Raw genomic sequence first — 72,089 nt, forward strand, 5'->3', positions numbered from 1 at the left:
CATAAGGATTGGTGATTATTTGAATTAATTGTTAGCTATTCATTTCATTTGGTATGTGAATAGGAACTATAAAGCGAACTTTGGTTGGGTCAAGTATTCAAGCGGCTTAAAACCCCCATTTGGTATGTGGTTTCGGCTAATTTTGGTTAGAACCTGTGTACATTTTTTTCTCATCTTTCATGAAAAAAAAAACAAAAAAACGTTATTCCTAAAATCATTAATTTTAGAAAAAAAAATCTAACTCCACTTATAAATTACACGCTAATTTTTTTATGACGACAGGACTTGAGCATTCACCCTTGAAAAGGCAAAGCCTTATCTGATCTTTGGTACTGTTAGATCAAATGCCCTTTGTAAAATTATCTTTCTCTTCAATATATATATATTTATATATATATGTGTGTGAAAAAAGTATAAAATGAAAACCTTATTGAGTTGTGAAAACTATTAAATTATTTGAACCATTGATCTTATACGATGAAGGGTGGAGATTGATTCAAGCTAAAGTGGTTTTTGAAAAGAGTAATATTATATAGTTTTTAAGTACCAAAGGGCAATATGGTAAAATGTATATGGATTACTTAATGTCACATCAAAATCATCTCTCTCTCTCTCATTCATAAATCTTTTATCTACCAACATTTCATTTCTCTCTCATCAAAAACAAATTTCAAATCTAAAGCAAAATCTACATAATTGATAAAAAAAAAAACAACCCTACCATGTTTGAAATTTTTTCTTTTTTTTAATTGTGATGTATAGGGATGGCAATGGGTTGGGTTTAGCCATTCCTAAGCTCATACCTGATTTTGAAAGCTTGTTCCAAACCCGTCGGGTTTTAATCGGGTAATTATCCGTTAGGTTTAGGGTTTTCCTATCGGGTTTCGGGTTTTCAATCGGGTTTTGTCAAAATATCCATTGGGTATACCCGTCCCAAAACCCATCAGGTTTCTATCGAATTTTGACAAAATATAGAAAAAGTTATGTCGGGTACATCGGATATATAATCGAGTACACGGGTTAATGTTATCAGGTAATCAGGTATAATACAAATCCCAAGCCCATCCCAAACCCACGAAAAGTTTCAAAACTAATCCCAAACCCGTCCCAAACCCTAATGCCCGTCCCATTTATGTTGGGTTTTGAGTTTTCCCATCAGATTCGGGTTTCCTTGCCATCCCTACTGATTTCTAATATTATTTTGCAAGACGCCTTACAAAACTGTCAATTTGATTTGTTTTTATCGACTACCTGTAAGACCAAGGGTTTTCAAGAAGCTTTATGAAAGGATGCAAAAATCAATGACGAAAAAGGGTGAAGAACATAAAACAAGCGTTATTATAGGTTTGCATTCACGGCGCCCTGACAAATCAGAGGTGGTTGGCTAATCCACCTTGTTCGTGTTTGATTTTGTGAGCAAATCTGAGATTTGGAAGAGAAAAAGAATTAAGGCAGGTGTTTGGAAACATAGTTTTGACATTTTCTTTTCTTTGTTTTATTTTGTTAGGTTGCACTTGTTAATATGTATAATAATTCATTTGTTTTAATTATTTTTTCTTTATAAAATTTCTTTTATTTAAATTCTTATTCTCGATTTCTTTGTAAGTTTATAAAATTTGTTTTTATACCTTTGAGATTTTTAGAACCTTTTGAGTTTTTCTTCTTTTTTTTAGGTTTTTTTTTTAAAAAAATTGATTTTTGTTTAATTCAGATTTGTAAAATGGTGTGGATTTTTAAATTAGTTGGATTTGTTTGAGGTTTTTTCAAATTTATATATATATTTTTTTGATTAATTAATTTGTTTGTTTATTAAGAAATTACAATTTAGAACTGATTGTTTGTTACAAGCCATATGTTATGTGTTACATATGTTAGGTATCTGTTACATATCTTTCGTCCGTTAAGTATGATAAATTATTAATCACATACATATGTTACGTATCTGTTAGATATGTTTCTTCAGTTATATATAGTATGATACATATCGTTGAGCTTGGGCCTATTTCGTTACAGATGGCTTCGTAAAATATCTAAAGGAACTAGAGGCCTCCCAAAACCAAAGAAATAACGATGAAAGAGATCCAAAGAGCGAAGATAGCATAATGGATACTTTGGATGTTGATATATTTAATAGAATGTTTTGTTTAAACTTTTGATTGTCCTGGGTGATTTTGTAAAGTAGAACAATTATATTATCTCCTCTTAGTAATCATGTATTTCAAAAGTGTGTGATGTATACTAATATGATGTTATTGTGTGAAATAGCATAATCTATTGAAAATTTAGATATTAGATATTTTATGTAAGAGAGAGAAACAGTTAATAATTTATTTATTGAAAAAAAAGATGAGTTTGAATGAAGTGAGTTGATGTTATATGCTTTATTAAAAAATATGTGCATCATAAAAGTCAAAGAAAAGTGATGAATGGAAAGAATAGATAAGAAAATGACCAAAATGTCCTTTTTAGTTTTTTGAATTAAATAATAAAAAGGTATATATGGCATGCTTTAGAACCACATAATGGGTTTGCAATAACCCAACCCTATATATATTATTTAAAAGTAATTAAATTTTCTTAAAATAGTTAAAGGGTTGGGTTGGTTAGGTAATGACTTTTAGCATACGTGGCATTGAATTGACGCTTTAATTAAGGGTCTTCAGTTAGCCTACAACACATAGTCTAATGATAAGACTCAAAAATAAGTCCACGTGTACAAGTATCTAACCTCAAACCCACCCTCTAAGAGCCACAATGCCATCACAAAAATCTCACTTTGTTCATTCACATAAACATACTTGGCGTGCCTTTCACACTCTTTCTCACGTAAAAGAAATACCCTTAAACCAACTATTTGATATATATGCTCTCATGTCCCTTCATATTCTTTATGTAGAGGTTTGATACTTGGTAATGGTTCTATAAGCTTTCTTCTATATCTTTGATTCCATGATATGAAGAAATGTGACTGAAAAGAACAAATGAGATCACAATATCACTTAGAAGATACATATGTTTATGATCCATCCTTTTTATCAAATAAATGATGTGCTCAATGATCATTGAGAAATGACATGACACCATTGTCTAGCTATGACATCTTTATGTTACTTGGAACAAATTCATGGAGCATTCCAAAATGTGTGTCAATTTATGAGTCATTGGAGCAATAACTTTTATTAACCACTAACACTACCTTAATCATAATTCCTCCCTGATTGTACTTGAAACTATTTTTATAATTGTACAAAATTTAATGATATCTTCAATTTAAATGGGATGTGATTTAAGCATGATAGAAGTTTACAGGGTACATCGTTTTCAAGTGTGTTTATTTTTTGTCTTATTAGGTTTATATTGTATATAATTAACTCATCATCACCCTTTTAATTAGGGAATGCCTCATAAATTACTAACTACGTTTTAAAAGTGTTCCAATTAGGTTACTCATACAATTTTTCTTCAAATTGGGTCAATAAATCTTCAAATCAAGTCTCACCGACTTTTTTGTGCGTGAAGCAAGAAATGGAGGATAAGATGTGGAGGTCGGAATTTGCAATATATATAGTTAAATTTAAGAAATTAAAAAAATGTCAATTATATTAAAATTTAAAAATAAAAAATAAAATTTACATCACTACTCAACGTCAACATAAAAAAAAGATAAAAAGATTTCATATGTGAAACAAAAGGAAAAATGCTTAAAAACATGTTAAAACCTTTAATTTAATAAAATATAAAAATTGAGTGACTTAATTGGAACATTTTTTAAACTTGACTGACTTAATTAAAAACTTTTGAAAGTTGGTTACTATTCAATGAAATTGCCCATTTTAATTAATAACCGCAATCAAAGATATACAAAGTTAAAAATCTCAATCCACAATCATGCACATAATCCTTGTTCATAAGTCATAACCCATATTGGCCGGCTAACCCAAATCGCAACTACCGAACCAACGCTGATCTAATTCAAAATCTTGAATGCACGTGCATATTTCAATGTGTGTGATATAAAGAGGGACGTGTGTCCTTTCAATTTGTTTGTGTTTTTCATATTTACAAGAAGATGGTTATCAAAGATAAGGGTGTTAGGAACGGGTTGCAAACACACACACAAACAAGTTGCAAAATTTTAAAGAATATGAGAATTTACGTGGTTCAGTCTAGAACGATCTAATATCTATGTCTAAGGCCTCGATCCCGGCAGCCCTACATTTGGTTTGGATTTACTTATAAACAAAATTTCAGATATCAGAGTTAATTAAAACTTTTTATAGAATAAATAAAAGTCAACCATTTCATATAAACCAATCAATACTTGTTTTAAAACATCATAATTTTTCTCAACATAAAGCATAAAGATAGAACATCTTGTCTTCCTTCTCAAATGCCAGCCGCTTGTAACATCTGCCCGAATCCGACCCGACCCAGATACCCGTTTTCTGATCCGATTCTTTTTATGATTTAAAAATTAATTATAATCTTTATAAATCTAACCTTTAATAAATCTTTATGTATATATATATTTTTAAAATGTTTCTTCCGCCTCTCCTTCCTCTTCTTCTCTTTTCTTTCCGCCGTCCCGCCTTCTTTTCTCTTGTCGCCATCCCCCCCCCCCCCTTTTGTTTAACCCTTGAGCCTTGAACCCCTTTTTCTCTTAACTCCTTGCTTGTCCTTTGGCTCTTCCCGCCTAAGGATGTCTGCGCAGCTCCACGCGCTAAACTCCTTACAAGGAAGCCTGCGTGAAGATTGACTGTTCCTGCGCTACGCGCTAGGAACTATAGTTCTTCCCGCGGCGCGCTAAGAATGATACTTCTCCGCGCGACGCGCTAAGAATTGTAGATCCTCCCGCGACACGCTGTAAATTTGTAGTTCTTCTCGCAGCGCGCTAAGAATTGTAATTCTTCCCGCGACGCGCTAAGGATTTATGTTCTTCCCGCGACGCGCTAAGGATTTATGTTCTTCCCGCGACGCGCTAAGGATTTCAGTTCGTTCCGCGACGCGCTAAGGATTTGTGGTTCTTCCCGCAGCGCGCTAAGGTTTGTCTGTGTCAGCCTTCTGTGTGTGCCTTCGCGCTCGCGCACTCAGCTTTCTCGCGCTAAGTCTTGTGTCTTTTATCTTGATTTATCCAGCCGTTTACCTTTGGTGATATCTTATCTTTTGGGCTATTGACCTAACTTGCTTTGTGTCTGAAAAGTTACTTTCGGCGCAGCATGCGCGTCAATCCTATTGGTTGACAGAAAAAGGTGACTGACAATATCTTTTGAGATCTTCTTTTCCTTATCTTGAACAGTGTTTGCCTGACATATCCCATGTGCTGTGAACAGTAACCTGACAGCTTTTTCCCCTTTTCCTGCTGCCATATCTTTTGCTTAGATTTGGTGAGATATTTTCCCCTTTTTCCGGGATTATGTTCCCTAGGGTTTGCCTATTTATACCCAGCCATTTTCTTTAACATTTCACACGCAGACACTTAATCTCTTCTCCTTCTCCCTGCTGAAGATCCTTGCAGCACAGCCGTCAACATAACTCCAGCTCTCCTTGCCCCTGTTTTTCTTTCTCTTCTTTTCTGCCCAGATCTCGGTTAGTAAATGTTTATAATTTGTTTAAGTAAATCGATGCATATTACCTATGGTTAGTTATAATCAAGACACTAAAACCAATCGTTAAACCGATAATCTTATTTATAGGTTAACTTTGCTTGTTTGGTTCTTGCTTTATTTATCTTCATCGCACCGTTTATCATGTGAGTTATCTCGTACCTAATCCCTTTTTATTTTTAATGTTTTGGGATGTTCATGTGTTCATACAAACTTAGAGTCTTAAACTGTTTATGAACTTTAGTCGCGCAGTATCCCATGTGTTGAGGATGTTTACTTGGCTGTTATTTGTATGTGTGTATCATTAACCGCTTTGTTCGGCCTATTCCGAAGTTTTCATGGTACCATTGGATGAACACGGGAGACCTATCGTTTACGGTTTTTCTTTGTTTACACTTGCACTGTATGTTTTCTCGTTTTTGTGCTCAATTGGGAGCACGGATTGAACTATGAGCTATGATCTATCTTAGGCTTGATCACAATCTGATTACACCCTTGCTAAACTCTAGACATACACGTGTTGCGCGCAGATTTACTGTATTGCATTAAACTTGATTTCTCACCAACACGCAAGTGTTTGACGTTTATTTTAACACATGTTCAGGTTTGCAGTAGCTGTTTTGGAGCTTGTGGACACGTAGGAAGTTTTCTTTTATTTTGGACCTAGATTAAAATGTATCAAGACAAGTATATGTTGATCGAATACTTTGCTTTATAATATAATGATTTTTGTTGATTTATGTTATCTTGTGTTGCGCTGCGCGCGCGCGATAAATGTGTATTAATAAATATTGACACCCAATAGTGTCACGGGTAATGAAACAATATGTGGCGCCCCGATGTATAATCCGCCTTTGGTCGGGGTGTGACAGATTGGTATCAGAGCTCGTTGACTTTAGGATAGGTGGTTAGACGTAACGACCTATAAAACTTAAGTCCCCTCTCGCGCATGAGAGAAATCTCGTGTTTGCGCGCTTATTGTTAATTACTCGTTATTTATAAATATGCTCGCGCCTGCGCAGTATATGATTTTATGTTTTATTCCGCGATCTTTCGATTTTTATTTATGTTCGTTTGTTGGAGTTGAAAATCCGAGAAGTCATGGTGATACATGAATAGTTGACTTTCAATTCCCATTTACTTTATATTTTTAAGTTGAAGATTGAAAAGTCATGGTGATACATGAATTGTCAATCTCCAATGCTTATTTACTTGTATATTTTATATTGAGGATTGAAAAGTCATGGTGATACATGAATCGTCAATCTCCAATACCCGTTTGCTCGTATATTTTTTTTTAAAATTGAGAATTCGGAAGGTCATGGTGATACATGAATTGTCGATTCTCGATTCGAATTTGTTACCTTTATTAAGTCTGCATATAAAGTCATGTACTTTACCTTAACTTTTGTTAGCAACTAACTTCGCGAAACAAGCTTTAACAAGGTTATACTTTGCGCTAAAACGGTTTCTCATAACATGATATTAACTAAAACTAGAACTTTTATAGAATGCCTCCACTATCAGCTCGTTATCAGAGGAGAGAAGCCGCGCGCAGACGTAGGCAGCAACGTTCCCAGGAAATGGCCGCCGCGATAGCCCAAGCCTTAAACCAAAACAATATCAACCACTCTGGTTACAATATTAAATCCTTTAATGCGGGTAACCCTCCGAAATTCAAAGGACTTGAAGGAGCCACCATAATGCTCCAGTGGCTCGAGAAAATTGAAAACACTTTTCTCCATACCCATTGCCCTCCAAACCAACGAACCTTATACGCCTCAAGTGTCCTGGAATCTAGAGCGCTTACTTGGTGGAACGGAGTAGCTCATGCGCGTGGCGCAGAGGTTGCTTCTAGCATGCTCTGGGAGGAATTCAAGGAACTTCTGACGCGAGAATTCTGCCCTCCCAACGAAGTCAAGCGCCTTGAGGAGGAATTCTGGAACTTGAAGCAGTACAGTGGCGAAGCGCGCGAGTACGCGACGCGCTTCCACGAACTAAGTTTGCTTGTCCCTCACCTTGTTACCCCTTCCCGCCGAGCCATCGAAAAATTTCTTGGGGGTCTTCCCATGGAAATTCAAGATTCTGTATGGGCGAGAAACCCAGTAACCCTCTCTGACGCCATCGAGTTGGCCGCTGTGCTCAGCGACAACCATGTCAGAGCAGGAACCCTGTTCCTGCGGGGAACTGAAAAGACCAAACCCACCAAGACTGACCCAGAACCAACAGAAACCAAGCCAGAACCCTCAAACCATAAACGAAGGCGCAAAACCAATCATCAAGCTTACGCGCTTACTAACCCACTCGTTGTCCAGCAACCCCTTTACCAACCTCCAGTATACGCGCCTAACCCACTGTCTACCTACCCAACTCCCCCTGTAGTCCATAACTATGCCTTAACTAATCCTGCACTCCCTACCCCGCCAACTAAGAAACCCTACACAGGAAATCAGCCCTTCTGCCCAACCTGTAAATTTCATCACCCAACTCAAGCCTCGTGTAGGCAATGTAACCAATGTGGCCGCGCTGGTCACTCTGCTGAGTACTGTAGAGTCCCTCCCGCCAACCCAATTGTGCAAACATCACCAACCTACCCGCAGAACCCACAACCAACATACCAGAATCCCCAACCAAGATCGTGCTTTAACTGCGGTGATCCCAGTCATTTCCGGAACGCGTGCCCGAGGCTACAAGTACAGATTACGCAAGCGAATCCGGTGAACCAAATTTCGAACCAAGTGACGCGCTGACAAACTTTTAATATAACCGCGCACCAAGCGCAAGCGATTAATGACGTAGTTAATGGTACATTTTTTTTTTTACGGGCATTACGCATCTATACTTTTTGTTACTGGTGCCGATAGAAGTTTTATTTCTCGCACGTTTGAGCAGAAGCTCGCGCGACCGCGCATTAACTTAAGGAAAACTTCTGTTGAATTGGCTAATGGCGAAACTATTTTAATAAACCTTATAATCATGGATTGCACGCTTAACCTTAATGAAAACGATTTTTTTTGATCGACCTTATCCCCGTACCTTTTCTTTGCGCATCCTACTTCGAGATAAATTTCGGGACGAAATTTCTTAAAGTAGGGGAGACTGTAACATCTGCCCGAATCCGACCCGACCCAGATACCCGTTTTCTGATCCGATTCTTTTTATGATTTAAAAATTAATTATAATCTTTATAAATCTAACCTTTAATAAATCTTTATGTATATATATATTTTTAAAATGTTTCTTCCGCCTCTCCTTCCTCTTCTTCTCTTTTCTTTCCGCCGTCCCGCCTTCTTTTCTCTTGTCGCCATCCCCCCCCCCCCCTTTTGTTTAACCCTTGAGCCTTGAACCCCTTTTTCTCTTAACTCCTTGCTTGTCCTTTGGCTCTTCCCGCCTAAGGATGTCTGCGCAGCTCCACGCGCTAAACTCCTTACAAGGAAGCCTGCGTGAAGATTGACTGTTCCTGCGCTACGCGCTAGGAACTATAGTTCTTCCCGCGGCGCGCTAAGAATGATACTTCTCCGCGCGACGCGCTAAGAATTGTAGATCCTCCCGCGACACGCTGTAAATTTGTAGTTCTTCTCGCAGCGCGCTAAGAATTGTAATTCTTCCCGCGACGCGCTAAGGATTTATGTTCTTCCCGCGACGCGCTAAGGATTTCAGTTCGTTCCGCGACGCGCTAAGGATTTGTGGTTCTTCCCGCAGCGCGCTAAGGTTTGTCTGTGTCAGCCTTCTGTGTGTGCCTTCGCGCTCGCGCACTCAGCTTTCTCGCGCTAAGTCTTGTGTCTTTTATCTTGATTTATCCAGCCGTTTACCTTTGGTGATATCTTATCTTTTGGGCTGTTGACCTAACTTGCTTTGTGTCTGAAAAGTTACTTTCGGCGCAGCATGCGCGTCAATCCTATTGGTTGACAGAAAAAGGTGACTGACAATATCTTTTGAGATCTTCTTTTCCTTATCTTGAACAGTGTTTGCCTGACATATCCCATGTGCTGTGAACAGTAACCTGACAGCTTTTTCCCCTTTTCCTGCTGCCATATCTTTTGCTTAGATTTGGTGAGATATTTTCCCCTTTTTCCGGGATTATGTTCCCTAGGGTTTGCCTATTTATACCCAGCCATTTTCTTTAACATTTCACACGCAGACACTTAATCTCTTCTCCTTCTCCCTGCTGAAGATCCTTGCAGCACAGCCGTCAACATAACTCCAGCTCTCCTTGCCCCTGTTTTTCTTTCTCTTCTTTTCTGCCCAGATCTCGGTTAGTAAATGTTTATAATTTGTTTAAGTAAATCGATGCATATTACCTATGGTTAGTTATAATCAAGACACTAAAACCAATCGTTAAACCGATAATCTTATTTATAGGTTAACTTTGCTTGTTTGGTTCTTGCTTTATTTATCTTCATCGCACCGTTTATCATGTGAGTTATCTCGTACCTAATCCCTTTTTATTTTTAATGTTTTGGGATGTTCATGTGTTCATACAAACTTAGAGTCTTAAACTGTTTATGAACTTTAGTCGCGCAGTATCCCATGTGTTGAGGATGTTTACTTGGCTGTTATTTGTATGTGTGTATCATTAACCGCTTTGTTCGGCCTATTCCGAAGTTTTCATGGTACCATTGGATGAACACGGGAGACCTATCGTTTACGGTTTTTCTTTGTTTACACTTGCACTGTATGTTTTCTCGTTTTTGTGCTCAATTGGGAGCACGGATTGAACTATGAGCTATGATCTATCTTAGGCTTGATCACAATCTGATTACACCCTTGCTAAACTCTAGACATACACGTGTTGCGCGCAGATTTACTGTATTGCATTAAACTTGATTTCTCACCAACACGCAAGTGTTTGACGTTTATTTTAACACATGTTCAGGTTTGCAGTAGCTGTTTTGGAGCTTGTGGACACGTAGGAAGTTTTCTTTTATTTTGGACCTAGATTAAAATGTATCAAGACAAGTATATGTTGATCGAATACTTTGCTTTATAATATAATGATTTTTGTTGATTTATGTTATCTTGTGTTGCGCTGCGCGCGCGCGATAAATGTGTATTAATAAATATTGACACCCAATAGTGTCACGGGTAATGAAACAATATGTGGCGCCCCGATGTATAATCCGCCTTTGGTCGGGGTGTGACACCGCTCAGTCAGTATCATGTGTCATCCTTAAGCCAGCTCCTTTAACCTATTTACCTGCATGCATACTAAAAGTTAGCTACGTTGAGTGAGTTCTAGATAATCAAGTAACATACATTACATTCACATTCTTACATATACGTTTCCGAAGATGCATATTACATACTTAACCTGCTTACCTTTCGTTCAAACATATTTGCATACATTCTTATTTTCATACTTTCATACATTCGTGCTTTCATACTACATCTTACTTAGTTCATGCATACCATCTCTACGTTTTAAATATCATTTCGCCCTACATACATCGGATATTATTAGGATCTGGTGCCCTACGTACCTCGGATATTATTAGGGTCTGGTGCCCTAGGAACCTCGGATATTATTAGGGTTCAGTGCCCTACATACCTCGTATATTACTAGGGTCCAGATTAGGGCCGGTGCCCTTCATACCTCGGATATTATTAGGGTCTGGTTCCTTTCTTCTCGTTCCATACAACCATACATTTTTTACATGTCTTTTGCTATACATACACACACACACACACACGCACACACACACACATACATATATATATATATATAAGGTTAAAATAAAATCCCACTTGAGTTGTGAAAACTCTAGAAATTCATTCTCAACCACATATTTTTAATTAAAGTTTGAAACTTGTGGTCCATAATTAAAGTTAATAAAAAATATAAAAGTAAATATAACTTTTTCTCTCTACTGAAAACATATTAAAAAATTAATAAAAAAATGTTAAAAAATAGCAAAACAATTTTTTTTTGATTTTTCGATGTTTGTATTAAATGTAACAACATATATTACATGTGCAAAAAAAAACGATGTTACATAGGGTTTTACAGGTTTTCACAACTCAAATAGGTTTTTATTCTATACTTCCCCTATATATATATATATATAGCATTAGGTTAGAATAAAAACCCACTTGAGTTGTGGAAACTCTAGAAACCCATTCTCAATTACATTTTTTTAATTAAAGATTAAATCTTGTGGTCAACAATTAAAGTTAATAAAAAATGTAAAAGTTAATTTACAATTACATTTTCTCTCCTAAAAACAAATATAAAAGTTACCAAAAAATGTTAAAAAAATAGAAAAACCTTTTTTTTATGTTTTCGATGTTTTGTATTAAATGTTACAACATATATTATATGTACAACAAAAAAAAACCAAAAAAACGAAGTTACATAGAGTTTTCACAGGTTTTCACAACTCAAGTGGGTTTTTATTTTATATTTTGTCTGTATATATATATAGGATGAGTATCATTACAGAACTCTTAAATTATTTAAGAACTTGAAGGAACTCTTAATAACTAGTGTTTTTTATAAAAATTTTTGTATGTTAATTTTGTTTGAGTGTAGTTTTATCACTTTTTATATCTATAGTTACGATTAAAATTATGAAAATTAGTTTTTACACATATGTAATTCTTTTTTTTTTACATATTTGTAAATTTGTTATTACATAAATTTTACACGTATGTAAACTTATGATTTATATATCTAATAAAAAAAATTATATATAAAATATGATAAAACTAGTCTCAAACAATGTTAATATATGAAAAAAAAATTCAAAAATGTTTGGTTTTTATGAGTTCCTTGAAGTTCTTAACTTATTTGGAGTTTTGAAAGGATACCAGCCATATTATATATATATATATCCACGTACATACTCTTAACTCTTTCTATATCATTCAATGTACATTCATATAGCATACACTTACCACTTAATGTAAATGCATTAACTAACACATAGGAGTATGCACACAGCCCTAAAAAACATAACTAAAAAAGAGGCTAGAAACTCACTTGAAGTCGGTTCCATTCTGAGTTTATGGTCACACGCTAACGGTTTAACAAGTTACGAACACCAATCATCTAGTTCTAACAATCACACACTTCTAGGTTAGTGAAACCCTTAACGAACCGGGGGCAGTTAAAAAAAATCAGAATTTGCTCAACTCGTTTGGGTCGAATCAAGCTCTTCGACTCGGCTCGTTTTCGGGTCGGGTCGAGTCCCTTGTCGTGGCTTGTTTTTAGGTCCGGTCGAGTCCCTCGACTCGTCTAGTTTTTGGATCAAGTCGAATCAAACTTGACTCGGCTCGTTTCTCTCGGGTTGTTCCATTTCGGCCTCCTTACGTCCCGTTATGCCCGTTTTATAGTTAGAACGAGTTTCGAGTTGTAACAATTCCATTTCCTTGCTTAACACGGCTCGAACATCACTTGTTCGTACCGTCTAAACCCAAACAACTTGCTTACTACAAACTTTACACTTTTCTTGCTTTACAAGACCCGATTTGCCTTAATCAATGGATCTTAACAGAAACCGTCATAAAAACCTAATCTTTAATCTAAAACATACCTTTCTAGGACTTGCTCAATTTGGATCTTGGACCTCACGTGAATCTAAACGTGGTTCTTGGTGCTTGACGTTGCTTGAATAAGAATCAACTTGTTTCTCTTGAATCTTGAATAAATATGAGAGGAAGAGAGTTTGTGTGTGTGATCAGAGTGTGTGTATGGTGATAGAGGATGGAGTATGAGAATATTTAGGGTTTTAGGAGGTTTAATGAGTTTAAATACCCCAAGCCCATGAACTTTAGGCCCGTAACCATTCTCAAGTCCATACATTAATTCTAAACCTATTACTCAGTCATATTATTATTTAACAGAATTAAATAACGACACACATTTAATAATAAAACTTTATGTTATTTATTAATATCAAAAGACGGATGTTACACTATGGGTTGCGACCATGATATATTTTATTGTTCAGCCTCTCATTCTCATGAGGAATTATAAGTAAAAAAAATTACTATGTACATATACAGTTAGGGTTTACTAATTCCCAACAAAAACAAATGTGGATTAAAATAAATTTAAACGGGTCAACTCATGTCTTTAATCTACTGCCACTTTAATTGTCTTCTAACCCTAGCTAGCCTGGTAAGTAAATCGAGCCTCCATAAACACAATCAAAGGGCCACGAATCATGATTGTATGCAAATGCAGGCGTCATAAGAAGATTAAAAGTAAGAATATAAGAACTAAAATGATATAATCAAAATACAATTATAAAGTCAGGTAAAACCAAAACTATTTAACTTTATTAAATGAATGATGATGTGCCACATTTTTTTTACTAGTTTTAAAAAGGTTAAAGAACATAACTATAATAATCTAATAAAGTTTTGAGTCAAATTGCATTTTAATGTTTACTACACAATGACATATTCATTACATTTTTTTTTACTTTAATGTAGTTTCTTATTAAAATTAAATTGTATTTAATTATTATTATTATTATTATTATTACAACGTATTAATAATTATTAAATTATTATTACGATATTATTTATTATCATTTAATTAGTAGCAGTAGCACGAGCTATAATTTTGTATTGTATTACTTTTACTTTTATACTGTTATTAATAAATTTTATTGAGGTTATTTAATTGTTTTCAATATTTTCTAAAGACGGAAGAACTATTTAAAATCAGTGTTTTCAATATAAAGTTAGTTTTACCCGGAAAAGTTGGTGACTCAATTTTAATTGAATCAATCAGTTTTTTGACTGAGCCTAATTACACGCTATTAAAACTCATGCATGAATAAGTCCAACATGTTGTAAACAAGCATTTTTTTTTTAAATAAAGCTGTATATTAAATATTATCAGCCAATACAGATTTAAAAATTTTTAACAACAAATAATGAAGAATTAAGAATTCAAAAATTATATTTTAGGATAAGATACATGTGAAATCTTCTTAATAGTTTTGTTTGGAATTTGCTTATCTAATTCCAAAAGTGGTTATATATGTGTGTATGTATGATTTAGATTAAATACAAATGAAATGAACGTGCTAATTGTGAGAATCAATTATGGTAATTATATATACAAGTAGAGTAATTATGTAATTACATCATAGAGTAGTTATTTACTACTCTATGATGTAATTACATAATTACTCTACTTGTATATACTAGACGGGTGCCCGCGCGATGCAGCGGGAAACGCGGATTTTGGTAATCACATTACAAGTTTATGTGTGTTTATTGTTCGGTTTGAAACCCTGAAACCGTTCAAACCGGTCATTGATTTGATTTCACGATTGATTTTTTTTCTTTAACTTTTGGCCAGCCGATTTCAATTTTCAACGGGGTGGTTTCGGTTTCCGACAACAAAAATATGTTATTAACGATTTGGCTCAAAGTTTAATATAAAATCCATCAAAACCAGATTGCAAATACTCAAACGTAAAATGTAGTTTTTTTTAACTGAAAAAACTATAGCAATATGATACTCAAATTAAAAATAATAAAATGCTCGTTTTTATGGTGTTATGTTTATAAAAAATATTAACGTACAAAAAAGTTATGATCGTTCAAATTTCGTGGGGGAAGTTGGGTTAAAAATGAAAATAAAAAAAGTATACATGTAAAAGATTAAGGATCATAATTGTAAGTATTGTTTAAATTTACAAAGAACGATTAAAGTTAAGGGGGAAAAATTGTAACCATGTTTGATTATTTGAAAGTAAACATGATGTTTATAATTCAAAAGACTATACTACCCTTATCAACATGCTTTGTTGGGTTGTAATTTAGGTATAAAAATTTGTATTTAACTTAAAGCAAACATCTTAATTTTTCCATCTCTCCCTCATTATATATAGTATAGATAATTACCCTACTTGATTCTCACAATTAACATGTTAATTTCATTTGTACGTTAACTTTCTCCTGTATGTGTGTGTGCGTGTATCAAAAGTGTTTATTGACTATTGATTTTTCCAAAACAAGTTGTTTAAGAAATGTTTGGATACTGAGAGAAGATTAAGGGTAATTGGTAGACCATAGATGATGGGGATCAGTGTCTAAAGAAAAAGTTCCATTGAAGCCAAATACATTTTGTGATGAAAAAACTAATAAATTAATAAGTTATATTTTATACAAAATAGCAAAACTCGTCCTTTATGTTTACATGTTTTTTTAATGGTTGTCCTTTCGCAAACTTACTAACAGAAAACATCTTTTATGCTTAAAAACCATATCACGTTATGTCCTTTGGCACTAACCCCGTTAATTTTTCTTGTTAAATCCGGTCATGTGCAAGGCACATGAGGGTAGTTTTGTACATTTACATATTTATTTAATAATTAAAAATAAAAGAAATAATATTCCATATATATTTAAAAAAAATATTATATATATATATGCATATATAAAATAGACAAAACATCAAAACTCGTCCTTTATGTTTACACGTTTTTTCAATGGTTGTCCTTTCACAACCTTAATGACAGAAAACATCCTTTATGCTTAAAAACCACATCACGTTACGTCCTTTGGCACTAACCCTGTTATTTTTTTCTCGTTAAATCTGGTCATGTGCAAGACGCATGAGGGTAGTTTGGTAATTTTACAACTTATTTAATCATTAGAATAAAAATATATTTATAAAAAGAACATATAAACTCTCTCTCTCTCCTCTCTCTTTCCCCCTCTCTCTCCCTCTCCCCCTGTTACACTCCGGCAGCCACCGCCATCTTCACTCTCTCTCACACTTCTTTCTCTCTCTCTGGCCACCACCAGGTCCACCGCCATCACAGCATCCGGCGACCACCCACACCACCGGACATTCAATCTCCATCTCTATTCTCTCTCTACTCTATCTGCAACCTCCATAACCTTTTTCGGTAACCTTATTATTACTGTTTTTGGTAATCTACCTGAAACGTGATCTGAAAAACATAGCCCCAAAGCCCGTTACTTGAATAGGGTGTTATGATCATTAGGGCCCGCATATTTACCCGCATTGGGCATGTTGGTAATTTTAGCTTGTGCTTCATCTAACTTGTCACTTCTGCCACCAGCAGGTTTCTTGTGGTACTTGCAGCATCGATAAATTGACAATAAAGAGCCAACCTGTGCAAAGAAAGACACCGACAACATAAAATCAAGAAACTGAAAATAAACATAAAATGTAAAAAAATTGCAGCTTTAATAAAGAAAGATAAAGAAAAAGAGTGTATGATTCAGATAATGGTGATGAAACATACCCCAAAATATATAGTAATTAGTGTAAAAAGTCCACCTTTAATAATCATCCAAAAAACCCAACTTTTTAGAAGCATAATAAATTATATGATTAACCAGTTGTATTGTTTTACAGGTTTTAGTACACCAAATGAACCCATAAGCAAAAAAAAAAAAAGAAATGATATAGAGACGTGACCAAATCACCTACTTCACAATTTATTCTATAATATTCAGTTTGATCATTAAAGAAAAGAATCACCAAATATGCAGAGATTAGTGACGTCAACTTAGAGATTGCTAAGATTAGCAATTATGATAACATAGATACGTGGCGAAAGCAATCAACATATCAAATAACCAAATCACACTAAACTCGAATAATAATAATAATAATGATAATAATAATAATAATAATAATAATAATAATAATCTAACTATAATCTATATTGATTAACAACAATATTAAGATTACCTCAACACGAGTGGGTTTGAAGTAGAAGAAATAATATCTCATCACCATTCCAATCGAGACTCCACTTCCAAATCCAAAGGTGCCGGCAATCGTAGTCACTATCCCCATCCTCAGTCCGAATCTTCGTCCGAATATTCGAAGGTAACTATTTCTCAATCAAAGTAGTCTCATAGCCTAATAGACAATCATATTAATAAAACATTAAAGCACTTTTAAAATCATATGCATAAAAGTACCATACTATTCATATCATCACCGAATGAAAACAATAGTTACCTTATCGGGGCTGAACTTAAGCTTGTATCTAGACAAACTATGTGATAAACCTAAGCTCATTGGAGCTAAATATTGTGCACCTAAACCGGTTATGAGTTAGGTCAACTGACTTCTTACTCCCGTCATAAGCTCCATAACACCTTGGTTACGAACACAGTCGATTTGCTGCAACAATTAGATTCAAGTCAAAACTAAAAATCCAGACATTATTGCATATTTCTTTTAAAAAAATAATAAAATAAATTAAAATAATGGTCTCATATTTCCAATAAATAGAGTAGTTAGTTTATAATCTCTATGGTATTTGCCTCTTTGGTGGCACTAATACTACACACAGCACAAGCCGAAATAAGTTTTGTTCTATACTAGTATTTTGGAAAAAAGGGACCAAGGTTGACACAGAATAACTGTTTTATAAATGCATCATGTTCAGGTTGTGAACAAACAGTTTCAATCTGCCAACATGTTTACATAATCACGCTGCACGGGTTATATATGTCTGAAATCTGAATTAAAGTTCAACTTTTCGGCACAAGTATGTGGACATTCAAAAGGTTATAACTTCTTACTCCCGTCATAAGCTCCATAACACCTTGGTTACGAACACAGTCGATTTGCTGCAACAATTAGATTCAAGTTAAAACTAAAAATCCAGACATACACTTATACGGAGTTACGAACACAGTCGATTTGATGCCCAATAAATAGCTTCAGTTAAAAAAATGCAAGCAGAAAAAAAAACTCGAATAATAATAATAATAACAACAACAACGATTACGATCTCCTTAACAGGAATAGGCTCGAAGTAGATGAAGAAATAATATCCCATCAACATTCCAATCGAGACTCCAGTTCCAAATCCAAACGTGCCGGCGATGGCAATGACAGAGGCGACGCCGGTGGCGATTTGATGCCCAATATATAGCATTAGTTAAAAAAAACGCAAGCAGAAAAAAAACTCGAATAATAACAACGATTACGATTACCTCAATAGGAGTAGGCTCGTAGTAAATGAAGAAATAATATCCCATCAACATTCCAATCGAGACTCCAATTCCAAATCCAAACGTGCCGGTGGTGGTGATGACAGAGGCGACGGAGGTGGCGATGACGGTAGGAGACGCGGTATCGTAGGTGGTGATGGCGGCGGCAAATTGGAAACCACATGTATCGATGGCGATGGCGATGGCGATGGAAGAGAAGAACGGCGGTTCCGGGAATTAGGGTTGTAGTCTTTGGTGTTGAATGAAAAGAATGAACGGCGGTTGAAAGAGTTAGGATTTGCATCTTTGGTGTTGAATGAAAATAATGAAAGAATAACAAAAATGGATCCAGATAGTATTATTGTGGCAGGTTAACCCGAAAGAGGTACCATTTTATGAAAATTGGGTTAAAAATTATGAGAGTTAAAAAGAGATTGACAAGTGGCATATAGTATTTATTAGAATAATAATATAAAATTACTTAAACGAAACATATAGTTATTCGAATCAAACAAAGGATATGTTGCACTTACAAAATTCAAATTATAATCTTTAATGGCAAGAATCGGAACTATGATAAACCAGAAAACACAGTCGGTTAGCACAACCGCACCTGCATGCATCTGAAAAACAAAACATTGTCATGAATGTTACCTTTTTCGGTAACCTTATTATTACTGTTTTTGGTAATCTACCTGAAACGTGATCTGAAAAACATAGCCCCCAAAGCCCGTTACTTGAATAGGGTGTTTATGATCATTAGGGCCCGCATATTTACCCGCATTGGGCATGTTGGTAATTTTAGCTTGTGCTTCATCTAACTTGTCACTTCTGCCACCAGCAGGTTTCTTGTGGTACTTGCAGCATCGATAAATTGACAATAAAGAGCCAACCCGTGCAAAGAAAGACACCAACAACATAAAATCAAGAAACTGAAAATAAACATAAAATGTAAAAAAATTGCAGCTTTAATAAAGAAAGATAAAGAAAAAGAGTGTATGATTCAGATAATGGTGATGAAACATACCCCAAAATATATAGTAATCAGTGTAAAAGTCCACCTGTAATAATCATCCAAAAAACAGATCTTTTTAGAAGCATAATAAATTATATGATTAACCAGTTGTATTGTTTTATAGGTTTTAGTAAACCAAATGAACCCATAAGCAAAAAAAAAAAAAGAAATGATATAGAGACGTGACCAAATCACCTACTTCACAATTTATCCTATAATATTCAGTTTGATCACTAAAGAAAACAATCACCAAATATGCAGAGATTAGTGACGTCAACTTAGAGACTGCTAAGATTAGCAATTATGATAACATAGATACGTGATGAAAGCAATTAACATATCAAATAACCAAATCACACTAAACTCGAATAATAATAATAATAATAATAATAATAATAATAATCATCATCATCATCATCTTACTATAATGTATATTGATTAACAACACTATTAAGATTACCTCAAAACGAGTGGGCTGGAAGTAGATGAAGAAATAATATCCCATCACCACTCCAATCGAGACTCCAATTCCAAATCCAAAGGTGCCGGCAATCGTAGTCACTATCCCCATCCTCAGTCCGAATCTTCGTCCGAATATTCGAAGGTAACTATTTCTAAATCAAAGTAGTCTCATAGCCTAATAGGCCATCATATTAATAAAACATTAAAGCACTTTTAAAATCATATGCATAAAAGTACCATACTATTCATATCATCACCGAATAAAAACAATAGTTACCTTATCGGGGCTGAACTTAAGCTTGTATCTAGACAAACTATGTGATAAACCTAAGCTCATTGTAGCGAAATATTGTGCACCTAAACCGGTTATGAGTTAGGTCAACTGACTTCTTACTCCCGTTATAAGCTCCATAACACCTTGGTTACGAACATAGTCGATTTGCTGCAACAATTAGATTCAAGTCAAAACTAAAAATCTATACATTATTGCATATTTCTTTTAAAAAAATAATAAAATAAATTAAAATTATGGTCCCATATTTCCAATAAATAGACTAGTTAGTTTATAATCACTGTGGTATTTGCCTCTTTGGTGACACTAATACTACACACAGCACAAGCCGAAATAAGTTCTTTTCTATATTAGTATTTTGGAAAAAAGGGACCAAGGTTGACACAGAATAACTGTTTTATAAATGCATCATGTTCAGGTTGTGAACAAACAGTTTCAATCTGCCAACATGTTTACATAATCACGCTGCACGGGTTATATATGTCTGAAATCTGAATTAAAGTTCAACTTTTCGGCACAAGTATGTGGACATTCAAAAGGTTATAACTTCTTACTCCCGCCATAAGCTCCATAACACCTTGGTTACGAACACAGTCGATTTGCTGCAACAATTAGATTCAAGTTAAAACTAAAAATCCAGGCATATACTTATACGGAGTTACGAACACAGTCGATTTGATGCCCAATAAATAGCTTCAGTTAAAAAAATGCAAGCAGAAAAAAAAACTCGAATAATAACAACAACAACAACAACAACAACGATTACGATCTCCTTAACAGGAATAGGCTCGAAGTAGATGAAGAAATAATATCCCATCAACATTCCAATCGAGACTCCAATTCCAAATCCAAACGTGCCTGCGATGGCAATGACAGAGGCGACGACGGTGGCAATTTGATGCCCAATAAAGAGCATTAGTTAAAAAAAACGCAAGCAGAAAAAAAACTCGAATAATAACAACGATTACGATTACCTCAACAGGAGTAGGCTCGAAGTAAATGAAGAAATAATATCCCATCAACATTCCAATCGAGACTCCAATTCCAAATCCAAACGTGCTGGTAATGGCGATGACAGAGGCGACGGAGGTGGCGATGACGGTAGGAGACGCGGTATCGTAGGTGGCGATGGCCGCGGCGAATTGGAAACCACATGTATCGATGGCGATGGCGATGGCGATGGAAGAGATGAACGGCAGTTCCGGGAATTAGGGTTGTAGTCTTTGGTGTTGAATGAAAAGAATGAACGGTGGTTGAAAGAGTTAGGATTTGTATCTTTGGTGTTGAATGAAAATAATGAAAGAATAACAAAAATGGATCCAGATAGTATTATTGTGGCGGGTTAACCCGAAAGAGGTACCATTTTATGAAAATGGGGTTAAAAATTATGAGAGTTAAGGAGAGATTGACAAGTGGCATACAGTAGTATTCATTTATTAGAATAGTAAGATTTCTTCAACCCTTAAAAATCAATTACATATTCCTCATTACTAAATTACATACATTGCATATCTCTCCATTGCATTAAAATTAACCAATTAAATTACTATTTTACCCTTAATGAATTAATTAAACTATTTACGTATATCCTCAACCAAAAAGCTCAATTATATATCCCCCAATTTCAACTCAAACCGAGTCGGCGTTAAGACGAACATATCGCTAATAAATCCAACTAGTCTTGCACACGCCACATTGCATCGGTGCAACGATGTGTGAGTATTCGATTGATATTGGTTGTAATGACACACATTTGGTTGGTATTGATTAGGTTCGTTGTGATACCAACACTAATTTAAAAAAAAAGTATATTGCTAGTGGCAATACCCACGCCACGTTGTGGCGATGCGGTTCTTAACGTTGAAAGTAGATTAAAAAGTCGTAAAGGTAGATTAAAATTGATTAAAATAGACGAATCGTAATTGTATATTCAGAGTTCACAAAAAAGTAACATAAAAATGAATGTCAAATAAAAAAGATATATTCATGTTAGACCATAGACTAATGTGGAACCAAATAATCAGTAATGCGAAGTTACATATGTATGAGATGAGCAACTAACTTGAAGATATTTCATTTTTTTTTCCTGATCTGCCATTGACCAGAAAGTAATCCCATTAGATCTAAGATGCATGCCAAACCCACCAAATCGAACTTGCCACCCAAGTTTCTAAAATTCCCAAACCCACAAGAATCAACTTTATTGTAACATCTCAAAAATTTTGGGCTAAATTGAACAAGATATGGAAGTAAAGGGTTAAAAATGAAATTTTGAACTCATCGCTACACGACGGATCAAAAGGAGATCCATTATCGCGATGGATGTTTCACAAATTCAAGAAATGGTTGGGTTCGCACTACAAGCTTACTATCTTCATACTCCATATTGTGTAATGGTCTCCTTAAATGTCAATTATGTTCCATATCATCTCAAAAACACATGTCTAGCCATCACCACTATCTATACACCATAGTGATCAACTCTACAACAGCATCAATAATATGACCAAGGGTAGCTTTGCCAACAGGTACCTACCATCATGATCACATATCAAATTTACTGCAATAACAATGCATATTATGATATTATAAGAGTCTTGTTAAGGTGATGAAATCATGAAAGACATTTATCTATTATAGAAAAAAGATAATCTTCATAAAAGTAGGTTAGTTTTGAAATCATCAATACTTTAATAAATCAAATTATTTTGAACCTTCATAGCCGTAAGGTGTAACATCTCGGATTTTTCGAAACTGTATTCGTTGCGTATAACCCGACCCGGAAATATTTTGGATCACTATTATTAATTAAAAACCAAATAATTATAAATATTTAAGTTTCTAATAATTCACTTGAAGCCCTTGTACTTTACATAGTGTTTAAATCTTATTTATATTATTAAAAGTTCATAAAAATGCTCAAAGACCAAAATACAGGGACTAAATGTGACAACGTGTGAAACTTATCCCCCATACCCTCCGGAGCGCCGCGCGACGGCTGGCCTACCTGCTGGCCGCGCAGCGCGGTGGCCCCACTGCACCCAATCTTGGTTCGTCTTCGTTCGTTAACTCGTTTAAGGTATAAAATCGTTTATTTTAGGCATATTAGAGAGAATTACGGACCAAGTAAACATAATATAACTAAAATACAAGTTCTAATTTGTTTTCCCCTGCCCAAGATCAGATCTTTATGAATCTTTCGATGATTCTTTCCTTTAAATCATATTTACTTGCTTAAACGGGCCAAAAATGACATAATTAGTTTGTTTTATGTTTTTCTATATAAACAACCATTAAACATCTGCTGTAAACTTTAATCTAACCCTACATAACATCCTCCAGCTGTCCCTTACCTCTGTTCATCCTCCAACCCTTCGGTTTTTGCATATTCGTTAAAGATTCAAGACTTGTTCGTTGACTTTGCAAACTTAATGACCTTTGACTTCCGTTTCTCATCAATCCTTTCACTTTCCGGGTAAGTTGTAAACTGTAAAATCGTTCATACATATTCCCTAGTCAATAATCAATTTCGGTGGTTGAAGGGTGTTGACTGGTCAATTGCTTTAAAACCCGTTAAAGAGCAAAACAGTCAACAAGTTTGACTTTGCGTTTTCTCATGCTTCTGGTCGGATTCAACGTTCGGATCCAGAAGACTTTTATTCTCATAACGTGATTTTAAGGCTACTGCCTAAAACCCGACTTCCGACTCGCTGTTCGGATTCTAGTCAGTACCAGCTCACTTAAACGTTTAATTCAACATAACTAGAGTTCTACTTATCCGTTTGGATTGATTCCAGCGGCATTAAGTTCGTTTTTATTTATAGTTTCGTATCAAAAAGTTTCAGCATCTGATCGTTTATCTCGTTTGACGCGTATTGGACGACTCGCTTATCTGTTTACTCGTTTATTCTTAATTATACTCGCTTGCCTTTAATCTAAGGTGATTTTTTATCATTCCCCTATTTTACTCGATTTTCATAAACGTTTTGGGGACATATGCGTATATAATACTATACATACATATCTATATATACATACATATCAAAAATAGCAAACGTGTAATTGTGTGTGATTAATCAAATCTACTTGTTATGTGCTTATGTGTTATTGTATTGATTCACTTGACATATCCCCTTGGAGAGGGTTCTCATTCTATTGACCACCGCCCGGTTTGCTTGGCAACGGTCTTATTACTCTTATTTGATCATAGTTGATTTACCGGCGCCCGATTCGCCTGGCAATAGTTTAATCGACAATTTACATGCTTATGGTTTGATTTCATTGCCGCATTTATTAGGTTTTGCTTATTTATCTTATTAACATTATTTTGGTGTCAAAACTTGGTGGTAAACTCACTCAACATATTTGTTGATAAAACTCCATTTTCTAAGCATATGCAGGTTGCCTGAGTTGAAGGATGGACACTTAGAAAGACCTTAGGATTATAATGAAGACATACATGGATTTAGACTTGTTGTATTTATTTATTTGAATTGTTTGGTTGTATTTGATTATTGTGTGTATTATTTGAACAAAATAATTAATTAGAAATTGTCATTTATATTTATGATAGTATCTTCGAGCTGTGAGCAATCGGATCACGCCCCGGCATTTCCGCCTTAGGTTGGGGTGTGACATAAGGATCTGTTTGAAGTATTTGAAACCGACTGATTAAGTATTAAAGAAAAGAACCGACCATAAAACCAAACCAATGACCGATTTCGTTGTTTTAAATCAAGCTGTGAACGCCCTACCTATTGATAGATATTCTAACTACGGATGAGCTCGATACATGTACCATTCCAATCCCCCAAAAAGTGGGTACAGAAAATACCTAGGTCGATACTCATTCGGTACGGGTTTAGTACCGGTATCCGGTACCATTTACTCATCCCTAAAATTCTAACATACAAGTGCACATCCAATCAGGGGAACAATTAAAATATAAGCACCAATGAACTAACTTGGACATCAAATATCAACTAAATACACAAACGAACCACAGTATCCAGAAACTTCAATAAATTTCAAATTCAGAATGATAACTATAAGCAACAATGGTTAGTTAAATTAAGTATACAAATATAAAATACAGATTTTAGAACAAAAAAAGCCCTAGAAAATTAAGCATACCTGATGTGAAAACAAGAAGCCGAAGTCAAAGTGGTTGTACTTTGCGTGAACAAAGAAGGTGTTTGTTGATCGTAGATGAGAATGGACTTCAACTGATGATTGAAGAATCCGGTGGCCCTTTAGTTTTTCAATCGTATCGATGGATGGGTGTAGAAAATTGAAGAAGGGTAAATTGGTAATTGTGTATGAAATGAGGAAATATGTTTATTAAATAGTAAAATTCCTAAAATAGCGCATTTTAGATAGAGAATCCTCAAAATAGCCTAAAATTTTTTATTATTTCAAAAAATTTGTACTGGGGAGACACATTGGGAGTAGGGGTGCAAACGAGCCGAGCTGCTCGCGAGCTACTTGAGATTGAGCCGAGCTTAAACGAGCCCGAGCCCGAGCTTCACCTATCGAGCTCGAGCCGGTTCACGAGCCTAAACTAGCCTATCATTTATATATATTTTTTAAAATATATTTAATAATTATTAATTAATATATATAATGTTATGAAAAATTAATTAAAAATAACTAAATAATATATATTACTTTATACATAAAGTTATAATATAGAAAAAAATATATGAAAATAATTATAATTATATAAAAAAATAGTTAATATACAGTAAACGAGTCGAGCCCGAGCCGAGCTCGAGCTTGAAAATCTACTCACGAGCCAAGCTCGAGCTTTGAAAATAGAGCTCAAAACGAGCCGAGCCGAGCTCGAACTCTGTACAAGTTAAACGAGCCGAGCTCGAGCCTAGTCGAGCTTGGGCTCGTCTCAGCTCGTTTGCACCCCTAATTGGGACAAGATATTAATTATGAGGGAGCACGCTAAACTTTTAAAACTATGTAGGGAGCAGACCAAATATGAGAAAATGTTGATTGAAAAGTCTAAGTTTTTTGAAAATATTAAGGGAGCAGGCCATATTATTTCTTAACTTTTCTTCTTAGAAGACAGTCTCCCAAGATTTTTTTTTATGTTTCCTACCTGGGCGGTACATATTTCAAATTCTAGAAAAATGTGCTTTTTAAATTTCGTCTTGGGTGACGTATTTCAGATATATTTGTTCTTAGGAGACGAGATACATTCTAGGAATTTGAATAAATCAAACTTATAAGAAGAAATACAAAATTTTGTCTCCTAAGAACAAATGCCTCTTAAATGCGTCTCCCAAGACGAAATATAAAAAATTCCTAGAATTTGAAAATACGTACGGCCCATGTAGGAAACATAAAAAACAGTCTTGGGAGACTATCTTTTGAAAAGAAAAGTTAAGAAATAATATGGTTTGCTCCCTCAATATTTTCAAAAAACTTGGCCATTTCCATCAACATTTTCTCATATTTGGTCTGCTACCTACATATTTTTAATAGTTTGGCATGCTCCCTCGTAATTAATATCTTCTCCTAATGTGTCTCCCAACTACAAATTTTTAGAAATAATAAAAAAATTTAACCTATTTTGGGAAAAAAAAATTTTAAATGGACTATTTTGGAATTTTCCCAAATTAATTTGATACATTTGTTTTCAGTTTACATTTTTACACATTGCCCCCTGAACTTGTATAACTTAACCGGTTAACAAAGAAGGTTAACGGGTGCGTCCATTTGTTGACGGCGTTAACATTATCTTCAGAGAAAGCGCGTGAAGTGGTTTGTTGATGGCGTTAATCCTTTGGAATTGGGGTTTAGGGTTTCTTAATATTCATATTCATATTCATATTCATATTCATATTCATTCAATTCACATCATTTCCTCTCATCAATTAAAGATTGATTTGTTTATATAACACACTTATACACATATCATTTCATTTCATTTCAATTGTGGTGATGGCGGTTGGCGGCGGAGAAAGAGAAACACGGCGAGCACACGCAGCGATGACAATGGTGCAGCTTTTCGCGGGAGGATCTCACGTGATCACCAAAGTGGCTCTCAATTTCGGAGTTAGCCGCCTTGTCTTCTGCGTCTATCGTGACGTCCTTGCGCTCTTAATCCTCGCTCCCATCGCTTATTTTCGCGAAAGGTTCTTTAATTAAACATATTCTTATTCTTCTTTTACAATTTACAATCTCTAGGGTTTGTATGGACTTGTAAAAGATATTTTTGGTTGTTGGAAATTTGGAGATGTGATAGTTAGAAGCTGATAGGTCTGTAGGCATGCTGATGTTCGTGTTCGTTCATTTAACTGTAACCGAACACAAGTGTGTAATTGAACGAATTTTTTTTGTTTATGTTGGGTCATGTTTGTTTGTTTATAACCTAAATGAACACTTCGCGAACGTAAATGAACATAAACAAACAAACTCAATTAAACATAATTTAACAAATATATATGTAATTTAAACAAGCCCTTTTCATGTTTATATATATAAATATAACGAAACGAATGCAAATGAACGAAGAAAACAAGTGTTCATGTTCGTTCGTTTGTTAAATGAACCAAATTTTTTGTTCATGCTTTTCCCACTGAACAGTTCATGAACGTTCGGTGTGCTGCAGGACTAGAAGTTGTTGTTTGATTTGAAATTTCTCTTATTGATTTCACTTGCACATGCCATTGTTAAAGCTTAAATTGAACATGAATAGTTTTGTGATATGATTACAAGGTAATGAGGAGCTTAATCTATTAACTTAAATGAAATATGCATTTGTTGTGTTAGACGGTCTGCGAAGCCATGACGGCTGTTCCATCTGCAGCTGCTCGTCGTTTATTTAATTATTTATATTCTTGTTTTTGTCTCACAAATCAATAATTAGATGTTTAAAAAGTAGGTTGCATGTGGGAAGGATGAGTATGGCAGTGCTGTAAGTACAAATGTGTTTGTGTAAGAATGAGTAAAAAACTGATGTGGCATGTTCACAAGGCCTGCATGTGGGGAGGATGGGTTGTAGCGTTGAGGACAGTCTTATTTGTGTAGATCTTTTTAGTAGTTGAAAATTTAGAGCTGCAATGTTAATAATTTGTTATAGGTGTAGCTTAGTTTGAAAATGAATAGTTTTGTGATATTGATATGATTAGTAGGTAATGAGTAGTTTAATCTTTGGGCTTAATTGAAATATGCATTTGTTGTTTTTAGCTGTGTTTTAACTTTTAAATTATTGATTAAGCAGTGCACCTGTTTATACTTCAAAAAACATCCTAGTCATCATCTGCCTGTAATGAACATGCATTGATTAAATGCAAAATTTGAAAAACTTAAAAGTTAAGGTAGCTATGTATTGTTTTGTAGGAGAACCAGGCCGCCTATAACAAGACGATTCCTCTTGTCATTCTTTTTTCTTGGGTTAACTGGGTAAGATTATGTCTTTATAACTACCAGAAAGATCTTTATTTTAATCAATTATAATGTTCCTCATGCATATATTGGATCTTTTAACATTGGATAGGATATTTGGGAACCAGTTATTATTTCTTTTTGGTCTTGGCTACACAACTCCAACATATGCTGCAGCTGTACAGCCCTCAATTCCTGTATTTACATTTATATTTGCTACAATTATGGGGTCAGTTTGTTTTCACATTTATTTCTTTCTAATGCTAAGTCTATATACGTATGAAGTGGTTTTACATGCAGTACAGAAACCGTGAATTTGCACAAAACTGAAGGTCAGGTGAAAGTTGGAGGTACATTTGTTTGTGTTTGTGGTGCCATCTTCATGGTCATGTTTCGTGGGCCTGTTGTATTTGGTTATTCAGAAAATGACCTTTCTTTACGTAATGAAATTAGCGCACAGGGCCAACCCGAGCCAGCTGGATGGTTATTGTCTTTTTTTATTGGTCTCAGGGTTGACACCTGGCACCTTGGTGTCTTATGCTTATTAGGGAACTGCATGTGCATGGCAGCCTTTCTAGCTATTCAGGTAATTAGTCTTCATTTTGGTTGGCTTTTCTTTTTTAATGAATTTGAAGTTTGTCTTAAGTTTGACTTTTTTACTTAATAATCTATCCAGGCCCCTGTGTTGGCTAGGTATCCTGCAAGTTTATCGGTTACAGCATATTCCTATCTTTTTGGTGTTATTTTTCTAGTATCGACAGCATTTTTCATGAACAACGAGTCAACAGATTGGAGTTTGACCGAATCTGAGTTTTGGGCCGTACTTTATGCTGTAAGTATTATTTTTATTTCCATTTTGTCAAGGTTGCAAGTTGTCAGATTGTAAACTTGATTTATTGTTTTTCCGTTATCAGGGAACAATTGCATCTGCTTTAAATTATGGACTTTTAACTTGGTCAAACAAAATTCTTGGACCCGCGTTGGTTGCACTATATAATCCACTTCAACCCGCTGCATCTGCTTTTCTGTCTAGAATCTTCCTCGGAAGCCCAATATATTTGGGAAGGTTTGTTCCCATCTTTTCTTTTTGTTCATCGAGTATATAAGTCAACTCGTATATTAATGAGCTAAAATGGGTTGGTTTGTGAAATATATTTATAAGAAGTTAGATCATTTCATTAATAAACCAACTTTTTGAGTAAAAGATTTTTGAGGTTTTTTGCAACACGATGGCCGCATACCCGTTTTTTTAAGCTAGTATTGTTTTTTTATATGTTTGACCTGTTAGCGATGCAAAATATCCAAAATTGATCCATTAATAGTGGCATGTAAACAAACCAAACACTCAGTGGACCATTTGTTAACCGTTCAGCTGGAAGTTCTTTTATATTCATTTATTTAATAAACAAATGAAATGAACAAATGTTTTTTTACTTTTTGTTCATTCTGAACACCTGTCTGGTTTTGTTCATTTATGTACATGATCGTTCGTTTAGTTTGTTGATTTAAATTTGTATTTGTTTGCTTGTTTATGCTCATTTATGCTTGTTTATATAATTTCATTAAATTGTTTTAGGCCCATCATAGTTTGGTCAAATTTTTTTGAAGCTAAAATGTCACCGATTGCAATTTAGTATTTATTTCTTTATTTTTATTTTTTTAGGTCCAGCGTTGTTTCCTTTTAGTTAGTCACTCATGCTCGTTCATCTATGTTCATTTGTTTGTGTTCGTGAACCGTTCGTTTATACTAAGTATTAACAACCAAACAGACTCATTTTCTTAATGAACGAACACAAACAAGAAACTCCATCGTTTAATTGTTCCCGTTTGTGTTCGTTCGGTTCGCTTGATTCATTTATATATACATTCCAACTATTTGTTTTGTAAACAGCATTGCGGGAGGATTGTTGATCATCTCAGGGCTTTATCTAGTCACCTGGGCAACTTATCGTGAAAAACAAGCGGTTTTGGGTGGTCGGCATTCTCAGGCATCTGAGTTACCACTGATTGGTCACATTTTCTCGGGAACTGCAACCTCGCTACCAAAAATAGTGGATTGATACTTGTGGAAACAGAAAAAAGAGCGAAACATACTTTAATAGGGACGTACATTATAGGATCATACAAAGTTGCTTCATATCTTAAACATACATCATTCCTTGAAACCGAGAGTCGGGTACTTTGGTTATATTTAATGCTCGCATGAAATTTGGCATTTTAATCTTGGTTTTCATTTTTAAGGCATTCAAAGCTAAATACATCTTCAATGAATCTTTAATTTTTTGTCATCTTTCACTTGTTACGTTATCATTTTTGAATTGACACCGAGAGGCTGAGAGCAAATACATGTTCTGTATGCATATTATTTGATGAATTGCATAGTTCTAATAACATAATCTTCAATGAACCATTTGTAAAAGCTTAAGAATATGAAGAAATCAGCACTGTTGAGGCAATGTATGCTGGCGATCGATCAACTGAGTCGTGTTTCTTTCATAAAACCAGTCACTAACCACCTCTGCAATGGCCTGCATTAATATCAAGACTATTAGGATACTAGTTTTACTTTTGAAAGTCAAAAGTTTATGTCTTTCTTGTAGCCCAAGTAACTAGACTTTATTTAAATGAAACAATGGTTACCTTATTATCCAACTTTGAAGCAGGATCTCCTAGCCAATTAATCTGATTCCCTGTTTGGCAATGGGAATAACAGGAATTGATGAAGATTCCTCTTGATTTGGAGTTCGATATGGATCTACCCATTCCTGACCTCAATGTTTTTATGAAATCTGATCCGAAATCTGAAAGTAAAGATAGCACACAAGTCTTTTTAGTGTTAGGTTACAACTTAATATGCATCTATAGTTTTTGTTTGGAAGGATGACCTTGCAATCTTTTGAATTGAGTAGGGGAATAGTTTGATATATTCAGCTTGCAAGCTGACCATGAATCATGTTTATCTGCCTTCTCTGGTGCCAAAATGTTTTGTATCTTGAATGGAATATCGAGTCAGCGTCATCACACATGAAATAACAAAAACGCCATGAGAGAATGTAGAACCTGATATGAATCATAAGCCGAGTTTATGACAAACACGGGTGTCTTGACTTTTGGTAAAATGAACTGTGGGTAGAAGCACTGTAAAAGTATTATCATTGTTAGTTAATTACATCTCAAACAATGAACAAAGTTTTATGACAGTAAAAGAAGGATTTGACTTCTGAGGTCAACCTTTTGGTAAAATAAATTTGCATCGGATTCTGTTGTAACTTTTGTAGTTCTACTACACTGTTTCTGGTTTTATGAAGATTAATGCGATTACCAATATTTTTATTCAAACGCTAAACGACAATGCATTAATTTTGAAGATAAAATTTAGTTTGTTTGACCTTGAAAGTCAAATTTTACTCTTGTGGGAGCAAAGCGATCAGTACTATAAAGAAAACTGAACTTACCAACCCCGGTTTCATCTTTGAAGTGCACGAGGAAGGCAAATTTATCTTCGAGTTCTACAACCAAAATCCAAATACCTTATCAGAACTAGCAATACTATATGCATATATGTATAAGATGAGTGCTTGTGTAGAGAGAGAACATGTAGTTTAACAATCTTTGTGAAGAACTTCTCGAAGCGATACTTTCCCGAAATATCTTTCCTGTGAATCAAAGACAATGTGTTATATGAAGATAGATTTCTTGAAATTCAATAGCCTATGAGTTAAAGAAAAGTGAATTACACATGAACAAAATAACCAGCATCCGGAACACATTTTACTTGACTACTTGCTGGTAGCATGGCTCGAAACTTGTCACAGTACAAAATCGCAGCTAATCCACCAGACGAACAACCAGTCAGAAGTGCCTGCCACCATTATAAGTTTACTATTATTATCGGAGAGAACATATACATATACACGTATACATACACATACACAGACACACATCTATATATACATATAGCATAGAAAGAGTTGCATACACTAGATGCTTTGTTGAGTCCTTTCGCAAGCAGTTCATCCAGAATAACATTAAAGATCCTTGCACCTCTATAATGAAGGTTAGTAGCCTGAAAGTTGGCAAAATTCACAATAAAAGGCTTTGAATTTCTTTAGAGGAGATGAGATTTTATTGGGCACCTTTGTTCGTTTGACTTACTGGGTCAACTTTTTCAACATCTCCGGTGAACGATGCACCATCGCAATACCTCATGATGACTCTATTCCAGTTATAGAAGCCTGAAAAAGAATAACTAAGCTTAGTTTTCATAAAAGATATATTATATAAGTTGAGTTTAGTGTGATATATATAGATATTGCACTTGTATGTACCTGGATTAAACTCTTGCTTACTACTAAAAACTCCTGTGAAATTAACTTCTGCATAAGTCTTGATGAACCCACTCCGTTGCTTTTGTTCACCCGTAAAAGACAACTTTTTGTCGATTCACACCATCCTCCTCCCTAATCACAAAGGTATGCCAAGAACACAAGTGAGCATTATTGTTAACATTATAGTAAATGTTACTTAAAGAAGACAATTCTTTTCTATGCAGCATATATGCACGTACGCAAACGTGTGTGTGTGAGTGTACATTTATCATACATTTACGTTTAAGGCTGACTAATTACCTGTATGTGAATTAACCACTTATCAACACCTTCTCCAAATCCTTTATCGAACTGGTATGCAGGTGGGCTTCCGTCTAAACAAACTGCACCTCACAACTTTTAAGACAAAAGAAACATAACAGTCGTGCACACAGAGTTTGGGAAAAATAAGGTTACCAGCGCCTTTAGCGACCGCGCTTTGGATGAAAGTCATTTCAACATCGTCTGAGCATTTGGTTTTCAGTAACATTAGTATCAAACACAACCATTGGCACAGTCTTGTGAAAGACACCATTTTGGATATTGCCAAAAACTAAATCTTTCATGCCCTTTTATGATCAGAAAAGGTTGCATTTTTCAGTTCAAGTGGGCTTAATTAAATGAGTACATGGAATGTGTAATTTATTGAACATGTCCAGCTCATGTATCACAATCATTGAGAGAGAAATAGTTGACCAAAACAGCTTTTGACTTATATTAATTTAGTCAACATTATAACATAACGATCCATATCAAATACATACATTACCTAATCTACTGAAATAGTGGCTTAGATTCTGTAAGTAAACATGATTCAGATCTGAAGGTTGCAAAGGAAAAGTCAACTAGCTAGTAAACACTAACCGGCGAATTTTATATTAAGTTTGCGTTACGTAACAAATTCACACCGATCATAAGTGCTAATGCAAGTTTTTCTGGATAAGAGTAGACTAAATGGATTCATGCTGGTTTTGTGTCGAACCCGCGAACACGTTTAGTTAGCGGGTTGGATCGGGTCTGGTCAACATGACAAGCTCACAGGTTGTCATTTAGCATATTTAATTCTGTAACTTTAAATTTGAAAGTTAAAAGAGAAACATGAATGAAGTTTTTATAGTTTATGCATAGCAGGCAGCGTTCATGTCAACCAGCGAATACGTTTGTCATGTCTGCATTCATGTGCTTACACGGTTTTGGGTTCGTGCAGGGTTCAGCTTGCTAACCCATAAACACGACCTGTTTGTACCCATTGACAATGTGTATTAAATTTTATTTAACTTTGTTATGTGAAGATGCAAAAAATGGCCTTCCATAAATTTTTCAAATGAGGTTTATTTTTCTAACCTTTTTTGTGTCCTTTTATAACAGTTTTTAAAATTGGGATGCCATGATTAAAATATAAATATGGCTTGAAACAGTTATCCTTAAATAATTACACATATTGAAAGAATTTACATGGTTCTGTATTTACAAAATGACATAGTTTTGCACAACATACATAAGATTACATAGTTTAAGGACCATAAATTTTCACCAATGAACCGTTTATTAAAACATAATTAACACTGTCGAGGCAATATATGCTGGTGATCGATCAATTGAGTCGTGTTTCTTTCATAAAACCAGTCGCTGAGTACTTCCGCAATAGCCTGCACGTCACGTAAGTGCTATATTAACATATAATTTTTGGATTGGAAAAAGTTACAGAGTTTACCTTGTTGTCCAGCTTTGAAGCCGGAGCTCCAAGATAATTGGACTGAGTCCCTGTTTGGCAGTGGGAATAACAAGAATTGATGAACATTCCTCTCATTGTGGAGTTGAATTTGTATCTATCCATTCCTGACCTCAACGCTCTAACGAAATCTGCCCGAAAATCTGAAAGTAATAAAATCAAGTATTATTGAAACTATCTATGTTAGGCTGTACTATATAAACTCATTAATGCATCGAGTTTTTGTTTAGAAGAATAACCGTGAAGTCTCAAGAGTTGTGTCCGGGTGCAGTTTGCTGTATTCAACTTGCATGCAGACCATAAATCATGTTTATCGGCTTCCTCGGGTGCTAATATGTTCTGTATCTGAATGCAGCATCAAAGTCAAAGTACAGGAGTTAACACAAGTCAGCAAGTATAGTTTATGACCAAAACACATGATCTAGATGATGAACCTGGTATGAATCATAAGCCGAGTTTATGACAAACACTGGTGTCTTTATTTCTGGCAAAATAAACTGTGGGTAGAAGCACTGCAACAGCATTGAGATTGTTAGCATTGAGTTCTACACTTCTACTTACAGCTTTTATGAAGCTTAAAGTGGTTGTCAACATATTATTCAAACTTCAGATGAGAGTATTAATTTAGAAGACAATAACAAATGTATATAGGAGCTTACCAAGCCAGGTTTCATCTTTGAAGTACATGAGGAAGGCAAGTCTATCTTTGAGTTCTGCAACCAAGATCAAGTTAGCATAACAATAAGTATAACATGTATACATATATGTATTTTAAAAGTATAATATGAGAGAGGGAGAGAGCTAGAGAACATGTAGTTTAACAATCTTGGTGAAGAACTTTTGAAAGTGGTACTTTCCAGAAATGTCTCTCCTGTAAATCCGAGATAATGTGTGTTAGTAAAAAAGACATGCTTTTTTGAAAGGGCCAGTTATACACACTGCCTGACGTCTAATCCGACACTATTTCAAACAGTCGATGTCCGGATAGAAGTCGAACGGCCAATTTGATCCAAAGGCTTAAAAGTTTGACCGTCGACTATGGTTAGAACGGCCGTCACCAATAATTTTCAAAGTTTGACGATATTGTTCAAACATATCAATAGTTTTCAAAGTTTGGTTTTTTTTTTTATTATCAAAATGGTTGTCTAGTGTTTTATGGACGGTATAATGCAAATGAGGGTGGCGTGTAACTATAACATGCCCCTTTTTGAAATTATATAAGCAAACGAGTTAAGAGAAAGTGATTAATACACATGAACAAAAATAACCAGCATCCGGAGCACATTTCACTTGACTAGTTGCCGGCAGCATGGCTCTAAACTTGTCACAGTACAAAATTGCAGCCAACCCACCAGACGAACAGCCAGTTAGAAGAGCCTGCCACCATCACATAAGTGTACTCTTATCATCAGATGGAACATATACGTCTATATATACATATATGCATAGAGGGAGGAGCATACACTTGATGCATTGTTGAGTCCTTGTACTAGCAGTTCCTCCATTATAACATTAAATATCCTTGCACCTCTATAATGAAGATTAGTAGCCTGAAAATATACAAAATGCATGAGAAAAACCATTATGTTTCATTAGAAATTCATACCCTTAATTAATATATATTTGCAAAATGCAAGACTAATACATATTATATGGACTTACAGGGTCAACTTTTTCCACATCCCCAGTAAATGATGCTCCATCACAGTACCTCATGATGACTCTATTCCAGTTATAGAAGCCTGAAAAAAAAAATTATTAGCTTCATCAAAGATCATGTGGTTGGAGGTTTGTGTGTGTGTGTGATTGATGTACCTGGATTAGAGGTTTGCTTGCTGCTAAATATTCCAGAGAACCTGAACTTGTTCATAAGTTTGGATGAACCAACTCCATTGGTCTTGTTCACAAATAAAAGGCAGCTTTCTGTTGACTCACACCATCCTCCTCCCTAACCACATTCCAATTTCAAGTGATCTTTAGGTTATATATAGTACTTTTCAACTAGGATGTTAAGGGTCAATTGTAATATATAACGACGAGTAATGAGAATGGGTATCAATCAGTTGAAATAACTATTTCTTGTCTCTCTCTCTAAAATCTGCTCGTATCGAATTGGTACAGCGCTGAATTCCGTTGGAGACAAGGGTGCGTTTGGGCGTTTCATTTGGAGGATTTGTTTTTTAAAGTTGAATATGATCAATATAAAATCTTTCTATATTCTAACGCACGTAACAAAAACCAAATATTAGAGTATTTAGATATTACCATTCATAACTTGTATATTAGAGTATCACAATGTGATGTAAGAATCGAGGTTTGGAACTAAATGGCAAGCCAAGGACAAGCAAAAAGGATGATGTAGCGTTGTGGGAGAAGTTTGTTGGTGAAGTTTGTGAGTGAAGTTTGTGTCAAACTTGGAGGTGGACGGGGAAGGTGGACCCCCTATCTCACTCTCTCAAATCATATATATATGTATACATATTATATATATATATACATGTATATATATTTTTTAATGGGGTTTGTGAATATTTGGTGCTGCGGAAAAAATGGGGTTTTAAGAAAAGTTTAGAATTTAATATGGTGCGGTTTGTGAAGGTCCCGTGTTACGTACTGGTGCTCTTATAGGTTGCTAGTGTATTATAAATAAACAGCTATACTTGTTGTTAAGAGAAAGATTACATACAATATTTAGAACACCTACGTTATATTTACAAAGAACAAAATAATAGTTGAACAATTTTATATGTTCATAAAACGCCCTCTAGTTTACTCTTTTATACATCTTCCATATTATTAGGGTGATAATATATAGTGTCGGGGTATGGTACTAAGAACCCTAATTTATTATGTTTTGGGCTTATTTTATTATATGGGCTAATACATTTGTTATTGGGCTGAGGGGGTTTTGTGGAGGTAACCCTAACTGGGCTAGGCCCATTAGGGTACCATGATGGTGGCCATGAGGCTCCCTATATAAGGAGGTCTCCACCTCCTTATCAAGGGTTGGTAAAAAATAGCTCAATAAGAGCCACCACCATATTTTTGTGTCTGTGAACAAGAGATCCTCTGGATTTCTTAGCGGTCACCTCCACACCCCCAAAAGTCACCGCAGATCACAGCAGCGGTCGGAGCAGAAGCAAGCAAGTCGTGGTTCGTTCATCTCGAAGTCCGTGGAAACATCGTCATGGGTAAGGTCAGATTCATTTCACGTTTCTACATTTGGCGCCATCCGTGGGACGGCAAGGAACCACACTTCGCTTCTCGTTTCGGCCCTCCGATCTGTCCATCAGCATCTCAGATCTACGGATCTGTTCATCAGATCTACGGATCTGTTCATCAAGATCTACGGATCTGTTCATCAAGATCTCAGATATACGGATCAATATTCCAGATTTGTTCATCAATATTCCAGATCTGTTCATCAATATCTTAGATCTGTTCATCAATATTCCAGATCTGTTCATCGATATCTCAGATCTACGATTTCTTCTCTCAGATATGTTCTTCCGTAGATCTAAAAAATATTTCCAGATCTGGAAATACTATCAGATCTGTTGGAAGAAATACACAGGAAGAAATACCCGATATTTTGGGGAAAACCCTCATATCTGTGCTGAATCAGATCTGTTTGCTCAAACATTTGCATGCTCACGCATCGATGCTCACGCATCAAGCATGCTCAAGCATCAAGCATGCTCAAACATTTGCATGCTCACGCATCGATGCTCAAGCATCAAGCATGCTCTCGCATCGATGCTCAAACATCAAGCATGCTCAAACATTTGCATGCTCACGCATCAATGCTCACGCATCAAGCATGCTCAAACATTTGCATGCTCACGCATCGATGCTCACGCATCAAGCATGCTCAAGCATCAAGCATGCTCACGCATCGATGCTCAAGCATCAAGCATGCTCTCGCATCGATGCTCAAACATCAAGCATGCTCAAGCATTTGCATGCTCACGCATCAAGCATGCTCAAGCATCAAGCATGCTCAAACATTTGCATGCTCACGCATCGATGCTCAAGCATCAAGCATGCTCTCGCATCGATGCTCAAACATCAAGCATGCTCATGGCGCATAGCACATGCTCAAGCATGCTCAAGCATCAAGCATGCTCAAACATCAAGTGTGCTCACGCATCGATGCTCAAGCATCAAGCATGCTCTCGCATCGATGCTCAAACATCAAGCATGCTCAAACATGCGCGCAGACACCGAGCGCGCGAAAGGTCAACCCACAGGATACAGACCGAGGCTTAAAATCAAGATGCCATGGACAGCCAAAACCTATGCTCATGGCGCATAGCACATGCTCAAGCATGCTCAAGCATCAAGCATGCTCAAACATGCGCGCAGGCACCGAGCGCGCGAAAGGTCAACCCACAGGATACAGACCGAGGCTTAAAATCAAGATGTCATGAAGACAGCCAAAACCTATGCTCATGGCGCATAACACATGCTCCAGCATGCTCAAGCATCAAGCATGCTCAAACATTTGCATGCTCACGCATCGATGCTCACGCATCAAGCATGCTCAAGCATCAAGCATCCTCACGCATCGATGCTCAAGCATCAAGCATGCTCAAACATCAAGCATGCTCAAACATTTGCATGCTCACGCATCGATGCTCACGCATCAAGCATGCTCAAGCATCAAGCATCCTCACGCATCGATGCTCAAGCATCAAGCATGCTCAAACATCAAGCATGCTCACGCATCACGCATGCTCACACATCATAGATGCTCACGCATTCAAAATCTCTAGATCATGCGCGCTACCGCGGATCAACTTCGGATTCCGCATGCGCGCTCCCGGCGATCACTCTTCGCCACAGCGGTTTGCATTCGCGCCACCGCATACATGTTTTTGCATACATGTTTCGCACTTCCTTTTATTAATTTGAGTAATATGACAACATTATATTGACATCAAACTAAACATAAAAAGAAGTAAAACATACATGCGCGAGCTTCAAGCTCAAACGCGTTGACGAGTCTTAACTCTAAAACGTCAGGGCCTTAGCCCAAAAATATGAGCCTTAGCTCAAACTTAAAAGTTGGGAATATCCATAGACCCACAGGCCTCGCGCCAAGGGTGGAATGCTCATAAACCCACAGGCCTCGCGCCAAGGGTGGAATGCTCATAGACCCACAGGCCTCGCGCCAAGGGTGGAATGCTCATAGACCCACAGGCCTCGCGCCAAGGGTGGAATGCTCATAGACCCACAGGCCTCGCGCCAAGGGTGGAATGCTCATAGACCCACAGGCCTCGCGCCAAGGGTGGAATGCTCATAGACCCACAGGCCTCGCGCCAAGGGTGGAATACTCATAAACCCATATGGCTACGCGCCATACTAAAAGGTTCGGCCACGAGCCGCGCAAGCACCTGTGACATCATTATTATTATCTGGCCGTTTGTGCCTCCATTATTATTTTGAAGACAAGCCGGGATAGTCATCCTGCGCAGAAGAGGCCCTTGGCCAGTCATTATCATCATATTACAGCTCGTAAGCCGCCTTGCGCGCCAGCTTAATTATTCTACAAGCTCGTAAGCCGCCTTGCGCGCCGGCTTAATTATTCTACAAGCTCGTAAGCCGCCTTGCGCGCCAGCTTAATTATTCTACAAGCTCGTAAGTCGCCTTGCGCGCCAGCTTCATTATTCTACAAGCTCGTAAGTCGCCTCGCGCGCCAGCTTCTTTATTATTACAGCTCGTAAGTCGCCATGCGCGCAGGCTCTCATTATTCTACAAGCTCGTAAGTCGCCTCACGCGCCAGCTTTATTATTCTACAGCTCGTAAGTCGCCTCACGCGCCAAGCTTTATTATTTTACAGCTCGTAAGCCGCCTTGCGCGCCAGCTTCATTATTCTACAAGCTCGTAAGTCGCCTTGCGCGCCAGCTTCATTATTCTACAAGCTCGTAAGTCGCCTCGCGCGCCAGCTTCTTTATTATTACAGCTCGTAAGTCGCCATGCGCGCAGGCTCTCATTATTCTACAAGCTCGTAAGTCGCCTCACGCGCCAGCTTTATTATTCTACAGCTCGTAAGTCGCCTCACGCGCCAAGCTTTATTATTTTACAGCTCGTAAGCCGCCTCGCGCGCAAGCTTCATTATTCTTCAGCTCGTAAGTCGCCGCGCGCACCAGCTTTATTATTCTTAGCTCGTACGTCGCCGCACGCGCCAGCTTTATTACTCAGCTCGTAAGTCGCCTCGCGCGCAGGCTTTTATTATTCTCAGCTCGTAAGTCGCTTCGCGCGCAGGCTTTTGTTATTATTATAGCTCATAAGTCGCCTCGCGCGCAAGCTTTATTATCAGGCCCCGCGCCACTATTATAATGATGCGTGCTATATCTTATTCATACTAGTGCACCATCATCATCATAAGGATCACAACATGTCACCATCATGGAGAAAACCTCCCAAAACTCAAAGACAAGGCCGAAGGAAAGGGAAGAAACCGCCTCACGATCTTGCACACCTTATAAAGTCCAGTGCTCCACCTAAACGCTTGCACGCCTAAGAGCAACACTGGACTTGGGGGGCTTGTCGGGGTATGGTACTAAGAACCCTAATTTATTATGTTTTGGGCTTTTTTTATTATATGGGCTAATACATTTGTTATTGGGCTGAGGGGGTTTTGTGGAGGTAACCCTAACTGGGCTAGGCCCATTAGGGTACCATGATGGTGGCCATGAGGCTCCCTATATAAGGAGGTCTCCACCTCCTTATCAAGGGTTGGTAAAAAATAGCTCAATAAGAGCCACCACCATATTTTTGTGTCTGTGAACAAGAGATCCTCTGGATTTCTTAGCGGTCACCTCCACACCCCCAAAAGTCACCGCAGATCACAGCAGTGGTCGGAGCAGAAGCAAGCAAGTCGTGGTTCGTTCATCTCGAAGTCCGTGAAAACATCGTCATGGGTCAGGTCAGATTCATTTCACGTTTCTACATATAGTAATACATAATTGAAGTATTTATGATGTAACATACGGACATCAACGAACAAACACATAATTAAAGGCAATAATCTCAACCTGTATGTGAATTAACCACTTGTCAGCACCATCTCCGAATCCTTTATCATGCTGGTATGCTGGCGGACTTCCATCTAAACAAACTGAACCACACACATCACATATGCCATTAGCAACGTAATAAACATAGAACACGCACTATACAAAACTAAACTCAACAAGCGCAAATATAAATTATTGTACGCAAACATGCATGCAGGCTAGGGGTGCTCATAAACCGCAGAATTAGCAATTGCTAATTGAAAGTTTGAAATTGAAGCAAGTCAGCCGGTTTGACAGTTCATTCTGCATGTTTTACTATTAGGTTTGCAGTTTGAAACTTAGAGACCAGTCGTATAAACTAGATAGGAACTTTAAGATTTATTATTTATTTTTTCTATTTCTAGGAATAGAAAGTTATTTCTATAAATAGTCTATCTTTTAAAAAAGTTAATACAAAATTATATACTTTTGAAATAAAAAAATATTGTTTTGTTTGAAACCGTTAAAGTTAAAACACTCAAAATTGGCTAGCTCGGCCGACTCAACCAACAGTTTGGTTTGCATTTTTTTCGAAAACACACTTAACGGTTAGGCCCAATATTTTCTTCAAAACCGGGCAAATTAGCCGGATCCTGAATGAATAGTAGGATCAGAGAAAACAAAATAAAGTACCAGCTCCTTTAGCAACAGCGCTTTCGAGGAAAGTAATGTTAACTTTGTCTGAGCATTCGGTTCTCACCAACATGAGTAGTATTAAGCTTAGCCATTTGCATAATATTGTAAAGGTAGCCATTTTTGTTACTATTTGCCAAAAACCAAATTTGCATGGCTTTATAAGGCCACCAAGGCGTGCATCTTTGAATTCACGTAGATTGCTCATCTAAACAAAGTGTAATTTAATTAACTTAGTTATCCATCTTCAAGTTAAGAGCAATTAAGAAATAGTTTACTAAAACTTAACTTCAACTTTCATGTTGAAAGAGTAATTATTTGTTTACTGATGATTATCTTGAAATTAAGATAATCATGAAGCTAATCCTTAATTGTTTTGACGCTCTTTAATTTTTCTTCTCAAGTTGATCATCATTGAAGATCATGCTCTACTAGAAAACTATCAAATTGTTACCAAACTTTGTGAAGCAATAAAATGCGTCGCAAAAATTGTAACACGTTTGCTAGCTTTTTTGAAAATACTTGTTTATGGTATAATCACTAGATTGGTCTAGTGATAAAGGGGTATTACTCTGAACCCATAGTTATGGGTTCTAGTCTCATCTGAGACATGCTTAATCCTATTTTTATACAAAATTTTTTTACACAACCTAAATTATAATCAAGTAAGCCCATATCAAAATTAAATTGTTTAAACCCAATAAAATACTCCTCTTACTTAAGACCAAAGAAAATTTTCGTCTTCGACTCAAAAATTTTAGTTTCGTTTGGTCGTGCCAAACTTTTCAGTTTCACTCGTTATACCATTAATATATGCTTATCTGTTTATTATTTTTAATAATTTTATTTTTCTCTATCATCTCGCGTTTGCTAACTTTTTTGAAAATACAAAATACCTGGTAGTAGTTAGATAATTTTTTATCTTACTATACTATTAAATTAATACAATGTTTTCACATGGCATTCAACTAGTATGTTCACATAGACTTCCAACTCATCAATTTTCCATTTATATAATTTCCACAAGTTAATTTGAACACTAAGTTGTTGTTTGGTATGGGGGAATGGAATGAATAAGGGAATGAAATGGACGTGGTAATGGAATGGACAAAGGAATGAAATAGATCATTACATTCCATTGGCATGTTTGGTTATCATGTATGAATGAATTTATTCTTTACTTTATTATTATTATTAGTAAATATTATTATTTAAATAATAATAATAATATTATTTACTACTAATAATAAATAGTATTTATTATTATTATTATTTACTAATTGTTATTATTAGTATAGTAGAAACTAATAATAATAATTAATAATATAAATATTCATAATAACTAGTTTTTATAAATCGCTAGTTATTATAAATCGCGCGTTACAATGAGATTATTTAATCGAATAAAAATAATCATAAAAACGTTGAATCACGCATGCGCGTTGTGACGCGTTAACTCACCAAATTTAAATATAATAATAATTCTAATATAATACTGGTTATATTATAATATACAAATCAATAATGATATTAATTAATACTAATAATATACTATAATAATATTGCCAATATAACAATAATACCAATTATTATTATTATTATTGGGTCATTTCCATTTCTTGAAAGAATGAAAAAAAAAACCCTTCTTAAATGAATGGAAATCCTATAATTGAAAGGGTTTTCATTCCTTAAGGAATAACCCATTTCATTACTACATGACAACCAAACATGCTTTAATTCATTCCATTGGAATAATTCATTTCATTCCACACTTCATTCTTTCATACCAAACATTACCTAATTTTAAACATTAACTCCTGAGTTGAAAAAAGTTTCAAAATAAATTATTATATTCATTATTTATTGAGTAACAAAGACAATTAATTATTTTTATTGTTATTTTTTTAAAAATTTTGACTTTATTATTTTATTTTTTTGGATTTTGGGAAATTATTTATGAACGTTTGAACTGGATGTTTGGATTGAAATGATGGTTTAAGTAACGAGGTTTGGATTATATTGTTGTTTTATTAAACGCGTGGTTTAATAAAAATTATAATCATATCTCATTGTTATATTCATATTTTTAGTATTTTTTATGTTGTATACTTAAATGTTTTATAATTTCAATAAAAATAGTTTTTGTAACACACAACTTATGTTATAACATCTATATGTTTATGTTTCATAGTTTATAACATATGACTTCAATGATGATGAAGTTTTAACTAATATGTCTTTTTGTTTCATTGTGTAAGTTAAAAATATGTGGCATAGCTTAGAATTATGTTTTAAATTGTTATTTTTCTCTATTTATCGTTGTATGTTGGGTTCTTTTAATTAAAGTAACAATGCGATACCTTATAATAATAATGCTAGATTATCTGACGTTTACAATTCGTTAAAATAGATGTAACACACACGCGCGCGCTTTTGCACATACACACACATATGCGAAGTTTTATATATTTTTCGTCCATGTGTAACACAGGATGTAACCTAGTGTTCTTAATATTTCAATATAAACATTATTAAAATGAAGTTGTATTATTCTATAGTATAAAAAAGAACTTTAGTGACGCTCTTTAACGATTGGTCCACTTGGCAAAATTTGATTTGGTCAATTAATTCATTTTTTTTTTGTTTTTTGTTTTTAAAGTGATAATTATTAAAATGGTTATACGCGTTGACTAACTATTATTACGCCCGGGACCAACAACATTTGGGTTTTACAAACGACTGGGTATTTTTACTGACCTTTTTATATAGTTCCATTACTGTAACTGGCGTAACCAAAATCGAGTTAATTCGCCTTGACACACCGCCACACGCTCGAGACCGACATCGTTTGGGATTTACCAACGGCCGGGATAATTGGTCCACTTGTAGCGTGTGATTGGTCCAAGTAATTTACCTTTTTTTTGTTTTTTTTTATAAATTAACAATTAAGAGGTTATTTGTGTCGACTCACTATTCCGTATTCGGGATCGATAACGCTCGGGTTTTACAAACAAACGGGTTACCAACCGTTTTGTTTTAGTTCCGGTATCATACGAACGTGACGGAAACCGACTGAATATCCATAGACTCACCGCCTCAACGTCCGGGAACAACAATAGTCACGTTTATCAACGTTTGAGTTTTACCGACCGACGCCACCCATTGGTCCACCCTCATTTTTTATTATTTTTTTTGTTCGATTTTTGGTTTTAGTCTCAGTACAATAACACACGTAACCGAAACCGACCGAATTCGCGTTGACTTACCATCTTTTCACCTGGGACCGACAATGCTTGGATTTTGCCTCCACCCAGGTTTGACTGACCTACCCCGGCGCAACACGCCGGGTAAAATACTAGTTTGAAATAAAACATTTTTTAAGATTCGTAAACTATATCAAATACTGGTTTCATACCGGTATCATTATGAACCGAACCAATACAAACTAAAAAACATTGGCACCGGTGCGGCATTATTGAGAACAATATCGGTATTCATTTTGCGGTTTTCATCTGTATTAAACATGCAACGATATCCTTGTAGACATGCCATGACTATTTTTATAGCCTTTATTTGATTATTTATTATATCCTTTGAGAGATGTTGACATGACTATTTTTGTAACTTTTACTTGATTATTTATAATAACATTTTATTTTACATATCGAATTCCTAGTGCAACGAACTTTTGTGTAACACATTAAAGGGAAGGGGGGGGGGGTCTCATATACGAATTACCTTATCTAAAAAAATGGCACTTTAATTATATTAAAAGTATTTAAAAGGAAACTCCTTAAAAGAATAATTAGCAAATTCTCACGTTGTTTCAACAAAAAGATCCATATATGTAAGCACATAACTTGGTACTGTGTAGAACAATTTAAAATATTGGCCGCCATTGGATTTCTCAAGTAAGTAATATTTTCTTGTCTAGTTTTAGTTATACATTGCTTTACTCCATAAACACACACGTGTGTATATGTAGTGGCGGATGTATAGTATAATTAGGGGTAGCGTCTGATACCCTTAAACTTCTCGTCGATAGTGTAATTTTTTTCCATTTTGGGTCGGTTTCGTATTTCGTTACCCCTGGAAAAAATATTTTGTTACCCCTATTTGTTTAAAGCCCAACCAATTTAAAAGTTTAAATCAAATAAAGCCTAAACAAAGTTAATAAAAAAAAAACATTAACCTTTTTTCTTTTGTATGAACGAGAAACATCAAATAGAAATAGGCTCAACGGAATAATCATTTTTTAAAAGTTCAAATCATATAAAGCCTAAACAAAGTTTATAGCCTAAAGCCAATAAAAACCATTAACCTTTTTTTTCTTTTGTTTGAACGAGTAACATCAAACAGAAACAAATTCAACAGAATCATCATTTTGAGGTTGAAGCTTTTAATACGGTTTTGGATGTGCAAATTCAAGAACTTGGAAATAGATTTTGTGAGGTCTCAACTAGTTTGTTATAAAATATATCCGGTTAAGTCTATGAGATTTGTTTTCCAAGTTTAACATATCTAAAATAGTGACATTTTTGGAGATGTATCCGAATGATTTTAGTATGAAGAAAGAGGTGTATTTCAGGTGATCATACGACCTTTTATTACATTTTAAAGGAAAAAGATAAATTTGCAAGATTGAGTGGAATGTGTGACCTTGCTCGTGTAATGGTGGAAACAGAAAAGCACACCACTTTTTCTTTGGTTTATCGAATATTGAAACTAGTGTTGGTTTTACCGATTGCAACCACAACTGTTGAAATATGTTTTTCTAAAATGAAGCTTATCAATGCGGGTTTGCGCAAGCAAATTGGTGATGAGTATTTGAACAATGATTTAATTTGTGCGGTCGAAAAAGAAACGCTTGATAAAAAAAAGAGGGTGCAATGACTCGATTCCAACTTTCAAAAACCGAAGAGGAGAAATTTGCACCAATGTGTTTAATTATATTTATTATCGTGTTTCTACTTTTGTTTCGTTTACATTGTATGAAATATGGTAAAAAAAAATTAAACGTTACCCCTGAGATTTATGTCTAGATCCGCCACTGTGTATATGTAAATATAGATATATACCATGTGTTATATTGATATATATATATATATATAATGTGTATTAGTATGTGTGTGTATATATATATATATGTGTGTGTAATTATTTTAACCACTAATATGACTTTTAACCAAAAGATTATGAGATGTAGAGTAAAAGTAGGAATATCAGCCACTCAAAAAGAAAAAAAAACTTTATAACCGTTCAAAAAAAAATATATACAATTGTTCAATATATAACCAATTTTAAGTAGATAACTACTATAATCGAAGCACGTAATACACTTACACATAATGTATGGCATCTGTAATTTATTTTCATCAAGTAACCTTTTATCATTATTTAAACTAATTTTAGAAGTCATTAAATCATGTTACTTCAGTCTATCATTTTATCAGAATTGGAAGTCATCTGATTCCCTTGAGGATCACATTTGAACAATTACCACAATCCAATCCAACACACAAATTAAGCAACATACAAGTGTACCTTTTTTAAAACATAATTCATCATGTATTTCAATCATATAGCCGGCAATCTTTTCATAAAATACAAAGAAACTGATCAAAACTTACAAACTCATTAACTCTTCAATAATCTCAGCCGACACGGATACAAGTTTAAAATATTTCTCTAAATCAATTGAGGATGTTGTAATCTTGAAGACGTTGAAGCCGCCAAACGGTGTAACGAATATACAAAGCATTTAGAGTCATAGCCAATCCGAACCCTAAAACCGAAGACACCATTACTGCATATGTTGCCTTCAACTGAAGCTGCAACATACAAAGTCAAACTGTTGATGGTTTTACTAAGCACACGTCTAGATTACGTTTAAATCGTGTAATTAACGTACCCACGAATAGAATGCATGCAGAAGCATAGCAACAAGTGCAAATTCAAGAACTGCGTATCTCCAAATATACTCTCTAATTGCTGTAATTGAAACAATGTTGTAACAAGATTTTGGTATATTTTGTTTAATCGATTACAATTTTTTAGCTAGGCTGATTTATTCACCGGTTTTATTATGGTATATTCTATTTGATTGCAATCGATTGATTATGGTAATAAAAGACTATAGTAGCATTTCAAATTATAAAAGGTTATCATAAAAATTCTAAATAACTAAATGATCATAAGACTTTTAAGAAAATATGACCATGATGGGATTTGGGACCAACAAACCTACGTAATCTGATCGTATAGACATGGAGAAATAAGAAGAAAACAATAACACACAAAATCATAAAAATATAGTATACACAATTTAAGCATTATATCATTTGGACTTAGTAGTCTAATTAATCGAGTATGGTTTATATGATTATGTATATTCAGCTTAATCGAGTATAGTTTAAATGATTTTTGAGACTATTTAATCGATTAGTAGGTTCATATCATGCTCGATTATGGTATATTATGTTTGACTTAACTGTTTAATCGAGTATGGTTTAATCGATTACGATATTCTAGCTATAAATCAAAGTTGTTTTTCTGCGAAGTAAGTTTTTTTTTCTTAGATACCCGAAACCAAATTAACCCAACCTGAAAAAACCTGAACCTGAACCCGAAAAAACCATTAGAGATTTGGGTTGGGTTTCGAGTCTAGATTTAAAACTTTGAAACCCGAAAAACACGAAACCCGAAAAACATATAGTGGGGAGAGAGAAACATAACCACAAGAAATGTTTAGATCTAATGCTTTAAAAATATAGTGGGCAGAGAGAAAGAGACGCAATTATGCAGTTACATAATCGCCTTATGTACCACATATAAAGCAACAAGTGCAAGTGTTTTTACGGTTCTTGTACCTCTACTTAAAATTGGTTCTATGTTTAATTGACCGTCTATATATATAATTTAACATGAAACTTTAAAACAGATTATACCTAGCACAACCGCAAACGTAGATGATAAAATACCAAATGTAAAAGCGAAAGGCGCAGCAATCACAACAGCTTGAGTTTTCAGCTCATCGACCTGCAAATTCGGATACAAAAAATTAAAATTATAAGAACAAACACAAAATTCAATGATCTGACATTTTTGTTATAAGTATCACATTTCTAACTTTCAAAGTTGAACACAAACAAAAGATATATTTAGATAAAACTGGTCAGATATCATCGGATTTGGGACGAAAAAAAACTCACCAGAAGCTGCTCGATGAGAAAGAAGTAGCATATTGTACTAATCAAAACTAGGCGCACAATATCCTGCCAGGCACTGCAAAAACATATAAGATTCAAAACTAAAGAGAACAACAGAAGTATAACTAAAAATAAATACATTAAAGTTGAGAACTTATGCACCTTATGGTTCTTGGATCCAAACCTTGTTGATTTGGCGCACTTATGGCTGGTAGTTGAGCATAACTACGCTTACGAAACAAAATAACAGGTAAGTTTGTGACTTCTCTACCACAAACATCACAGATTTTGTCTCCTTTGATACTAAACCATTTAACTACACATTTTTCATGCATAAGTTCAAGTGCACCTTTGCAGCAGCATGCTAACTTAAATTGATTTCCTTCATCACATGTATCCATACATACCCTGCAAATTGCTTCTTCCACAGCAATCTCCTCATCATTTTCCACTTCAACGGACCTGATTTGATCTATAAACACAAAAATATTATATCTGAATTATGTTAAAATTAAGTAACACACTAAAATTAATTGTAGTTACAACATGAAAGTCTTTATGTACCATCATCACTATCAATTTGATCATGATCTTTACGCGCTGCAAATGAGATTGATCTTACAATAACAATGTTCCGTGAGGGCATAGTGAGGGACCTTGAAACAGAAGGTTTCGCTGCCTTTATCTGCTTGAAAGACAACCAAAGAGTCATTTTTAAATGGTTGGATCAACATATTCTGTTTCTGTTAGTATGATTATTTTGGACTTAAATAATTAATAACTCAAACATTTGATTATATTACACTTTCAAGTACAATGACAATAAATATTCTATAAATGACAATAAACAACATTCGAAACGCGCATCCAACAGGTAGGAATAAGATACCTTAGATTTTTGTTGCTCACTATATGTCCTAGCTGAAACAGGTGTAGGGCTCGAAGGGGACCAGTTTGACCCGTGTTTGACCGGAAGAGATGCAGAACGATTCCCATAAAATATGGACTTAATCTTGGTGACGAGAGGGCTTTCGGGCTGAACTGCATGATCCAGAAGAGGACTTTTTTCACCATCACCAGGAGTTTTCTTCTTAAAGCTTAAACCTTTGAAAAAGCCACGTGAGGAGGTCTCACCATCGGATGAAATAACAGGACCGAAATGTGCATGTTTTTTTGGTATGTTGAGGGATAAATCCGCATGATGTGTGTTTATTTGAGAACTTTTTATTGCATTTCTGGGTTCCTTCACAATTTTATCACCCTGCAAACCGGTCAAATCATGAAAAGATCTTCCAAATTATGAAGTTCTATCGCTATATTGTAGAAACGAGCTAATATAGATACACCACCCCCAATCTTAATACGAGTCTACACAAAAATGTCATATCACTAGTTTCTGTGTCACTCCAACATATTACTCGGCCTGTATGATTTAGAAGAACACTAACTCATACAGCTCGTATAAACATTATGGCACGAATGATGTGTCATTAAGACACTTCGCATGACCCCGTATGACCCTTTATAGATATGTATACGGCCTTTATGATGCGTCAGTGGTGTGTGGTTAACAGGTCAGTGTTATAGCAAGATCCAGTTATGATAAGATTTATGTGGTGTTGCATCACGAAACAACAAACTTTAGCTACATCAACAAATGCGTACACAGACTAAACCAAAAGTTTTGAGCGTCATCAATATCATCATCAGCAGCAGCAGATAAAATGAAGACAGATGAAAGGCTAACCTGTGAAGCATTTGTGGTATCATCATCAGCAGCAGCAGCAGCAACCGCGCTGGTAATTTCGTGGGATGTTTGTATCATCATCAATAAGTAAAGAAGGAAATGGGGTATTGATAACAATCTCTAGTTTTCACCCACAAGTGTACAATTATTAAATGAGAGAACACATTTCGAATTTGTGTCCTAGGATCATGATGACAAATGGTCTTGGATTTATGTACGAATTATCTGTCAGTTATTTTGTATTTTTTCAGACATGATAACATGTGCATTTGTATTTGTGGAGTCACCATCCCTCCAATTTTCAAGTCATTTTTTTTTTTTGTATTTATCAGGCATGTTAAAATTAATTTGGGCAGCCTTTGTTTACTAATCAATTCCTATATTGAATTGGTTGATTTTAAAGATTGTATGTCCGTATACAATTTTTAATGTGTGACAATATATAATTTAAATTTTTTAATTTTAATGTAGGGTTGTTCATCAAAAGTTAGTTGTCGAGTTATTTGAATTAGGATTTGGATTTGAAGTTTTGAAACTAAATTTGAACAATGCGTGTTGATTCGGACAAATTAAGTTATTAAAATTTAGAAAAACAAAGCATAAATAAATAATTATCGAATCTCGGGCTTTTAGTCCAAAATATGAAAACATATCTTGGAGTTCAAAATACAAACTACAAATGATTCAAAGCGCTTCTAGTCTAGCGGTACTAAGAAGTTAACTTTGGTTTTTAAAAGATGAAAGTTAAAGTTTCATAATAAAAAAAGAAAAAAAAAATAATTTAGCGTAAGGTCCCATAAAAAACAAGAAAACTTAATGAGATAATAATATGTGAGATATAGTTAAATGTGAAATAATGTGTCACCACCCAAACTCTTTTAACCTTTTACACCACTTTTAACTTGTAACATTCCTTCATTTTCATACTAAGGCCAAGTAATGGGGTGTGAGTGTGAGAGGGGCTTGACCACTTCAGCACCATGCACACGGAACATCACATGGTGGTTCCATGAGTACAGCGTAGAGGGACTTCTTGTGAGCCAGTTCACGTCCGCGGAAATGTGTGTTGGTGAAGAAACACAAGCCTGAACTGGATAGTTTGAACCTACGTTTACCCCAGATGTGAGTCTACTGAATAACAACGAAGCTAGATCCAAGCTATCTGCCTGCAAAACAAAACACCGTGAGTCTCTTCACGGGAAGAACACGATGGGGGTCTTCCCGTAACCACCCTCCGGCGTGAGAATAAGTAACTGTATTGATCGGAATAATCGATAAGAATACTAGTAATTGCGTAAGGCGTGTGGGAGTGAATGAATACCTGAAGTAGATGGAGTTGGTATTTATAGCCGAATATGGGGAAAGATAATTGGTGGAGTTGTCACTATCATAATATTCCTCCTTCACCTGAATGGACACGTGTCGAGCCTTTATTAGAAGTGACAGCCTGGATCCGTTTATGGGACCGCCATTATCTGTGCACGTCGAGGGATGGCCATTATGTGTCCAGATGTCATCTTTCCATTGGTCGATGTCGCTATCAGGGGGTGCCGGGGGAATCTTCTAGAAATAGTTTGTTACAACTGTTCTTCCATATCACATGGGGATCATACGTGTGATGAGTCCCTTATGTTGCTCTCGAGCTCCTCCCGCGGAAGATCATTGGTAATCCGCGGGTTACGATAGAGGTTCGCAAAGCGTGTCTCATGAACCGCGGGTGACTTTTGCTAGTCTTGTTGACTGCAAGTGTTCTGGTCCACATGTTCCTCTTGCGAATGTTTATTGACAATTCGTGGGTCGAATTAGGGATCCGCATGTAGCTTTACTACCCTTCCTCTGTGGTTGGTAAAATAAAAATGATGGGAGCAAGTCATGTATCGCCACCACATCATTTCTTTTTTTATTATTATTTTATTACATATTAATTTAATATTTCTGACATGCATGCCAGCTAATGCGTCTGTAACTTTTGACCATGTTGACTTTTCTCCATATGTTAGTACCTTAAACCAGTTATCTCATGTAATCACGTACTTAATTAACTTGCATTTAACTAATATATTAAAACAAAATATATTTTATACATGGCCTTTAAATACGTCATCCACATATGATGCCAAGTAATTAATTTTCATTTATATATATTCCACTTAATTAACTAATTTTTTAATTATGTTAAATGATATAACAGCTAATGCATTTATTACTATTTAATATTCATTACCTCAATAAACCAGTTATAACTTTCTTAAAATTATATTATTAACAGTTTTTAATTATCTTAATTAAGGTATTACCTAAGAAAGAATGACTGGTTTCAACAGCTTGATCAATTAGCTAATTTTTTTTAACAGAGGTACTACGAATTTACGGGTTAAAAGTGTCTGATACAAGTTGACTATATTTGGGTATAGAAAATTGGAGCTTAGTTGAAAATAAATTATAGATCTTGATATATTTTAGGTTCAAGAATACGGTTCGCTATTAAACAGTTCATAAAATTTGCCAAATAATTTGCCATTATACTACTTTATATGTTTATTTCAAAGTTTCTTTCTAACTTTTTTTATACAGTTATGATTAACCTGTAATGGACAAAACCAATTCGCTCATAGTCAGTGAACGAAATAACCAATGGTGTTGTGACTAAGGTCATTTCTCTATATGTGAGTTAGCAAACTTGACCAATTTCAATTAAAAGATGGTCATGGTTATTTTATGCGTGTGTGTATGTATAAGATTCAACATCTTGCTTTGCATGACTCTAAAAAGCAAATGCAAAGGCTACAATGCTACATAAACGTTTATATATATAAACAAAGATAAATTTATTATTCATGTATTCTTAGTTTTTATTTTAATTTAAACGGGCAAATCAGGCTTTTATTTAGTTAAGGTCAATGGTTTTTTAGTAAAATTAGTTCGGCTCGAAATAGGTTATGAACGGAAAGTGTTCGGCTTGAAATGGGTTGCTTTAAAAGAATATCAAATTGATTTGGTCGAAACATGCGTGCCAAAAAGGGTTATGATTCGAATAAATTCGGGTCGAATCGTGTTGAATCATAGTATTTTCTAACTTAAAAATAAAATTCATTATTTATGTTTTCTTAGTTCTATATTGATTTAAACAGGCGGGTCGGGTTTATGTTTGGTTCAAAACAAGTTTAGGTCAATTGTTTTTTTGAGTAAAATAAGTTCATGCCAAACAAGTTGTTTTAAAAGAGTATCAAATTAGTTCGGGTCAAAACAGACGGGTAAAAAAGAGTTATGATCATAATAGGTTTGAGTCGGAATGGGTTATTTTAAAGTATAATATTTTTTTAACTTAAAAGTCAGATTCATTATTCATGTATTTTTAGTTCTATGTTAATTTGTATAAGCGATTCGGGTTCATATTGGTTCAAAACAAGTTTGTTAAAACAACCGGTATTTTCAAATCCAATGAAAACTTTTTCCAGTGAATTATTTCCTTTATGAACAAATTAGGTTTTAATCCTTTGTCACTATTATATTTGGTGTAATATATAATTTCATTTATGAGAAACTGTTATACCTTACTAAATTGTTTGGCATTATGGATTTTTTTAAATAATTATAATTGTTTAATATGCTATGACATATGCTTCATGTTTGATTTCACATATAACTTGTATCGAATATATAAACATTTTTTTATTAATATAATATCATTTTTCAGCATGTGATACACGAGTTACTAACCTAGTAAATAATTAAAACAAACAAAAAACCTGATGACATGTCACCCAACTTCTGATCATTTCTCTATAAACGGTTATATTAGGCAATCACGGTTAAATCAGTTTTTTTTTAACACTGATATGTTTCTAGCCTAATGCTAATACACTGTTTAATTGATTCTTTTCTTGCAGATAGCAATTATTTTTTTCTTCTTAATTTTTTTTTTTTTGGGGTTTTACCAGCTATATAATGCGGTTTTTACTTTACCACAAGAAGGAAGAATGCTTATAAAAGAGAAAGATCTTCCAGAATGTACGACTTGCCACTCGAACTAGCCCTACCACCTTCATCTTTTATTGGATGGTCGGGTGGGCTCAAACCTGACCCAACCACTTTCATCCTATCCCTACTTGCGGTCCTCTACATGGTCCTTGTAGCCCAAGGCCAGTGGTGGCATTCTTATGAATCTCAAACAATCCACAACTTTGGCGTCGCTTGCAACACACGTTTTCCTTATTGTTGGAGGGTATTACATACAATAAATCCCACCTTTTATAGTGTGGTTAAAGTACGATGAGAATAATTTTTACGAATGTTCAAAAGGCGTCCGCTGTCGTAGTGCAGATTTTTCAGCCGTTAAAATCAGTGGGACTTATAATTTACCCTTTGATTCGTTGTTTATTGCGACGGTGTTGATAGGTTATCGTCTCATTGCTTACATGGCACTACAGAAGGTTCGATGAAGCAAGCTTTGAACAATTTTTTTTAAGGTCCTGTTCGTTTCAAGAATTTGGAAGGAATTATAAGGAATGAGATTTTAAATCCCATGAATTGATATGTTCGTTTCATTAAATGAAAGAATGGGAATGGAAACTAAATCCCATCAAATCCCATATTTCATGGGATTTTAAAATCCCGCCTATTTGAAATGGTTGTTATGGAAAATAAAGGATTTTCTTATTAACAATAAAAGCCCCTCCAAAAAAATTCAAAAAAATTAATAAAAAAATCATAACTCAAATATAAATAAAAAACGAAAAATGTAAAAAAAACTAAAACATTTCCACCTTTGCCCTCGTTCTTAAAAAAAAAAACCCTGAAAAATGAGCCGAAACCGAAAGTTGACGAAAACGAAACACAAACCAAAACTGAACCGAATTGATGGAAACCGAAAAAATCGATCAAAACGAAACAAAAAAATTGAAACCGAACAGAAATGAAACTGAAAAAACCGACCACAACGAAACAAAAGGCCGAAAACGAATCCGTAACCGACCAAAAACAAACAAAAGAAACCGAAACTCAACCCGTCCAGTGCTCCGAAAACGTTCAATAAGAAACAAAGGAAACTGAAACCCAACCTGTCTGGTGCGAAAACTCGTGTCAGCGCGAAACCAATTCCAATTCCAATTCCAATACATATTAACCAACCAAACACATGATAGAGATTCTCAAACATTCCATTCCAATTCCAATTTTAAATCATTTAAAAAAAGTCCATGACAAGAACGCGCCCTAACAGCTTTGCCATGTTGTAGAACAAACTCTTTGAAACAAATAGATTACTTTACAAGACAAATCATTTCCAACTCAAACAACCTTCAACCTATCCACTATGAATGGTTTCCCAACTGCATCACCAACTTGAATTTCAAACTAGCTCATATTTTTAGATAAGATTATGTTAAAGCTTTCCCTATTTTGTTTGTTGTAAACTTCCACTGTAATTTTGGAACTCACTTTGTATTTATTCTAAACTCAATCAATGTGAATAATTGGTTTTGGTTGAAAGTATTTTATATGGTATCAACTGCCTAGGTTTACCTACAGCCGTCATCAATCTCTTTCTTCGGTCTTCGATTAACCATGTATAATGCCAGTTCTCTTGATTCCACATACGTTGGCACCCTCCCTCCCTCCCTCACCATCGTATCTCTCTCTCAATCCCTTAAATTGACTGAAACCAATTACTTAACCCGGATGACTCAAATTGACATATGTAATTATCGTAAAAACTAGATTAAAATGTTGATAAACAAACAGTATTTACCTATATATAAAAGCAAACGTTTGCCTACAGTAACAGTTAGCTATATGCATCTTCTACCCATGTGAATAACTATGTTGTCACTTTTAGTCCCATATAACTTTTCATTAGTATCTGACAACTGTTATCATGTATATCATCTACGTACACTACTTTAGTTATTGTATCTCTCTCTAGGGTTTCTCATTAATTTCAGTGCAATATGTTTGGTTATTATTTCAATTTCACTTACAATCTGAACAACACACTCCAGACAAAGGTTCTAAGTTCTAGTTATAGTTAAATCTAAAGGCCTCAATATATACTTTATTGGATGGACTTTTAATATAAGCTCATGTTACTTTCGATATAAGACCAAATTTCTTGTATTAATTCATAGTTTACTTTAGCCCGATAAAATAATTTTTTATTGTTTGTGTTTGGGTTTTTATTGTTTATTTTTGTCTATTTAAAAGCAAAATAAAAAAATGATTTAGGGTAGAAGTGTTGCGTGTAAATAAAGTGTTTTAGGCTACTTAAGAATAGAGAACCGGTTTAAAACTCAAAATCAGTTTGGGTTAAAACCGGTTCGGTTTGGTCAACAAAAGTCAAAACCGGTTTATGATAAGTTTCGGTTCGGGTTGAAACCGGTTTTTTACCATGGTACGATCGGTTTCGGTTCGGGTTTTGACCGGTTTTGGCTAGTTTCGGTTCGGTTAACCGGTTTGGAACCGGTTTTAGTGGAGAAAATTACAAACCGGTTCCAAACCTACGGTTTCAATCGGTTCCAAACCGGTTTCTACATAATCGGTTTCAAACCGGTTCGGTTTCGGTTCAATTTTCGGTGGGTTCGGTCAACCGTTTTATTTGCCCACCTCTACTTAAGAATGTAAATGACATGACAATATAAGATACATGAGAGCAATGTTTTAAAAACCGGTTTTTTACTCGTATCGGATTGAGCTAAAAAATGATACAACCGGTTGAACCGAGTTATACCGAAAGGTCCAACCGGTTGAATAATTTTCTATAAATGCAACTTCAAGTCCAAAAATAACCTAAAAGTAAATAATTCCATAACAAAAAATAATCTAAAAGTTAATCCATATTAAAAAAATAATACAAAAGCACTCAATTTTAAAATTAGTACTAAAGTTTACACGTTTGAATGTTAATTATTGAGTTACAAGTAATTTTATAATATATGGACCCTAAATATCAAAAATTTCTCGGACTTAAAACCGGTTTGCCGGTAAAAACTGGTATTTTAGAAAAAACCGCCTATACGATGTTCTTGCAAATCGGGCTCAAAATGCAGGCCTGCTGTGCGAAATTCGGTTTAACCGATTCAACCCCTAGTTTGAACCGGTTTTTAAAACACTTCATAGAGGAGCACTCCCTTCCCCCTTAATAGTCTTATTAAAGCCTATTTTGGCCACATATGATTTTAAATTGATTTTTGGTAAATTAGTATGTTCGGTTTTGATTAGGGGTGACAATCTTGACCTAAACAATTTTAAATGGGTCAATTTGGGTTGTTTTAGAAATTAAATGGGTTGGTTTGGGTTAAAGATTTTAACTCAGTGGGTCAAAATGGCTCACTTAAATTCCATTTTGTTATTTTCGGGTCAAAATTGGTCGACAAATTCAAATAAATGGGTCGATATGGGTTAGTGTCATAACGAAATGTGGCAGGTTTCGGATCGGAATGGGTTTCCGTACGAGAGAGGTTTCGGCACGAAACGTGTTCAGATTGGAACGGGTTCGGTTTAGGTTTCAAGCCAACGCGAGTTTTCACACGAGACGGGTTGGGTTTTGGTTTATTTTGTTTTTTTTTTGGTAGATTTCGGACTCATTTTTGGTTTTTTGTTTCATTTTTGTCCGTTTTTTCGGTTTCTATTATGTTCGGTTTCAAACTTTTTAGTTTTGTTTTGATCGGTTTTTTCGATTTCGATTGATGTGGTTCGGTTTTGGCTTTTTGTTTCATTTTCGTTGATTTTTTCGGTTTCGGTTAAATTTCTCGGTAGGTTTTTTTTCTTTTTTTGAACGAGGACAATGGAGGAAACATTTTTGTTTTTTTTTACTTTTTTTGTTTTTGACTTATGATTTTTTTATTTTTTTGAAGGGTTTTTTATTTTAATAGAAAACCCCTAGGAAAAAAACTCAAAAAAATAATAAAAAAATCATAACTCAAAATATAAATAAAAAAACAAAAAATCTAAATAAGCTAAAATGTTTCCGTCGTTATCCTCATTAAAAAATATAATAAATAAACCCGAAACCCGTTCCGACCTAAACCAAAACAACCCTTTTTTTAGTTGACCCGTTCTGACCCTAACCTATTCTAATCCAAATCCGTTTCGGCCAATGACTCGTTTCAACCCATGACCCGTTTGACCCAACCCAACGCATTTGCCACCTCTAGTTTTGATGCTGGTAAACAATAAGTTATCTATGGCTGTAAACGAACCGAACGAACATGAACAAGGCCTTGTTCATGTTCGTTTGTTAAGCAAATAATGTGTTCACGAACGGTTCACGAACACTTACCGAACGAGATTTTATGTTCGTGTTTGTTCATTAAGGAAATTAATGTGTTCATGAACGGTTTACGAACACAAATAAAATCGGCAGAGCCTGGAGATTAAGATCGATGTATTCATCAATGTGAAAAATAAAAACCTGTAAACGAATCGAATGAACACAAACAAGAGCGTGTTTGTGTTCGTTCATTTAACTTTAAAATAACACGGACACTTAATCGAACAAATATTTATGTTCATGCTCGTTTATTTAAAAATGGACATTTGTGTTTATTTGTTTAAGATCAAATTTATTTTTTTTATTAAGATCTAAACGAACATAACTGAACAAAGATATACGAACATGTATGAACAAATGTAAATGAACACAAATATAAATGAACTTATATGAAAACACTTAAATGAACACAAATTAATAAATACAGATGACCTATCCAGATAATATTTAATTATGTTCTATTAATACATAAACAAACATAAATAAACAGACATAAACGAACGTTCATGAACATAAATGAACGAACGGAGCATGTGTTCATGTTCGTTCGATTAATTAAACGAACACAGATTTTTTGTTCATGTTCGTTCGTTTATTAAATAAACGAACTTCCCGCCGAACGGTTCACGAATAGTTCACCGAACGTTCGGTTCGTTTATAGGCGTAAGTAATCATTGTGTAAAAGTGAGGAGTTATTGACTATACAAGCAAACAACAGGACAACACTGGAGTCATATATGTGTGGACCCATGGGCTATAGTCTAAAATAAACTACATCAAGCAAAGTAAACATAAACAAAAAATAAGGTTCGTGTTCATGTTCGATTAAAGTTAAATGAACAAACATAAACATACCCCGGTTCATGTTCGTTCTGTTTGTTTACATGCATAGAATGGTTTGATTATGGCTTGCCATTTAATTAAATATTAAACCAACAAAGGTCAACTCTTTTGACAGTCGGTTATATATTACAAAATGCAAGAATCTTTTTTGTATCTTTCAGTGTTACAAATAGTATGACATTGCTACTTGAAAGTTGAAACCACTATACTCTGCTCTAAACTTGCTCCCACTCAAACATACTTTATATATTGTAGAGTTTTCATTTTAAATTGGTTATATTTAAAGTTGACATTAAGATGGCTCAGTGATACTGATGAAACATCATTACCAAACATAATAAAATACCATTGTAAGCACAAAGTCCGGCTATATCATTGTAACATTAACCCGATTTTCTTTTGGGGTTCATATTAATCGCCTAGTTGGCAAGTTTCAACAAACCAAGTCGATTGATCCTTTTATGTACAAAGTTTATATGTCAATGAAAAATCTCTATACATACAAGGGAGAACTAGACCACTTCACCAACTGCAACGGTCTCTTATTGACTTTATGGGAGTCATATCTTGATTTTAATTACCCGCGTCTCGTTTTTTTATGGACAGATTTATCACGGATCGTGTTTCTGAGAATAAGCAGCTTCCTTCCTTGAAGTCCTTTTGGCAGATGATTGTTCTTTAAGAGCTTTCTCTAATCTTTTCTTTTCGGCATCTGCTTGCTGTTTATTTTCGTCACGTGCTTTCTTGAACATTTTAGCAAACACTGCCAGAATTTGTGTTACTGCGCATACAAACCCAAAAAGAACATGAGATCTTTCACAAACACCGGAACTATAAAAACAGTATGGATTAAATATTTCCACTTTAACTAGCACTTTTTTTATGTTTACCAATTTGACTCGTTAGGCATAAAACATAACACAAATCAAAACAAGACCAAACCTTGCTCGAACGGGCATCGAACAGGATCCTCTCCAAAATACTGCGAAAGTGAATCTGCATTTCTTCCCTGCAAACCATATATTCTTAAAAGTGAGTAACATCACCATGCTTATAAGAATATTAGGCACTACTGGAAAACCGAAAACTCACCACTTCAGTATACAAGGAGATTAGGGCCCGCACTTCAGCTTCAGCGGTATCAAGAAAACTCTTCAATGCCTAAAAGTGTTGTTTTTACCAAAATACCCATTAGTTACATACTGCATTCTCTTGTTTTCTAATATCTTTTCTGATATAATATCTGTTTTTAAACGAAGAACTCGCCTTTTGGAAGCCAGCAGATATATCACCATCATTCTCGGAAGCAGTGAGTTCCTGCTCAACCTTTTCAAGACCTTTACTCACTGCTTGCATTTCTTCAGCCAATGTCTTCAGTTGTATCTTTTAATTTGGTTAAATACAAATCAGGGATAAAAATATATAAAACTCGGAAACAGACCAAATTTTAATATATCAACATACCTTGGAAGCGGCTTCCAAATGACCCAAATCCTTGTCAAAATCTAGCAACTGTGGCAGCTTCTCAGCAAGGAGCTAGTGAAATCGAAACCAAAATAGAAATATTTATAAACTGAGAAATATGTGTCTAAGAATAATACGCATAATCTTTAAAAAACTCGCCTTGCATAAATAATGCATCAGAGTCATCTTGTTGTTCCTTGCACGCGTATCAGATAATTTAAGAAGACTGTCCAGTTTAAATCCAATGGCAGATCCTGTAACAAAAATCATTCATCTGTTTGTATGAACCATGAAACGATTGACGTGAACCACAAATTATAAAATCTCCAAACAAGTTTATATGACTTCAGATGTTAGTTTTAACTGTACCTCGAGCAGTGCCCTGGTTTAATGCATTTCCGAGTGTAAGAACCGTCTGCATTATTTGTCGCAACTTTGCAGATTCCTTGACCTGTATTATACATGTGATTATTACTATTATAATCCAATAAAAATTACATATGTTCAAATTTGGTAACAGATCACCTCTTTAGTAGCATCATTGATTTCACTCAGGTTTCTTCTTAAATCACTGACCTAAAAAGTTTTAAACCGAAGGCATAGACACGTAAAAACTAACAATAATGTTTAGAAAATGGTTAGAAAATATAGGAAGGATATATACCTGACTGGTAAAGGTAATTGTGAAAGCAAATACTCGAAGTTTTGACTCAACACGTGGAACCTTCATTAGCTCCATGAAAAACTGAAAGGTCATGGACCGAAATGAGTTACATAAATATTAAGTAATTATCATTTTCTGGGCAATTTTTAATCTTTATAGCGTAAAATACCATTTCACACTTTCCGAGCATTTCCTTGTTTCCTGTATAGTTCTGGGACAAATGAATCATAAATTGTTAGGAAAAGATAATGTTTTGTTGATTGAGAACACTAATAAAATAGTACCTTTAATGTGTCCATTTCTTCTTTTGTTGGACAAAATTTGATAAGACTCTCTATTTGATCTATATCCAAAGCAGAAGTATCCAACGCAAGAATGGCATTCTAAGGAGAATGAACTTTTGAATAATTAAATACTATTTTTAAAAATATAAAAAAAAAAAAGAAAAATATAATGTGACCAACATGAAGTTGAAGTCTGCATGATGTATGAACTTACAAGCATATCAGGCAAAGAAATCTTTATCTTTGTAAGCATGATTTCGCAATTATATGCTCTGCGCAAATCAACCTGAAAATCAAATTTAAGATAAAAGAATTAGCCATAACTACATTTGAAATATCATTGTTTACAATTTGATAAACATTAAATCCACTTACCAGTTGAACTTTCTCAGGTTTATTAACTTTTGCACCTCGACGAGCTCCGCCTTCGCTATTGTCTGAAACAGAAGCAGCTGAAAACAGACTCTCAAGCTCGGATATATCAATTTCAGGAGCCCTACAAAACATTCAGAAAACAGCATATTATTATTATTGTTAGTTACATACATGGTCTGTATCGGGTATAGGGATATTACCTTGACCGCTCTTCTTGTTTTTGAGGATCAGCCCATAAACTCCCTTGCACTGCTCTAGTTACTTTTACCCAATGCAACGGCTTTAAAGTCGTTTTCTTGGAACCTCTTCCACTATTCAGAGAACCAGAAAGACGTAAGCGTCCGCTGGATTGATTAAGTTGCTGCAGCCCGTTAGAGCCCATTGGCCCAGGAGGTGGCGGTGGACCACCGCCTGGTACACCACAAAGAGGTGGAGGTGGAGGAGAAGGTGCACCAGGCGGTGGTGGCAGTAAAGCTGGTGCAGGTGGAGGTGAAGGTGCACCAGGCGGTAGTGGCGGTGGCACACCTGGTAGAGGTGGAGGAGAAGGTGCATCAGGCGGTGGTGGTGGCGGATGAGAAGGCGATGCTGAAGGTGACGGTGGACTCTTGGAATCACTAGAACTTAAACAAAGTGGTGGTAATGGAGGCGGTGGCAACGGCAGAGCAGCAGCTAGTGAAGGTGGCTGAAAACCAGTTGAAACATCTTCAACTGAAGCTTGAACTGGTGATGATTCATCAGAAAAAGTAACCGGTGATGCAGTCGGAGTAGATGTATCGGTTAAAAAATCCAAACTGTCAGCAACACTGAAGGGAGTATTTTCATCCTCAGAGCCTAAAGGTGAAGTATATGTACTTTTATTAGTATCCCTCAGAATTGATAGTTCTTTTGCATCATTCAAATTTGACAGTTGTTTAACAAGCCATAAAGCAGTACTATCACCACCACCATCACCCCGTTCAATCCCACTAAAGAGTTCTTCAACTTTGTTGAAAGCTTCAATAGGCAATCCGCCTTTCTGTTCTCCATTAAACATTGTAATTGGGCTTTTAGGTGTTGAAATATTCTCAACATCTCCAAAAAGAACCTAGTGCATACAGAACAGTAGTGGTATATAAGCTATGTTTTATATGAAGGTAACCAGCTTTGGTCCAACTTATATTTCATTTGGCGCTAACGTGGCAAGTTTTATAGGAACTGGACCAAACTTGGTTACCTTTTTATGCAATTTTCTCTTAATCTAAACATAACGATTCACCTCAACTCGAAAATTTCTAGGAAACCGTGCCTTTGAGTCCCAAAGAGTGTCCAGGTTGTCACGATTAAGAATCAAAATATTTGATCTGATAAGCGCGGTATTAAACATTATGCGAAACATCATAGCTTCTCTTTCAGAATCACTGTCTAAATGCACACACTCTAGTACAACATCACCTTCCACCAAACACTGAATATCAATCTTAATAGCATCATTCTGCCTCTGCATCATGTCAAATAATTATTATAAGAAACAAAAAAGAAACCGGAAAAAAAAACAGAAGTCTTACCTGATGGTAATACTGAAGATTTCTACCTTTTCGAGGAGTTGAACATATCATTTGTGTCGAAAGCCCGTCTTTGCTAAAAAGATTTCGGCCGTATATTTTAATAACCGGTCTGCAACCGTTTTTGTTATCAAAATTTGGAATAGCGCGGAGAATAAGACAATCTAAAGACAAAGCTCTTTCAGGTGGGGGCCACTCTTCAGATAAGTTTCTTCTTGATATATATTGTAGGTACCGAAGCTGTGACGGGTACGGGTTTAAAGGTGACAGCAAATGAGATAAACCTCTTGGAGCTTCTCTGCAAACAATTTCAAGAGCTTTTCGTTCTCCAGTATGCAGTTTTTTGTAAACCAAAAGACTGGCTAAAAGAAATGCTACAATTAGCCAACCGCCTCTCTCGCAATGAAGCAAAACGACATTTTGATTATTGTTATGAGTAAGCCAGCTTTCACAGACATGCAGGAAATGATGGATGAGAGATAACGGTAATAGAGGACAACCCTCATAGTGTTTTGGATAGTCCATGACAGTGATGTCATATTTACATAGTATTTCTGAAAATCGGCTCCTTCTTTCACCTTCTCGAAAGTTAAACGCAAGAAAAGATGACTCAGGAAACACTTCGTGTAACTCGTTACTAATTTCATGTAAATAAAGTTGGTATAGTCCCTCGGGTAGAACTTCAGTTGAAAAGCAAGAATCAAAAACTGCAAGTAATTAGCATATAGAGGTTTTTAAAAATAATAAGAAAATAAATATTAAAATGTAGCGAAGTTCAGGATAAGCGTAAAAATGGTACTTAAAATACCATAGATTCTGTCAACAAGCGCAAGCAAGCCATCTGGCGGTTTTCTATGAATGAATCTTCTGAGAAGAGACATGTTTCATCAAACAAATCAACTGCTGTGTATAAAAGAGCTAAAATCTGAGGAAAAAATAAGTGATCATTGATAAGTAAGCATTATTTAAAGTTCAAACATCAACAGCTAGCATATAAGAAAATACAATGAAAATGATATGTTATAGCTTTCGGACACGATATAATGTTTTATGATAATATGATAACCTTTGGGTCACTTATTGTATTGAATACATAAGCATATGTACCATATAGCTGTGTGTATGTATATTTATTTGCACCTTAATATCTGTTATACTGGTTGAATTTGTATTTATGTTACATATAAGATGTATAATCCTAAAGTTAGACTGTAAACAAATTAATGCGTAACGTGAATGATAATCGGCTCTTTCTCATGAAAATGTACATTAGTATTTTTACACAAAGTGTTGTGTAGTGACCTAATTACCACTCAACAAGATCAATAATACAAATGCCCTAAATTAAAACACAAAGTTGTAATCATCTAATTGATAAAATTAACCAATGAATATACAGCTTTGGATCTCAAATTTCATGGCAACAGAAATAAATGAATTGTATCAAACAGTAACAGAATTACCACATTTGATCATCATAAGCATAAGAAAGATAAATCTCGTTGGCTTATCATCCAAATCTCATATTGCAAACGCTTAAAAGCCGGAGGATGGGTTTATGTCAAATTTGTTAAGAGTGAATTTGAATTATATTAATGGTGGTTTTCATTTTCACTTTTTCCATCCAGGTTTTCAAATCACTTTGTACGTTTGGTACCATTTTATATGGCAAATTTTGGTTTCCGTTATTTGGTGGGTATCGTAACCGATCTTATACCAAATTTAATATTATTATATTTTTGACAAGATGGATGGGTTGGGTAAGGTGTCGGGTTTGGATCAAGAAGGGTATGGGTTATGTAAATAAAATGCTAAAATGATTTTAGGTCAAGATGGGTTAGATTGTATTATTATTATTATATTTTTTTTTAAATGATGGTTAACTATGCATTACTATAGATACGTGTGCCGGCGCCTGGATAAACATTTCTTAACCCATTTCATCTATTTTTCTTTTGGAGCGTCACGTCATGACCAATTTCAACTTTTTCATTCTTTTAGTCTGACCCAATTTTACTTAGACCCAAAATAACTCATAAGGGTTTCTATTATGAACTAAATGGATTACATTTGTCGGGTCTATTTTTTCTTTTTTTATGTACAGATATCAACCAAGTATATAAATATAGTGCAAATATTTTTATGTTATGATTTATGTGTATGCTTTCTACTTGATAGCAACAAACAACTTGGTTAATTTTGTGGGAACTAGTTTCCATCACTTGAAATGTTTTAACAGAATTGGTTACTATTTCATGTTACTTGTCTAAAGAGAGTAGATGTATATCAAATAGCATTAAAAAGCACATGAAAGACAATAATGCTTTTGATTTGAACAATGGGGTTTTGGTTCCCTATTTCAGACCTCACAACCGAGAGACCACAACCGTGGGCCTCTCATGCTTGTTTGGAACATATATATCTTGACAGATTGGATTAATTAAAGACTAGTATACCTTGATCCTTACTACTAGATATTGATATCGATATTAATTGTTAAGACTCAGAATTCATTCACGATATCAACTCAATCAACGACTATGTTTTAAAGATCACAGCCATCAAACATCGTTTTGCATGTTTATTTTTTGGTTTCATGTATCTTGTAAATTGTTCCATTGCTGGATATTTTAAAAGGTTCTAAAAAATTATGTATTTCTTCTTTCGCTGCCAAAGTTTTATAAACCGTTGTACAAATCACAACAGGATGGTGGGAATAAGCATGTTCATGTGGACGGCTAGGGCATGGGTATAGGCACAAGTAACTTGTTTTTATGTAATGTTGTATGTTTTTAATATTTTTTATTTTTATTTACAATTTGAAATGACTTAGTTTTTATGATGGTTTGATGGTTCTTTTCAAACCTCGTATGAATAGTCAAATACATTGAAGCATACTACAACAGTAAATAATACATGTGTTAAATAATACATGTGTTGTCGTATATTAAGAGTGTAGTCATTTCACAACAGTGTATTCATGGTCTGCATTATTTACGTGTATATGCCAAAAAGATAAAGGAAGCAATATCTAGCAAGTTGTATAAATAATGCATGTGTTGTATATTGAGAGTGTAGTCATTTCACCATAGTGTATTCTCGAACAACATTATTCACGTGTATACGCTAAAAAGATGAAGGCAAAAGTATCTGCCATGAACAATTGTTTTTAGTAATGTATTTTTTCTATAAACTATTGTGTTTTAAGAGTCTTAGCTGTAGCTGGAATGTGTTTAAGCAATTTGTTTTATGATATTTAAACGCCAACTTTAGTACAAAGTAGGTCGGGACATAAAGATTTGGCCTTGCTTACTGAACACCAAACATGTCATGACATCTCATTTTGATTTCAAACTATTCGTGACGTAGCATTTGGTGACAAATGGTGTGTTGTGATTGGAGGGACAAACGCGCCAGTACAGGTAAAAAAACACTGCATGACGACGCGTTTAGACGGAGACATTACTAGAATTTCGATATTTTAGAGACATTAAAGGAATCTCTTTTATTCAAAGAAGCATTTTGGGAATTTTTACTCCCGCTAAGCTAATACAATAACCGGCAAAAGCGACCACAATATGTGTTTTTGAGGAGAGAGAGGATGTGACATGAAGAAGAGAGTGTGAGGATTAGTTTATCTACAAGAATATATAAAAATAACAAGTTTGTGATTGTGACTTGAAGAGAAGAGAGAGGTGAAAGAAATTGTGTTATTATATCATGTGTAGTGCATGGAGCTTCTATATGGGCGTTTTACATCATGTGATGTCATGTTACCATATGGGCTTTTTGGTTACGCGAGGTGCAGCGAATGAAGTTGATAAGTTAATAATATTGCATTTTTGGTTGTGACTAATTGTTAATAATATTGCATTTTTAGTATAAATATTTGTTAGAATATATCATATTCAGTCGTTTATATATGGTAGACTATATGAGTTTAATAAACAACAATAATAATAAAAGAAAGTAGCCACATTCTATTTAATTGTCACTATAAAAGAATGATTAATATATTGTTTTGACTTTTATTTGTACAGTACGAAATTGAGTTGAACAAGGAAATACAAGTGCATTGTATGTGTGCATGTGCAGATTAAGGAAAATAAAAGAATAGTATTCTATATTGAAATAGAAAGATGGGCTCGTTTAGTGAATGTGACAAACTGGGCTCAAATGGTATGCACACAATTTTGGAATGGGCTTCAATAAGTATTAGGTTCACAAGAAATAGAGGAACAGAAGTTTGGAGGGCTGATTGGAGTAGCCACGGAGGCAGCAGCCGCTCTTGGGCTGTTGTGCACGCTGATTGAGGACACAAAATCAAGAAGCCATAATCATCATGAGGCAAGGTTAATCTCGTTGTAACTTGCTCTGGGTGAACGTTCATTTAGGTTAAACATTAAACTTGTTTTATTCATGTTTAGATTTGTTTTTGACATTGACAGCGTTGTATGAACATATTGATGTGTTGGTTTATTGAAACTATTTGCATGTGTTAGTAATCCTTGCTTTACAACTTGTTCGGTTGATGACAAAACCTGGTAGCTTGTTGGGTGACATAGAGTAGGTTGATTCACACAAGTAAATAGGGTAATTGAAATATAAAAGATCTTATGACAAAGACCTGTTTTTGATTACCACCTAAATTATCCAACTTTCCAGCGCCATGTCTATATGGTGTCTAATTAATCGAACGAGTTTTGTGTGAAACCTAGAACCTGAAATTCGGTGGAGGTTACATTTTTCTTAATTATTTTTTTAAATCAATCTTTTAATTTTCGCTTGGTATCGTTTGCCCACCTTAGTTAATTAGCTTTACATTATATAATCAAACAGACTTTGCAATACTGACCACATGCTCCTCGTGGATACGATACCCTACTTACTACTTACTAAGTCTATATAGTTTAATTAGGTTTTTGCATGACTCAAACGACTGTCAGCAAATGCCTCTTCAAATCATTACCTTATTATTATTTTATTATTATATTTTATCATAAAAAAACAAACAAAAAACAAAAAGAAGCCACCAATCATCTTCCACCCATTTCCCTCTATCTGCTATGCGAGAAGCACCCCACTACGCATGGTATTAAGAAGTTGAGAGGAAACTAGTGTAGGAAGATAGTGACTGGTTGGACATGTGTCATTTATGCACCAAAAACACCTAGCCCGGTTGTGGGTTGCATAAGTGTCTTCAAAAGCTTACTGACCAACTTTAACGATTGGCATACTGCGTTGGGGCGTTAAAGTCCGGCTGGGTTAAGGGAGGAACTTCAACACATTAACAAACAGCAAAAAGGGGTTTCAATACATGACGGGACTCAAATGCTAAAGAGAACCACAACACAACATTAAAAGAACGAGACTTTAACACAACGTGACTCTTTTTCGTGGATGCTTTTTAACCCCCATAAATAAAAAACCTTGATGGAATCAAGTCCTTCGGTTTTCCAAAGTGAATACATAAAACACCAATCAGTCTACCACTACAGAAAAAACACTTTTACTTCTACACCTACTTTATTGGCATCTCATCCTAAAAGCCTGCCACACCTTTCAATACCTAACAAAAACAAAAATAATCTCACTCCACTCCATGGATTCTACTTCTTCTTCTTCATCCTAAACCCACACCATTCCACACACAAAACCCACACTCAAAATGACTACACAACAACAAGAAGATAATAAAAATAATATTATTATTACCTCCTATCTGGGCATAAGCTTCGCACTCTTCTTAGCTCACCTCCCAAACCAATCTCTATCATTGATCCCATACCTTCAAACCCACAACGAATCACTCTCCAAGAAGCTCTTACAAGCCGAAGACCAGCTCGAGCAGCTCTACTCGCGGCGAAAAGAGGACTCAAAGGCCAACGCGAGAGTCGTCGAGATCTTCGCCAGCCACCGGCACAGCTGGCAGCAGGAGGAGAAGCGGTTGCTCCGGCAAATCGATGACAACGTGGAGGAGATTGCCAATTTGAGGGCGAAAGTTGAAGATCTTGAAATTAGGGTTGATGGGTTACAAAGAGAGGTTAATGAGAGAAACAAGTTGCTTAATTTCATGACGAATCGACTGCACGATGACGATGGAGATGGGGAATTTAGGGTTTCGGATAATAATAATAATAATGGAATTGGGGATTATTATGTGGAGAGAGGGGTTCATAATAATGTGGTGGATGATTTGGGGTCTCTTTATGATGGCTATAATAATAATATGTTTAATCGTTCCGCGGTTTCGAAGTTTTTGGCCGAAAGATCGAATTCATGGCAGGTTTGTAATCTTGATTTGTTTTGCTTCATATGAATATGTTAATTGACAGTGATTTAGCATTGTTAGTGATAATTAGGAGCTACTCGAGATCGGCTTGAAAAAAGCTCGAATTTTGCCGAGCTAAAACGGCTTAAAAATGGCCCAAGCTTGAGCCATCTCGGGAGCCTAAACGGGTCTGTTTTTTTATATAATTTTTTATTTATTATATATAATTTATGCTCATATAAAGTTATGATAAAAATAACTAAATAATTATATTTGCTAAATATGATTGTATATTTTAGACATGTATGTAAGGAAAGCAGCTGAGCATGAACTTGAAAAATTACTCCCGACTCGAGTTTGAGTTTTAGACATAGTGCTTGAAGCGTGTCAAGCTCGGGCTTGGCTCGGCTACACTTAGTCATTATCAAACGAGCTCTAGACTAAACATAAGTTTGTTTAATAAATGACTCGAGCTCAAGCTTCACTAACTGAGCTTGAGTTGGCTCGCGAGCCAGTTATTTATATAATTTTTATTAAATATTATTATTTATAAAATTATGATAACTAAATAAAATATATTTCCTAAATATAAATGTATATTTTAAACATGTATATAAAATTATAAATTTATATAGAATAATTCCAGCCAAGCACGAGCTTCAAAAGTTACGCCCAACCCGAGTTCGAGTTTTAAAAATAGTGCTTGAAACTAGCTGAACACGAGTTCTCTTTTAATTAAATGAGTCGAGCTCGGGCTTGGAACAGCCACACTTAGTCATTATCAGACACTGGTTGGCTTTTGGCAATTTGTCAATTTGGCATATTCTATACATAAAACATTAAACTCAAGCATTCTGGATAAGATATTTGTATCTGGTAGATGATGAATAGAAAACCCCTTTTCTGTTTGGTG

At 35.1% G+C, this 72,089-nt stretch overlaps 4 protein-coding genes and 1 pseudogene across 5 annotated transcripts; 1 reads left to right on the top strand and 4 right to left on the bottom strand.

Moving 5' to 3' along the window:
- Positions 1-27,274: 27,274 nt before the first annotated feature.
- LOC143581311 (WAT1-related protein At4g19185-like) lies at positions 27,275-30,916 on the top strand. Its single transcript, XM_077064136.1, has 7 exons — positions 27,275-27,468; positions 28,676-28,738; positions 28,833-28,949; positions 29,021-29,306; positions 29,397-29,552; positions 29,635-29,786; positions 30,612-30,916. The coding sequence occupies exons 1-7, from the start codon at positions 27,275-27,277 to the stop codon at positions 30,778-30,780; spliced, it is 1,137 nt and encodes a 378-aa protein (XP_076920251.1). The 3' UTR covers positions 30,781-30,916.
- A 242-nt stretch (positions 30,917-31,158) lies between these two features.
- LOC143581313 (pectin acetylesterase 8-like) lies at positions 31,159-33,622 on the bottom strand (annotated as a pseudogene). Its single transcript, XR_013143802.1, has 12 exons — positions 33,505-33,622; positions 33,349-33,431; positions 33,049-33,180; positions 32,876-32,955; positions 32,700-32,786; positions 32,458-32,582; positions 32,316-32,376; positions 32,176-32,229; positions 31,781-31,858; positions 31,606-31,711; positions 31,361-31,521; positions 31,159-31,248 (listed from the first exon to the last, which is right to left on the bottom strand). The product of XR_013143802.1 is annotated as a pectin acetylesterase 8-like (transcript).
- A 1,024-nt stretch (positions 33,623-34,646) lies between these two features.
- Positions 34,647-42,721, bottom strand: LOC143581309 (pectin acetylesterase 7-like). The gene is made up of 12 exons (XM_077064134.1): positions 42,514-42,721; positions 41,860-41,942; positions 36,635-36,767; positions 36,482-36,561; positions 36,283-36,369; positions 36,080-36,196; positions 35,630-35,698; positions 35,479-35,532; positions 35,254-35,331; positions 35,059-35,164; positions 34,802-34,962; positions 34,647-34,736 (listed from the first exon to the last, which is right to left on the bottom strand). The coding sequence occupies exons 1-12, from the start codon at positions 42,719-42,721 to the stop codon at positions 34,647-34,649; spliced, it is 1,266 nt and encodes a 421-aa protein (XP_076920249.1).
- Positions 42,722-48,037: 5,316 nt separating this feature from the next.
- On the bottom strand, positions 48,038-51,735 carry LOC143581314 (uncharacterized). The gene is made up of 8 exons (XM_077064137.1): positions 51,469-51,735; positions 50,611-50,982; positions 50,286-50,406; positions 49,884-50,193; positions 49,725-49,797; positions 49,461-49,551; positions 48,425-48,504; positions 48,038-48,344 (listed from the first exon to the last, which is right to left on the bottom strand). Exons 1-8 carry the CDS (start codon positions 51,547-51,549, stop codon positions 48,207-48,209), a joined length of 1,266 nt encoding a protein of 421 aa, XP_076920252.1. The 5' UTR covers positions 51,550-51,735; the 3' UTR covers positions 48,038-48,206.
- A 9,359-nt stretch (positions 51,736-61,094) lies between these two features.
- LOC143581310 (formin-like protein 14) lies at positions 61,095-65,808 on the bottom strand. The gene is made up of 17 exons (XM_077064135.1): positions 65,714-65,808; positions 64,909-65,612; positions 64,620-64,841; positions 63,565-64,448; positions 63,365-63,485; positions 63,204-63,275; positions 62,990-63,088; positions 62,875-62,916; positions 62,706-62,786; positions 62,567-62,617; positions 62,411-62,492; positions 62,201-62,295; positions 62,042-62,113; positions 61,844-61,960; positions 61,670-61,738; positions 61,520-61,586; positions 61,095-61,358 (listed from the first exon to the last, which is right to left on the bottom strand). The coding sequence occupies exons 1-17, from the start codon at positions 65,784-65,786 to the stop codon at positions 61,189-61,191; spliced, it is 3,021 nt and encodes a 1,006-aa protein (XP_076920250.1). The 5' UTR covers positions 65,787-65,808; the 3' UTR covers positions 61,095-61,188.
- Positions 65,809-72,089: the final 6,281 nt, after the last annotated feature.

Source organism: Bidens hawaiensis, unplaced genomic scaffold (assembly GCF_021521415.1).
Source record: "Bidens hawaiensis isolate Kalapana, Puna unplaced genomic scaffold, B.hawaiensis_p1.1 tig00030858_1, whole genome shotgun sequence".
In the NCBI taxonomy this organism is placed as follows: Eukaryota; Viridiplantae; Streptophyta; class Magnoliopsida; order Asterales; family Asteraceae; genus Bidens; species Bidens hawaiensis.

What these genes read in the sequence shown, in the direction of transcription:
- LOC143581309 (XM_077064134.1), bottom strand. Translation starts at nt 42,721, where the DNA reads ATGAGCAATCTACGTGAATTCAAAGATGCACGCCTTGGTGGCCTTATA. An exon ending in ATGTGGAAAAAGTTGACCCT is followed by an intron (nt 36,370 to 36,481) that starts GTAAGTCCATAT and finishes GTATATTTTCAG; the next exon opens with GCTACTAATCTTCATTATAG. An exon ending in CTCCGGATGCTGGTTATTTT is followed by an intron (nt 35,699 to 36,079) that starts TGTTCATGTGTA and finishes ACATTATCTCGG; the next exon opens with ATTTACAGGAGAGACATTTC.
- LOC143581314 (XM_077064137.1), bottom strand. Translation starts at nt 51,549, where the DNA reads ATGATGATACAAACATCCCACGAAATTACCAGCGCGGTTGCTGCTGCT. An exon ending in TTGGATCCAAGAACCATAAG is followed by an intron (nt 49,798 to 49,883) that starts GTGCATAAGTTC and finishes ATGTTTTTGCAG; the next exon opens with TGCCTGGCAGGATATTGTGC. An exon ending in TACGTTTGCGGTTGTGCTAG is followed by an intron (nt 48,505 to 49,460) that starts GTATAATCTGTT and finishes TTTCAATTACAG; the next exon opens with CAATTAGAGAGTATATTTGG.
- LOC143581311 (XM_077064136.1), top strand. Translation starts at nt 27,275, where the DNA reads ATGGCGGTTGGCGGCGGAGAAAGAGAAACACGGCGAGCACACGCAGCG. An exon ending in ATCGCTTATTTTCGCGAAAG is followed by an intron (nt 27,469 to 28,675) that starts GTTCTTTAATTA and finishes ATTGTTTTGTAG; the next exon opens with GAGAACCAGGCCGCCTATAA. An exon ending in CAGCCTTTCTAGCTATTCAG is followed by an intron (nt 29,307 to 29,396) that starts GTAATTAGTCTT and finishes TAATCTATCCAG; the next exon opens with GCCCCTGTGTTGGCTAGGTA.
- LOC143581310 (XM_077064135.1), bottom strand. Translation starts at nt 65,786, where the DNA reads ATGTCTCTTCTCAGAAGATTCATTCATAGAAAACCGCCAGATGGCTTG. An exon ending in AAACAAGAAGAGCGGTCAAG is followed by an intron (nt 63,486 to 63,564) that starts GTAATATCCCTA and finishes AATGTTTTGTAG; the next exon opens with GGCTCCTGAAATTGATATAT. An exon ending in TCGATGCCCGTTCGAGCAAG is followed by an intron (nt 61,359 to 61,519) that starts GTTTGGTCTTGT and finishes TTGTATGCGCAG; the next exon opens with TAACACAAATTCTGGCAGTG.